General features: G+C 37.6%; 5 protein-coding genes and 1 long non-coding RNA gene across 8 annotated transcripts; 3 read left to right on the forward strand and 3 right to left on the reverse strand.

The window, feature by feature from the left end:
- Positions 1 to 1523: 1523 nt before the first annotated feature.
- On the reverse strand, positions 1524 to 14122 carry LOC140180689 (uncharacterized). The gene is made up of 3 exons (XM_072221966.1): positions 13347 to 14122; positions 1732 to 1805; positions 1524 to 1570 (listed from the first exon to the last, which is right to left on the reverse strand). Exons 1-3 carry the CDS (start codon positions 14120 to 14122, stop codon positions 1524 to 1526), a joined length of 897 nt encoding a protein of 298 aa, XP_072078067.1.
- Positions 14123 to 17391: 3269 nt separating this feature from the next.
- Positions 17392 to 17988, forward strand: LOC112766613 (probable calcium-binding protein CML41). Its single transcript, XM_025812510.3, has one exon. It carries the CDS (start codon positions 17392 to 17394, stop codon positions 17986 to 17988), a length of 597 nt encoding a protein of 198 aa, XP_025668295.1.
- Positions 17989 to 18775: 787 nt separating this feature from the next.
- Positions 18776 to 20950, forward strand: LOC112766612 (lysM domain receptor-like kinase 4). Its single transcript, XM_025812509.3, has one exon. It carries the CDS (start codon positions 18798 to 18800, stop codon positions 20736 to 20738), a length of 1941 nt encoding a protein of 646 aa, XP_025668294.1. The 5' UTR covers positions 18776 to 18797; the 3' UTR covers positions 20739 to 20950.
- On the forward strand, positions 20832 to 24396 carry LOC112765893 (probable hexosyltransferase MUCI70). Its single transcript, XM_025811757.3, has 6 exons — positions 20832 to 21782; positions 21878 to 22080; positions 22248 to 22424; positions 22511 to 22666; positions 22963 to 23239; positions 23459 to 24396. The coding sequence occupies exons 1-6, from the start codon at positions 21431 to 21433 to the stop codon at positions 23695 to 23697; spliced, it is 1404 nt and encodes a 467-aa protein (XP_025667542.1). The 5' UTR covers positions 20832 to 21430; the 3' UTR covers positions 23698 to 24396.
- A 7843-nt stretch (positions 24397 to 32239) lies between these two features.
- Positions 32240 to 37308, reverse strand: LOC140181038 (uncharacterized). Its single transcript, XR_011875548.1, has 3 exons — positions 36904 to 37308; positions 32686 to 34556; positions 32240 to 32614 (listed from the first exon to the last, which is right to left on the reverse strand). It is a non-coding gene; the product is annotated as an uncharacterized lncRNA (long non-coding RNA).
- A 788-nt stretch (positions 37309 to 38096) lies between these two features.
- LOC112765885 (uncharacterized) lies at positions 38097 to 41933 on the reverse strand. Of its 3 annotated transcripts, none has more exons than XM_072223354.1 (11): positions 41819 to 41933; positions 41336 to 41705; positions 41092 to 41166; positions 40958 to 41011; positions 40722 to 40800; positions 40507 to 40634; positions 40214 to 40297; positions 39785 to 39868; positions 39376 to 39527; positions 38896 to 39046; positions 38097 to 38788 (listed from the first exon to the last, which is right to left on the reverse strand). In XM_072223354.1, the coding sequence occupies exons 2-11, from the start codon at positions 41681 to 41683 to the stop codon at positions 38459 to 38461; spliced, it is 1485 nt and encodes a 494-aa protein (XP_072079455.1). In that variant the 5' UTR covers positions 41684 to 41705; positions 41819 to 41933; the 3' UTR covers positions 38097 to 38458. The 3 variants fall into 3 exon arrangements, with proteins under 3 accessions (XP_072079455.1, XP_025667533.1, XP_025667531.2); XM_025811748.3 differs by having other exon boundaries at positions 41824 to 41895; XM_025811746.3 differs by lacking the exon at positions 41819 to 41933 and having other exon boundaries at positions 41336 to 41812.
- Between the last annotated feature and the right edge of the window lie 29680 nt (positions 41934 to 71613).

A 71613-nucleotide genomic window follows, 5' to 3' on the forward strand; every position in this document is an offset into this window, starting at 1 on the left:
TGTCATTGTCTGGAGCCCAAAAGGCCCAGACCAAACACCCCCATAACCCAACCCGACCCAGACTTGGAGACCCTTCTACCCCAAAATTGCATGCTGCAACTGCGTTCCATTTTCATGGCTAAAACACCCAAAGATCGACACTGCAATGTTGCCTCTCCATGTAAAGAAGATGCTGCTCCTGCACCTCATCGTTATCGTGTCGATTGCTATCCGCCATCGTCGTTGGGATTCCTCACCGTATTTCCTTCATCGCCACTAGCTTCACCTCCATCTTGGCCATGGCTTGAAATTCGTAACTTCTCTCTAATCAAGTCTGCTGGGATGAATTCACTCTCTGCTACACTTCTTGGAAAGCACTCTTGATCGCCGTCTACCTGATGCTGCCGATGGGTACTCCTGTTGACCGTGCCATAGTTCCTCAACCCCAATCGCCTTCCCCCGTCGCCGCTTCTCATGGCCCTCCAAATTATTCCTCCTTACAAACTCCTCTCTCTTCCATTTCCGTTAAGCTTGCCCACTTTGACGGTTCTTGAGGCTGATATTGCTGCTTGCTGTTTTGAGATTCATCATCAGCTTTGACTTGGCATTGCTGTAAATTTTGGTTATTGTTCCTTCCTCTTCCAACGGGGCCTTGGCTTCCACCTTCGCTATCACCTCTTCTGTCAACTTCATTTTTCAAATTGCTTGCATATATGCTTGTGATTTTCTCTTTAAGCATTGGACTTGCTCTTATTGCCTCTCTGTTCAAAATCATCCTGACTGTCTCTGGTGGTTCCAAGCACCATCGAGATCCTAGATTATTCGTTGCAGCCAATTTAGCTATGGAGTGCGCTAAAGCATTACCTTCTCTAGGTACCCACGTCATACCACATTTGTCGGAATTCTCCATCAGCAAATTAATGTCTTGAAGTATAGGTTGTATTTCACTTATATTACCTTTGGACTTGACGGCTTGTGTTAAGGTAAGTGAATCAGTCTGAATGATTACTTTTTTCATTTGCATGTTTTTTGATATTATCAGAGCATTCCTAACTGCCATTGCCTCTGCTGCCAATGCTGAACTAGCCTTGATCCTTATTGCAGACCCTATAATCATTTTTCTCCTGTGATCTTTAACTGCTGCTGATATTGCTCCACTTCCAGAACTCTTGTTATATGCTGCATCAGCATTAATCTTGACCCAATTCAATGGTGGTGGTTTCCAGGTAATCCTCCTAGCCCTGTCCCTTTTAGTTGTCTGTGATTCTACTCGTTGTTGTTCTTCCTTATCTATGAAGTCTTGTTCATTTAGTCTAGCTCTCATTATAGTTGTCTTTGGATTGATGCTGACATGTTGGTGAACTGCCTGATTCCTTGATTTCCATATTTTCCATATTAGGAAAGCTAGTTTGCTGATGAGCCTATCTTGACTTTCTCTTCCCTCTTCTCTAATTCTTCCTATCTGTTTAAGCATCTATGCACCGAAACTTGTAACTGTTTGTGGTGTTGGGCTACATTGAACTTGGAATCCAAATCATGCTGCCCTAGTCCATGAACATAATAGCATGGCATGCTCTGTTGTCTCTAGTTCCTGTAGACAAATAGGATACATAGGACTGTTAGTAATTTTTTTCTTATACAAATTAGCATACACTGGCACTATGTTGTGGACAGCTTTCCATAAGAACATCTTGATTTTTTGTGGGACCTAACATCCTCATATTTTCTTCCATAAGTTTTTCATATCCTTACTTGTCGAAGGGCTCCCTACACCAGCCTCTGAAATCTCTTTTCTCGCCACCTTATACCCTGACCTAACAGAATACCTGCCATCAAATGTATGAGGCCAGATAAATCTATTTTCTCTATCAATAATACTTACTGGGGTTCTCATAATTTTTTCCATATCTTCTTGCCTGAACCAGGTAGTAAGCTTACTTAAATCCCACCCTTCCCCCTCCTTTAACAAATCTTTTACATATTCAACTTCAGGCCTTCTGCATTCCTGTATTTTATTTATTCCCAAAATCCAATTGTCCTCTCAAATTCTCACTTTAGTCCCGTCTCCTACTATCCATCTTTCATTCCTTTTCAAAAAAGTCCTTTCCTTGAACCAAGCTTTTCCATGTCCAAGAGGAGTTCCTTGTATTCTTTACATCCCAAAAATTACCATTCGGGTAGTACACTGCTTTAAGCACTTTCATCCAGATGGCGTTTGGACTCTCTACCATCTTCCATGCTTATTTCGCTAGGAAAGCCAAATTTTGAATGTAAAGGTCCTTGAAACCCATGCCTCCCTCTTTTTTGCTTAAGCTAATCTTATTTCAGCTCTTCCAATAAATTCTCTTATCCTTTCCGTTTGAAGCCCACCAAAATCTAGCTACTCTGTTACTCAATTTTTGACAAAATTCTTTTGGAAACCTAACAATACTCATAGCATATGATGAAATTGCTTGTATCACTGCTTTGATTAATACTTCTTTGCCCGCTTGATTTAAAAGCTTTTCTTTCCATTCTCTCAATTTCTCCATGACCCTGTCTTCTATCCATGCTAAGGCTCTGTTCTTGGACCTTCCCCATTGAACTGGAAGCCCCAAGTACTTTCTAGGATTTTCCCAAAAGGCCATATTCAGAATCTCCTCTATATTCACTCTTTTTTTGAATAGATATTTGGCTCCCAAAGATTATGCCATATTTTTCCAAATTTATCCTTTGTCCCGAAGCCTCTGTAAAGGAATTAAGGATTGAAATCAGTTGGTATAGTTCATCCTCATTTGCTTCTGAGAAAATGATACAGTCATATGCAAAAAAGAGATGGCTTAGTGTAGGTGCTGAGTGAGCTACTTTAATGTCTGATATTCTTTTATCTTTCAGAGCCTCCTCCATAAGTATTGTGAAAATCTCGGCTGCAATGATATACAAATATGGGAAAAGGGGATCCCCTTGTCTTAGACCCCTCTGAGGTTTAATCTTTCTTGATAACATTCCATTGATTTTAATCTGTATGTAACTCGTCTCACACATTCCATAGCCCACTTTACCCACATAACATCAAAACCAAAAGCCTTCAGGGTGGCTTCAATAAAATTTCACTCCAACATATCATACGCTTTATTCATATCCACTTTAATGGCCAAATTCTTTGATCCCCCATTCCCTTTTCTACTCAAACTATGAAAAATCTCTTGCACTATGACAATATTATCTTGTATCAACCTCCCACCCACAAAGGCACTTTGAGTTGGGGATACAATCTTGTCCAAAAATTTTCTCAGCTTCATCACTATGACTTTTGAAATAATTTGGTACACGAAATTACAGCAGTTAATCGGTCTCAACTAATTAAGAGTTTCTGGCTGCTTTACCTTCAGAACCAGGACAATAGTGATTTTGCAAATTTGTTCATTTAGTGATTGATGAGCGGATAATTTATACGCTTTTTGACATTGTTTTTAGTATGTTTTTAGTAGGATCTAGTTACTATTAGGGATGTTTTTAATAGATTTTGTGTTAAATTCACATTTCTGGACTTTACTATGAGTTTGTGTGTTTTTCTGTGATTTCAGGTATTTTCTGGCTGAAATTGAGGGACTTGAGCAGAAATCAGATTCAGAGGTTGAAAAAGGACTGCTGATGCTGTTGGATTCTGACCTCCCTGCACTCAAAGTAAATTTTCTGGAGCTACAGAACTCGAAATGGCGCGCTTCCAATTGCGTTGGAAAGTAGACATCCAGGGATTTCCAGAAATATATAATAGTCCATACTTTGGCCAAGAATAGACGACGTAAACTGGCGTTCAACGCCAGCCTTCTGCCCAAATCTGGCGTCCAGCGCCAGAAAAGGATCCAAAACCAGAGTTGAACGCCCAAACTGGCACAGAACTTGGCGTTCAACTCCACAAATGGCCTCTGCACGTGCAACACTTAAGCTCAGCCCAAACACACACCAAGTGGGCCCCGGAAGTGGATTTATACATCAAATACTTACTCATGTAAACCCTAGTAGCTAGTTTATTATAAATAGGACCTCTTACTATTGTATTAGGCATCTTTGGACGCCTGGTTCTTAGATCAGAGGGGCTGGCCTCTCGGCCATGCCTGGACTTTCACTTATGTATTTTCAACGGTAGAGTTTCTACACTCCATAGATTAAGGTGTGGAGCTCTGCTGTTCCTCAAAGATTAATGCAAAGTACTACTGTTTCCTATTCAATTCTTCTTATTTCTCTTCTAAGATATCTATTCGCACCCAAGAACGTTATGAAGGTGATGATTATGTGTGACGCTCATCATCCTTCTCCCTTATGAACGCGTGCCTGACAAACACTTCTGTTCTACATGAATTAAGCTAGAATGAGTATCTCTTAGATCTCCTAACCAGAATCTTCGTGGCGTAAGCTAGAATGATGGCGGCATTCAAGAGAATCCGGAAGGTCTAAACCTTGTCTGTGGTATTCTGAGTAGGATTCAATGATTGAATGACTGTGACGAGCTTCAAACTCGCGATTGTTGGGCGTTAGTGACAGACGCAAAAGGAGGGTGAATCCTATTCCAGCATGATCGAGAACCGACAGATGAATAGCCGTGCCGTGACAGGGTGCGTGAGCATATTATTCACTGAGAGGAGGGGATGTAGCCACTGACAACGGTGATGCCCTTGCATAAAGCCAGCCATGGAAAGGAGTAAGACTGACTGGATGAAGATAGCAGGAAAGCAGAGGTTTAGAGGAACGAAAAGCATCTCCATTCGCTTATCTGAAATTCCTACCAATTATTTACATAAGTACCTCTATCCCTATTCTATTATTTATTATTCGAAAACTCCATTATCACTTTATATCTGCCTGACTGAGATTTACAAGGTGACCATAGCTTGCTTCATACCAACAATCTCCGTGGGATTCGACCCTTACTCACGTAAGGTATTACTTGGACGACCCAGTGCACTTGCTGGTTAGTTGTATCGAAGTTGTGACAATCATGAATTAAGATCAGAGCACCAAGCTTTGGAGCCATTACCAGGATTTGTTTGAGCCTGGAGATCACAATTTCGTGCACCAAGTTTTTGGCGCCGTTGCCGGGGATTGTTTGAGTTTGGACAACTGACGGTTCATCTTGTTGCTCAGATTAGGTAATTTTCTTTTTATTTTAATTTCAAAAATTTTTCAAAAATATTTCTAAAATTTTCTCATCTGTTTTCGAAAAAAATAAAAATATTTTCAAAAATTTTATTCAAAATTTTTAAGAATGAATTCTAGTGTTTCATGAAGCATGTTGAAGCCTGGCTGGCTGTAAAGTCATGTCTAAATTTATTTGGACTGAGGCTTGCAATTTGTTATCAAAGAGCAATATACTCTCGTGTTAAAGACTGAAGCTTGGCTGGCCATTGGCCATGTCTAGTGTTTTGGACTGGAGCTTTCTTTGAAAGCTTGGCTGGCTAGTGAGCCATGTCTAATTCCTGGACTGAAGCTTTAGACTAAGAATGCAAGATTCCTGGAATTCATATTAAAAATTTTGGAATCCTTATTTTTTCTTTTTCATATAATTTTCGAAAAAACCCAAAAAAAAATTAGAAAATCATAAAAATCAAAAATATTTTTCTGTTTCTTGTTTGAGTCTTGAGTCATATCACAAGTTTGGTGTCACTTGCATATGCATCTAGCATTTTTCGAAAATATCATGCATTCATAGTGTTCTTCATGATCTTCAAGTTGTTCTTGGTAAGTCTTCTTGTTTGATCTTGATGATTTTTTGTTTTGTGTCTTTTCATGTTTTTCATATGCATTCTTGAATTCTTAGTGTCTAAGCATTAAAGAATTCTAAGTTTGGTGTCTTGCATGTTTTCTTTGCATTAAAAATTTTTCAAAAATATGTTATTGATGTTCATCATGACATTCAAAGTGTTCTTGGTGTTCATCTTGACATTCATAGCATTCTTGCATGCATTCATTGTTTTGATCTAAAAATTTCATGCATTGCATAATTTTCATGTTTTTCATAAAAATTTCAAAAATAAAAAAAAAATATATCTTTCCCTTTTTCTCCCCTCAAATTCGAAAATTTGGATTGACTTTTTCAAAAATTTTTAAAATCAAGTTGTTTCTTATGAGTCAAATCAAATTTTCAATTTGAAAATCTTATCTTTTTCAAAATCTTTTTCAAAAATCAAATCTTTTTCAAAATTCTTAGTTATTTTCGAAAATTCCAAAAATATTTTTCAAAAATCTTTTTCTTATTTTTATACCAAATTTTCGAAAATAACATAATCAATTAATGTTTTGATTCAAAAATTTGAAGTTTGTTACTTGCTTGTTAAGAAAGATTCAAACTTTAAGTTCTAGAATCATATCTTGTGATTTCTTGTGAATCAAGTCATTAATTGTGATTTTAAAAATCAAATCTTTTTCAAAAACTAATTTCTATCATATCTTTTCACAAATATCTTCTTATCTTATCTTTTTCAAAAATATCTTTTCAAAATATCTTTTCTAACTTCCTAACTTCTTATCTTTTCAAAATTTGTTTCAACTAACTAACTAACTTTTTGTTTGTTTCTTAACTTTTTCAAAACCTCCTAACTAACTCTCTCTCTCTCATTTTCGAAAATATCTCCCTTCTTTTTTCAAAAAAAAAAAATATCTTTTCAAAAATATCTTTTCTAACTTCCTAACTTCTTATCTTTTCAAAATTTGTTTCAACTAACTAACTAACTTTTTGTTTGTTTCTTAACTTTTTCAAAACCACCTAACTAACTCTCTCTCTCTCAATTTTCGAAAATATCTTCCCTCTTTTTCAAAAATTTCTTTTTAATTAACTAATTATTTTTATTTTTTATTTTTGAATTCAAAAATTTTCGAAAAATACTAACTAATTTTCAAAAACCAATTTTCAAAAATCACTAACTCTTTTTCAAAATAATTTTCGAAAATTATTCCTCCCCCATCTCATTCTATTTATTCATTCATGTCCTAACATCTCATCTCACATTCCAATCCTCACAGTTGTGTTTCTTCCTTTACATCACATCCTTTATCTCCCCCTCTTCTTCTACTTACAAAGGGATCCCTATACTGTGGTATAAAGGATCTCTATTATTATTATCATTTTTCTGGCCATTCTTCCTTGTCATATGAGCAGGAGCAAGGATAAGAACATTCTTGTGGAAGCAGATCCAGAACCTGAAAGAACTCTAAAGAGAAAATTAAGAGAAGCTAAAATACAACAATCCAGAGATAACCTTTCAGAAATTTTCGAACAGGCAGAGGAGATGGCAGCCGAAAATAATAATAATGAAAGGAGGATGCTTGGTGACTTTACTGCACCTAATTCCAATTTACATGGAAGAAGCATCTCCATTCCTGCCATTGGAGCAAACAACTTTGAGCTGAAACCTCAATTAGTTTCTCTGATGCAGCAGAACTGCAAGTTTCATGGACTTCCATCTGAAGATCCTTTTCAGTTCTTAACTGAATTCTTGCAGATATGTGATACTGTTAAGACTAATGGAATAGATCCGGAAGTCTACAGGCTCATGCTTTTCCCTTTTTGCTGTAAGAGACAGAGCTAGATTATGGTTGGATTCTCAACCTAAAGACAGCCTGAACTCTTGGGATAAGCTGGTCACGGCTTTCTTAGCCAAGTACTTTCCTCCTCAAAAGCTGAGCAAGCTACGAGCTGATGTTCAAACCTTCAGACAGAAAGAAGGTAAATCTCTCTATGAAGCTTGGGAAAGATACAAACAGTTGACCAAAAAGTGTCCTTCTGACATGCTTTCAGAATGGACCATCCTGGATATATTCTATGATGGTTTATCTGAGCTATCAAAGATGTCACTGGACACTTTTGCAGGTGGATCCATTCACCTAAAGAAAACGCCTGCAGAAGCTCAAGAACTCATTGACATGGTTGCTAATAACCAGTTCATGTACACTTCTGAAAGGAATCCTGTGAGTAATGGGACGCCTATGAAGAAGGGAGTTCTTGAAGTTGATACTCTGAGTGCCATATTGGCTCAGAATAAAATATTGACTCAGCAAGTCAATATGATCTCTCAGAGTCTGCATGGAATGCAAGCTGCATCCAACAGTACTCAAGAGGCATCTTCTGAAGAAGAAGCCTATGATCCTGAGAACCCTGCAATAGCAGAGGTAAATTACTTAGGTGAACCTTATGGAAACACCTATAACTCAACATGGAGAAATCATCCAAATTTCTCATGGAAGGATCAGAAGCCTCAACAAGGCTTTAACAATGGTGGAAGAAACAGGGTTAGCAATAGCAAACCTTTTCCATCATCAACTCAGCAACAGACAGAGAACTCTGGACAAAACGCTTCTAATTTAGCAAATCTAGTCTCTGATCTATCTAAGGCCACTGTAAGTTTCATGAATGAAACAAGGTCTTCCATTAGAAATTTGGAAGCACAAGTGGGCCAGCTGAGTAAAAGGATCACTGAAATCCCTCCTAGTACTCTCCCAAGCAATACAGAAGAGAACCCAAAAGGAGAGTGCAAGGCCATTGACATAAGTGCCATGGCCGAACCTGTGAGGAAAGGAGAGGACGTGAATCCCAAGGAGGAAGACCTCCTGGAACGTCCAGTGATCAATAAGGAGCTTCCCTCTGGGGAATCAAAGGACTCTGAGGCTCATCTAGAGACTATAGAGATCCCATTGAACCTCCTTATGCCCTTCATGAGCTCTGATGAGTATTCCTCTTCTGAAGAGAATGAGGATGTTACTGAAGAGCAAACTTCCAAGTTTCTTGGTGCAATCATGAAGCTGAATGCCAAATTGTTTGGCATTGATGCTTGGGAAGTTGAACCTCCCTTGTTCATCAATGAACTAAGTGATCTGGATCAACTGACATTGCCTCAGAAGAGACAGGATCCTGGAAAGTTCATAATCCCTTGTACCATAGGCACCATGATCTTTAAAGCTCTGTGTGACCTTGGTTCAAGGATAAACCTCATGCCCCTCTCTGTAATAGAGAAACTGGGAATCTATGGGGTACAAGCTGCTAAAATCTCACTAGAGATGGCAGACAGCTCAAGAAGACAGGCTTATGGACAAGTAGAAGATGTATTAGTAAAGGTTGAGGGCCTTTACATACTTACTGATTTCATAGTCCTGGATACTGGAAAGGAAGAGGATGAATCCATCATCCTAGGAAGACCTTTCCTGGCCACAGCAAGAGCTGTGATTGATGTTGACAGAGGAGAAATAGTCCTTCAATGGAATGAGAACTCCCTTGTATTCAAAACTCAAGGATCTCCCTCTGCAACCATGGAGAGGAAGCATGAAAAGCTTCTCTCAAAGCAGAGTCAACCAGAGCCCCCACAGTCAAACTCTAAGTTTGGTGTTGGGAGGCCACAACCAAACTCTAAGTTTGGTGTTGAACTCCCATATCCAAACTCTAAGTTTGGTGTTGGAGGGTCTCAACAAAACTCTGCACATCTGTGAGGCTCCATGAGAGCCCACTGTCAAGCTATTGACATTAAAGAAGCGTTGTTGGGAGGCAACCCAATGTTTATTTATCTAACTATATTTTTCTTGGTTATGTGTCTTTATAGGTTCATGATCATGAGGAGTCACAAAATAAATATAAAAATTGAAAACGGAATCAAAAACAGCAGAAGAAAAAATCACACCCTGGAGGAGCATCTGTCTGGCGTTCAAACGCCAGAATAGAGCATAGTTCTGGCGCTGAACGCCCAGAATGGGTGCATCCTGGCGCTGAACGCCCAGAACAAGCATGGTTTTGGCGTTCAACGCCAGAAATGGCAGCAAAGGGGCGTTGAACGCCCAAAATGGGCACCAACCTGGCGCTGAATGCCCAGAGTTGTGTGCAAGGGCATTTTACATGCCTAAATTGGTGCAGGGATGTAAATGCCTTGACACCTCAGGATCTGTGGACCCCACAGGATCATCTCAGGATCTGTGGACCCCACAGGATCCCCACCTACCTCATCATCTCTCTTTCCATTCATGATCATCCCTTCTGTTTTCCATTTACCACTCACATCCATACACCCACTACCTTCAAAATTCAACATCTCTCTCCCACCCAATCCCACCCATATGGCCGAATACACACTCTCATCCATCTCCTCCATATCTTCTTCTTATTCTTCTATTCTTTCTTCTTTTGCTCGAGGGCGAGCAACATTCTAAGTTTGGTGTGGTAAAAGCATAGCTTTTTTTGTTTTTTTCCATAACCATTGATGGCACCTAAGGCCAGAGAAACCTCTAGAAAGAGGAAAGGGAAGACAAAAGCTTCCATCAAGGGTCTATAGCTCAGTGGTAGAACATTTGACTGCAAATCAAGAGATCCCTGAGATACCTCAGGGGATACATTTTCTTCCACACAATTATTGGAAGCAACTAAGGGTGGAACATCAAGAGTACTCCATCATCCTTCATGAAATCAGAGAAGATCTAAAAGCAATGAAGGAGGAGCAGCAAAGACAAGGAAGAGACATAGAAGAGCTCAAGGACATCACTAAGGTGGACTCATTCCTTGTTCTTATTTTCTCTGTTTTTCGTTTTCTATATTATGTGCTTATCTATGGTTGTGCCTTCATCACATGATCATTAGTAGTTAGTAACTTTGTCTTAAAGATATGAATGTCCTATGAATCCATCACCTCTCTTAAATGAAAAAATGTTTTAATTTAAAAGAACAAGAAGTACATGAGTTTCGAATTTATCCTTGAACTTAGTTTAATTATATTGATGTGGTGACAATGCTTCTTGTTTTCTGAATGTATGCTTGAACAGTGCATATGTCTTTTGAAGTTGTTGTTTAAGAATGTTAAATATGTTGGCTCTTGAAAGAATGATGACTAGGAGACATGTTATTTGATAATCTGAAAAATCATAAAAATGATTCTTGAAGCAAGAAAATGCAGCAAAAAACAAAGCTTGCAGAAAAAAAAATAGGCGAAAAAAAAAATTAGAAAGAAAAAGAAAAAGCAAGCAGAAAAAGCCAAAAGCTCTTAAAACCAAGAGGCAAGAGCAAAAAGCCAATAACCCTTAAAACCAAAAGGCAAGGGCAATAAAAAGGATCCCAAGGCTTTGAGCATCAGTGGATAGGAGGGCCTAAAGGAATAAAATCCTGGTCTAAGCGGCTAAACCAAGCTGTCCCTAACCATGTGCTTGTGGCGTGTAGGTGTCAAGTGAAAACTTGAGACTGAGCGGTTAAAGTCAAGGTCCAAAGCAAAAAAAGAGTGTGCTTAAGAACCCTGGACACCTCTAATTGGGGACTTTAGCAAAGCTGAGTCACAATCTGAAAAGGTTCACCCAATTATGTGTCTGTGGCATTTATGTATCCGGTGGTAATACTGGAAAACAAAGTGCTTAGGGCCACGGCCAAGACTCATAAAGAAGCTGTGTTCAAGAATCATCATACTGAACTAGGAGAATCAATAACACTATCTGAACTCTGAGTTCCTATAGATGCCAATCATTCTGAACCTCAATGGATAAAGTGAGATGCCAAAACTATTCAAGAGGCAAAAAGCTATAAGTCCCGCTCATGTGATTGGAGCTATGTTTCATTGATAGTTTGGAATTTATAGTATGTTCTATTCTTTTTATCCTATTTTGATTTTCAGTTGCTTGGGGACAAGCAACAATTTAAGTTTGGTGTTGTGATGAGCGGATAATTTATACGCTTTTTGACATTGTTTTTAGTATGTTTTTAGTAGGATCTAGTTACTTTTAGGGATGTTTTTAATAGATTTTTTGTTAAATTCACATTTCTGGACTTTACTATGAGTTTGTGTGTTTTTCTGTGATTTCAGGTATTTTCTGGCTGAAATTGAGGGACTTGAGCAGAAATCAGATTCAGAGGTTGAAAAAGGACTGCTAATGCTGTTGGATTCTGACCTCCCTGCACTCAAAGTAAATTTTCTGGAGCTACAGAACTCGAAATGGCGCGCTTCCAATTGCGTTGGAAAGTAGACATCCAGGGCTTTCCAGAGATATATAATAGTCCATACTTTGGCCAAGAATAGACGACGTAAACTGGCGTTCAACGCCAGCCTTCTGCCCAAATCTGGCGTCCAGCGCCAGAAAAGGATCCAAAACCAGAGTTGAACGCCCAAACTGGCACAGAACTTGGCGTTCAACTCCACAAATGGCCTCTGCACGTGCAACACTTAAGCTCAGCCCAAACACACAACAAGTGGGCCCCGGAAGTGGATTTATACATCAAATACTTACTCATGTAAACCCTAGTAGCTAGTTTATTATAAATAGGACCTCTTACTATTGTATTAGGCATCTTTGGACGCCTGGTTCTTAGATCAGAGGGGCTGGCCTCTCGGCCATGCCTGGACTTTCACTTATGTATTTTCAACGGTAGAGTTTCTACACTCCATAGATTAAGGTGTGGAGCTCTGCTGTTCCTCAAAGATTAATGCAAAGTACTACTGTTTCCTATTCAATTCTTCTTATTTCTCTTCTAAGATATCTATTCGCACCCAAGAACGTTATGAAGGTGATGATTATGTGTGACGCTCATCATCCTTCTCCCTTATGAACGCGTGCCTGACAAACACTTCTGTTCTACATGAATTAAGCTAGAATGAGTATCTCTTAGATCTCCTAACCAGAATCTTCGTGGCGTAAGCTAGAATGATGGCGGCATTCAAGAGAATCCGGAAGGTCTAAACCTTGTCTGTGGTATTCTGAGTAGGATTCAATGATTGAATGACTGTGACGAGCTTCAAACTCGCGATTGTTGGGCGTTAGTGACAGACGCAAAAGGAGGGTGAATCCTATTCCAGCATGATCGAGAACCGACAGATGAATAGCCGTGCCGTGACAGGGTGCGTGAGCATATTATTCACTGAGAGGAGGGGATGTAGCCACTGACAACGGTGATGCCCTTGCATAAAGCCAGCCATGGAAAGGAGTAAGACTGACTGGATGAAGATAGCAGGAAAGCAGAGGTTCAGAGGAACGAAAAGCATCTCCATTCGCTTATCTGAAATTCCTACCAATGATTTACATAAGTACCTCTATCCCTATTCTATTATTTATTATTCGAAAACTCCATTATCACTTTATATCTGCCTGACTGAGATTTACAAGGTGACCATAGCTTGCTTCATACCAACAATCTCCGTGGGATTCGACCCTTACTCACGTAAGGTATTACTTGGACGACCCAGTGCACTTGCTGGTTAGTTGTATCGAAGTTGTGACAATCATGAATTAAGATCAGAGCACCAAGCTTTGGAGCCATTACCAGGATTTGTTCGAGCCTGGAGATCACAATTTCGTGCACCAGTGATCCTTCCTTAAAAAAGTTCTTAACTACTGCGGTTACTTCCTTTCCTACAATCTCCCAGTGTTTTTGAAAAAACAGGCCATTAAGTCCATCAGGACCTAGAGCCTTAAGGCTGCCTAAGCTAAAAGCTGCATCTTTAATCTCCTTATCAGAAATATCTTCAATAAGACTATTATTCATCTCTTGTGTTACTCGTTTTGGAATTTTACCAATGCAATCCGCCATTCTGAGATCTTTAGTGGCTTTGAACAAACTTTTAAAATACTTTTCAGCCATCTTCCTCACCTCATCTTCTTCACTTATCCATTCCCCATTTGCATTTTTCAATCTTTCAATCCTATTTTTGTCCCTCCTTTGAACTGTAGACGCATGAAAAAATGCTGTATTTTTGTCTCCCAACCTCAGCCACTTGATCCGGGCTCTTTGTCCCCAGAATTTTTCTTCCTGCTTCCAAAGAAAGGTGGTTCTTCTCTTTAATTTCTTAATTTCTTCTTGTCTATCCTCTGCCAAATCTAAGCTCATAATCTCTTGTAGTTTTGCTTTCATCCTCTCGATCTCATGGTCTGCTCTCTTGAACGTCACTTTACTCCACTTTCTTAATTCCCTCTTACTTCCTTCTATTCTCTTAATTAATTTGTTCCAGTTCTCATCTTCTAGTCTGCCTTCCCTGCCCCATCCCTTTCTAATAATATTTTCACACTCATCATGATCCTCCCAATATGCCTCATATTTAAATTCCTTTCTAATCTTGACCTTTGGTTCAAACCTCAAAATTAGAGGAGTATGATCCGAGCTAATAGATGGTATAGCTGTTAACACAGCATTTGGATACATTCTCCTCCATTCCCACATGGATAGGCCCTGCCAATCCTTTCCCTAGTAATAAACCCATTCCTAGGGTTACTAAACCATGTAAATTTCATACCTTTCAAGTCAAAATCCATAAGCGCATTAGTATCCACAAAATTTCTAAACACCAAAATCTGATTTCTTGATTTAGGGTGCATGCCTCTTTTCTCTTCTTAATTTAAAATTTCATTGAAATTCCCTATTAACATTCTCGGTTTATTTAGATTACATTCTCTATGGATAATTCTTTCCATAATTCTTTCCTTCTCTGTGGATTCGGATGCCCATAAACAAAATTACACTCCCATTCATCTCCATTCTTATATTTAATAGTAGCTTTAATATAATTAAGACACCAGGCATAAACATTAATACTGATATTATCATTCAAAAATAAACATAATCCACCAGACAAACTCCGGGATTCTACACAAAAAGCTTTATCATAATAGATTTTTCTCCTAATTCTATCAACAGTTTTTTCACTGGCTTTAGTCTCCATCAAAAAGATAATACTCGGCTTAAACTGTCTGCAGAGGTTCTGCACCTCCGCCACTGTCGCAGGCGCCGCTAACCCGCGACAGTTCCAACTTATGCAACTCATGATTGCAGGTGGGGCATGCTAAGGCCCGCCTCCTCAGCCATGTTTTGTATGTTCAGGTACCTTTTCTTCCTTGCAGCTTTTTCTGACTCATATTCTTCATCTTGCATGCTCTTTATTGTTGCCTTTGGCTTCGTGATCTCCCTCTTCCTCTTCAAACTCAGTTGCATTCCCATACTCTGTGCTAATTTTACTTCCCAATTCCCTGCTGTATCCATTAAATCAGTTCCACCATCAAGCTTAATTCCTTCTCCTTCATCTTCACTTGGCAATTCAACATCATAAAAATCTCCGTTGCCACTGCATTGCATTATTTTTTACATTGGTTTCCTGTCCTTCCATTCTGCATCCCTCTTATCTCTGAATTCCCAGATTTCCTTTCCTTTCCCTACCTTTTCGGTCTTCCTATTGTTTTTTGTTTCTCCCGTGTTTTCTACTTAACTCCTTATCTTAGCTCCTTTTCCCCATTTCTCCTTCAACATATGCATTATAGTAGGGCCTGTATTTGCATTCTGTTTCTACTGTCTCTGTATATTCTGGGCTTTTCCTTCCCTTAGATTGTCCTTCACCATGTGTAGTCCATCATTGTTACCTTTTGGTGGGTTTTGCTCAACTTCCATGCAGGTTATATTTTTTGATTTAATGGGCCTGTTGGCCCAATTATTCCCAACCTCTCTATTTAACTTTTTTTCCTTAGCCTCGTGAAATTTTGTTTTTAACTTGCCTAACTTGAGAAAATATCTTCCCAATTCTCCTAACTGCTCCAAATCTTCATTCTCTAACACAAATCCTTCCAGTTGCTGATTTTCCAGACCTTCTCCTACCTGCTCCTCTGCACCATGACTCTGTGCTACTCCATCTCCTTGATTTCTGCTTGCAACCTCCTTCCCTCTTCGTCTCCCAATGCTTCCCATTCCACCAGTGACACTTTCAGCTGAGAACTGTAGATCCTTACCTTCCTTTCCAGCCTGGTTGATTGCACGCGCCTCTTGTTCTCCCTCTTTACTATCTGAAGTTTCTTCCCCAGTTCTCCATGCCTCCTTGTACATGAGTGATTTTGCCTTGTTAACTCCAAGGCCAGCTGAATATCTGGATTTACTTGGATCCCAGCTTGCCATAGCTTGAGGCCTCTGGCAGTCCTTCCTCCCATGTCCCAATAATCCACACTTCAAACAGTAGCTATCCTGAATTCTTTCATACTTAAATTCAATCCAGGTATTTGGTAAGTCTTCTCTGGCCAGCCAGAACCCAGTTGGTAGTGGCCTTGTTATATTCAAAGCTACTTTCACCCTGAGAAATGATCTTTTCAACATATTGCTGCTTTTTGGATCCTCTGTTTCCATTGTTATTCCTATCTTGTCTCCAATGATTCTTGCAGTGTTATTGTTGAGATATGCCTGTGGGAACCCATGCATCTGCACCCATAATTCCATTTTATCATGATTTACCTCATGTATGGATTCCCTCTGGTTCCACATCTGTTAAGTTAACTAGCTGCCCTCTTATGCTCCATACTCCTCTCTTCAATATTTGAAGCCCTTTTCTCTGATCTTTGAAGCTGATAAGGATCTTGTTCCTTCTTACCTCCAAAATAGCAACACCTTGTGGATTTCCCTATATCCCATAATAGCATTCCTTATCACCTTGAAACTTAGTTCTTTCTCCGATATTATCTTGCCCACCAAGTTGATGTAGTTAGATTTGTGTTCCTCTTCTAATCTCTGGTTAATTGCAATCACTTTTTCTTCTATTGGTTCCAAACCAAAAGTTGTCATGCTTTTGTACTGTGTATTTTATGTGTGGTGTGTAAATAAGCTGGTTGTGTGAGTGTTGATATGTAATACTTGCTGATTCAGTGTTATATGCGGATAAAATTATGGCTAATCTAACAGGTTTTCTTGTTGTAGGTTGGTTTTGCTGGAAGGGCTGATATTCAAGTACCAGTTCGACTAGAACCTTACGTTCTAAAAAGCTCTCCTCACGAGAGAACTCGCTCTCCTGCTGAGAGATTCACACTGACACGTTGGATCGGTATTATGGATTTGTGGAAAATGGCAATGTCATGAGTATTGGGCTTTGAAAGTTGGTTAAGGTATTTGGGCTGTGGGTTAAGGCTCTTTCTCTGACAGCCCAGCCAAAAGAAAAAAAAAAATTTAATATGTGTAATTAAAGAGCTTTCTTGACTTGGCTGTAGGGACACATTTTTCCTTTGTCCACCAAGGCAAACCCCTTCTTCGGGTACTGACCGGGAAAATGCTAAGAAAAGAAGTTACATTTATCGGAAATGAATCTTTTTAATTTTTTTTAACAATTAAAAAAATAAATTGTAATTTTTTATTATTAATTTTATAAATAAAATAAAAAAATAAAAAATAAAAAAATTACATTTTACTCTTTCAATTAAAAAGATCCATTCCCACATTTATATCCTATCACTATTAAAATTACCAAGTTAATTGCTTGCTTGGTTTAAAAAACAAAAAAAGAAACGAGTCAAGTCTTCATATCCACATAGGTTGGTCAATCATGCAATTTCCTTGCAATCACAGGGAGCGCTCACACTCTTTCTGTTTTCCAACTTTTGATCTGATCTCATAATTCCTTTCTTTTAACTTCCTATATAAATTACCTAACATGCATTGCTTTGTAATTGCAGTAAAACACCACACCCATGGCACACGCCATTGTTTCCAAGTCCTCCAAGTGGTTATTCTCTAGCAAGACTACCTTCTTCCTCTTCTTCAAGTTAGCCTTTCCATGTTTAACTCCTCCTCCTCCTCGCACAGACACAGCATCTGAGTTAATTATGCCATCCAATTCCAACATGCACAACACAAAAGAAGATGACAAACTCAGAGACGTTTTTGATCACTTGGACGTTGACAAAGACGGCAAAGTCTCAAGCAAGGAGCTCGTGGATTATTTGGGGTCGGTAGGCGAGTCGGTGAACCATAAAGTGGCAAAGAAGATTGTGAACGAGTTTGACTCCGACGGGGATGAGTTGCTTCATTTTGGGGACTTCGTGAGACTGATGAAGCAAGAGGACAATGGCGACTTGGAAGATGTTCTAAGGAGCGCGTTTGAGATGTTCGAAGTTGAGAAAGGTTGTGGCTGCATAACACCCAAAGGGTTGCAGAACATGTTACACCAATTGGGGGAAGTTAAATCTCACCAAGAGTGCGAGGCCATGATTCGACCATTCGATCTTGATGGCAATGGATTCCTTGATTTCCATGAGTTTCAGCAAATGATGTCACCGGTTCCTTGATCCCACCTATTTTCCAAATTCAACTTTTCTTTTTTTTTTTTCTTTAAAAAAAATATATATATTTTCATGTGAAAGCCAAAGTTGAATCACAGTTTAATACTCAAATAATTTTAAATGTATGTCGCTATGTAGTTTTAAAATGTTATTCCTGCAAAAATTATATGCATACTGATTGATGTACTGATGTACATATATTATATTAAGGAAAATGTAACAACAGAGTAACTTCTTGTGAACGTTCATCTAGAAGGCTTACTTCACCACAACGAACAGACCTACCTATTCTCATTGCCTCTGAATCAGAAAGTAAACAACAAAAGAAGGTCATACTCCAACGATTTTTTAGTCCTTGCAAGCCAGTAGACTCATTCTCTCATTCTGTGCTTCTCTTTTTTTCGAATTGAAGCTATCACTATAACAAAGTAACAAACAAATGGTGTTAAAAATAATGAAGATTTCGTTAATATAGTACACCAGAAAGGGATGATGATCAAGAATCAAGATGCCTTGTCACTTGTCAGTTTGCCAATAAATATTATTTAGCAATGACTATATTCATTGGTTTGACCAATTCTACCCTTCTTTGGGTTTAGGATTACGGTGTCTGGATCCAATTGCAGCAAAGGAGTGACATCATCGGCAGAATCATTGATGTCGACCCTTATTATCATAATTTGCTGATAGTAACGTGAAACTAATAGAAATAATAAATAATTTTATCACTTTTTTAATCCAACCCGCGTTTGCGCTATATATTACGTATTCTGATATGAGAAATATTAGTCTATCATATCACGAGTCTGAGTCCAATGGATAATACTATTGTTCTCTTCACACTAAGCTTTCTTCTTGTATCTTCAAATGGCATCATGTCACAGCAGAATTATTCAGGAAACTCAGTACTAAATTGCAGCAACAACGACGCAGAGGGTCCTTCTTCAGATTTCCTATACACCTGCAATGGATTCCAAAAATCTTGCTTAGCCTTTCTCATATTCAAATCCCAAACTCCTCACAACACCATTGCCACAATCTCCAACCTCACTTCCTCAAACCCAGAGGACCTTGCAAGGTTCAACAACGCCTCTCATTCCACACTGTTCCGAACCGGCAAAGAAGTCATTGTCCCTCTCAATTGTTCTTGTCCAACCAGAGAACATGATGATGATTATGATGAGTACTATCAAGCCCAAACCACATACGTTCTGCCAAAAGATCCAACATATTTTACAACAGCAAATGATACCTTTCAGGGATTAACCACGTGCGATTCTCTCCAGCGTTACAATACTTATGGGGTTCTTGATTTGCATCCTGGCATGGTGTTGCACGTGCCCCTCAGATGCGCTTGTCCGACGGCGCGTCAAGCCGGTAGCGGCACCAAGTATTTGCTGACCTACTCGGTTAATTGGGGTGATAACATCTCTAATATCGCAGCACGGTTCCATGTCAACGCAAGTAGTATGGTTGATGCCAATGGTTTCTCCTCAGAAAATGAAATGCTCTATCCATTCACAACTGTCCTGATTCCATTAACAAGTGAACCCAACAGCACAATAACCATAGTTCAAAATGGTCAACCACCTTCTCCAACTACTCTTTACACTGTAAGAAAGGATAAGAAAAAGACAAAAAGAAAAAGAATCATAGTTGCTCTTACTTCCTCGGCGAGCTTCTTGTTTTTTCTGTTTGTCGTTTTATCTCTAGTGTTTGTGCGTAGAAAGAGATTAGAAATTTTCTTCAGGGGAGATAGAAGAGGCAGAACAAAGCAAGTGTTTTCAGAACAAATACGTGAAGGGTTAGCAAGCATTGAGCTTCTTTCCAAAGTGTACAAGTTTGATGAAATTAAAGAAGCAACTGAGAATTTCAGTGCAAGCAACAGAATCAAAGGCTCTGTCTACCGTGGGGTATTTGGTAAGGAGAGGGAAATCATGGCGATCAAGAAGATGAATTTGGGTGCCTCTAAAGAAGTGAATTTGTTAGGAAGGATCAATCACTTCAACCTGATAAAGCTGGAAGGTTACTGTGAAAAAGATGGATCCTTCTATCTTGTTTTTGAGTACATGGAAAATGGTTGTTTGAGAGAATGGCTTGGGAGAAGAAACAGAACCATAGAACACCAATGTTGGAGAAAGAGGATTCGGATTGCTGTGGATGTTGCAAATGGACTTGAGTATCTTCATAACTTCACAGATCCTTGCTATGTTCACAAGGCCATAAACACTGATAATATATTGCTAAATAAAGATCTAAGGGCCAAGATAGCGAATTTCACTCTGGCTAAAGAATCAGATAGAGAAGTAACAAGCTCTTGTTCTTATTACACATCCCATGTTGTGGGAACCAGGGGTTATATGGCTCCAGAGTATCTTGATTCAGGGAGAGTCACATCGAAGATGGATGTGTATGCGTTCGGAGTGGTGCTGTTGGAATTGATCACCGGCAAAGATTCTATTATTGTGCAGGATGATGGAAGTGAGACGATGCTTTCATCAATCATATTGAATCTCATTGACAAAGATGATGCAGAAGAGAAACTCGGTTTGTTCATTGATCCTAGTCTCGTGGGAAACTGTGAGAAGGTCTATGCAATTCAGCTAGTTAACCTAAGCCTAGCATGCTTGGTTGAAGAACCTTCAAGGAGACCAAACATGGCAGAAGTGGTCTCGAGTTTGCTTAGAATATATACAGAAATTGAGACAAGAACGTCACCCTGCCGCATCAATGACAGTGGAAGCACGGAGAGGTGAAATCGTACTGCATATGTTTGTTTACTTAAAGTAAATGTAAAATTTTTATGCTCTGAAATTACTTTTCTGCAAAACATGGCTAATATGTGTAATAAGCATTTTAGAATCATTATTTGTACATTAATATTTGAACTCAAAATGTTGTCAAATCCATAATTTTTTGGCTGTCAAAATAATTACTTACTCTTGCAAAAAAAAGTTAAGTGGATACTTGATATCACCTTCTACTGTTTTATTTCGTTAATTTTCTTAACTCAACATGAAATATATGTGAAAGAATTCAATAGAGAATCAAATTAAAAGACTTGAATGAAAAATATTACTTATGCTTTTCACTTTTCAGTTTGCATATGTGAAATTATCAAAACAGATTCGAAATGAAATTAAATAAATCTCTATGTTAATTTTTTTTAAAAAAATAAAAGATAACTAAAAAATAATTATGCATTTCTGTATGCTTCACCGCCAGCGCGGCAGCGCCATGTGGTTTTTACTTTTTATAACCAAAAAAAGATAAAAAAACAAAAAAAAAAAAAAAGAAAAAAACAGAGCGACTCAATAGCAGGGAACCCACAGAAGGAGAGAACCGCCCCTATTGCAGCTTGCTACGGCCACCGTTAACAATGAACTTTCTTCGTATTCAGAAAATCCTAAAACCACTCTGAATTTTTCATTATATATTCTACTTTTCGATGTACAACAACAACAGCGTATCGATCCCTATCTCCGACCACGAATCCGACGAACATGGTGGCGTGCGGGTTCACACGCGACGGAAGCGTAAGATAGTGATTCACAGAGGAAACCACGACTTCAGAGAAAAAGTGTTGAGGAAGTTACTTAGACACTGGATCCTAATCATCATTCTTTTAGCTTCGGCTTTGTTTGTGTTCGAGGCCTTCACCATTGGTCGCAAACCTGATTCCACTGTCACCTCAGAGCTACGAACTCCAAATAAAAATGGTGGAATAAAGTCAATAAACTCGCAACTTGCATTGGGAAAGGAACCCCAACATGACAACTTGAATCGGCTCGATCCACCGCGTAAGTTCTCAGTTATTGTTACCAGCACGCAAAAACTTGCAATTGTAATTGTAATTAATTATGATTATGATGTCTGATTTGATTGATCCTGGTAGGTTGCTTGAAGCTTCTGCCAGTTGAAGAACTTGAACACCTTGATATTCCTGTGACAGAAGAGTCTAATGGCCCTGTTAACCAGGTTCTATATGTTTCAGAGGGAGAGTCTTCTTTGGTAGGACGGAATGCTACCTTTTCTCTTGCGAGATTTAATTTGTTTACTGGAAATCAAACATTAGAGCAGAGAGATACAAGTTTTGAGGTCATTATCTGTTTATCCTTATTTATTTTAAGACCTAATATTTGAATATTATTAAACGGGGAGATGGATTTCTCCTAAAGTTGTAGCAAGGATTTACATGGTTTTGTTACTTGAACTTTTTAATATGCTTACTATGCTCATATTATGCTCTGTTTTTCTTCATATAGATTAAGGAATCTATGATGGTACATTGTGGTTTCTACAGTTTAAATGGAGGGTTTAAGATATCTGATGAAGATAAAACTTATATGCATGCTTGCAAAGTTGTGGTTTCTACTTGTGCATTTGGTGGTGGAGATGATCTCTATCAACCTATTGGGATGTCAGAGGCCTCACTTAAGAAGGTTACTTGACTAGCATAAGAGTTTCATTGTTATTGTAACTTAAAAGTCACCAATCTTACCTTCCAAATATGTTTAGTGGTATGCAGGTCTGCTACGTAGCATTCTGGGATGAAATCACCTTAAGAGCACAGGAATTGGCAGACCACCGAATTGGAGAAAATGGATTTATAGGGAAATGGAGAGTTGTGATTGTGAGGGATCTTCCTTTTGTTGATCAAAGGCTGAACGGCAAAATTCCCAAGGTATTCAATCTTTAAAATTATTTCATTCTATTAAAAATTTCCCTTGTATATAATTCTGTATTTGCCCATATTCTTGAATTATTGATGTAGAGGAATAGTTTTTCTTTCCATTTATATATATGTTCAATAAAATAGTGAGCAGAACGAAGTAGTTGTGTAGTTATTTGAATTTTTTACTTTTATGGCAACACTCACATAAATAAATGTTAGTATGCAAGTAAGACCTTTGCTGCTCTGTTATTCTTTACCTTTGCTTCATCTACTTGATTCAACTAGTTTGTGTGCCTATCTTCTAGATGTTAAGCCACCGCCTATTTCCTCAAGCAAAATTCTCTATCTGGGTAGACTCAAAGTCCCAATTTAGGAGGGACCCACTAGGTGTGTTGGAGGCACTTCTTTGGCACCCACATTCAGTATTTGCCATATCTGAACATGGAGCTCGCAGTAGTGTCTACGATGAGGCTAAGGCTGTAGTCAAGAAAAATAAAGCCAAGCCAGAGGAAGTTGAAGTGCAGTTGAACCAATACCGCAAGGATGGGTTGCCTGAAGACAAAAGATTTATTGGAAAGAAAGGTGCACATTGCTATACATTTCCCCCCATTATTAGCTAAAATAGCTTTGACTTTTTAAGTTTTAAGATTTGTTTTCCCTGTTCACGAAAGCATACCTTGCTGTTCTATTCACCTAGAATATCTTTATGCAATCATTTTCTTATGACTGAACTAGATGCTAATCCTCTGTTATCTTTATGCTAATCCTCTCATTGAACATATCAAAACTTGTTCTGTGCAGCTCTGTGTGAAGCCTCTGTTATCGTGAGGAAGCATATGCCACTAACTAATCTTCTGATGTGCCTCTGGTTTAATGAGGTGGTTCGATTCACTTCTAGGGATCAACTCAGCTTCCCATATGTCTTATGGCGGCTTAATGCTTTCAAATACATCAATACATTCCCTGTCTGCACCCGCAAGGATTTAGTCAACAGCATGGGCCACATCCGCAAGGCCAAGCCTTTGCAATTACAAAGATAGTTGAATGGGGACGGCCTACATGCATTTATCTTAACTCATTCTTTAGTTCGTTCATTTGATTAGCCATTTGAACTAGATATATATTTTTCTACCCTCATCTCTCGCTTGATCATTCATTCAATATTCGGTGTATGGTTATAAGTTGGAGAAATTGTTCCGTGATCATTGAGGTTGAATATGTTTCATCACCATTTATTAAATGACATTTTTATCTTGATTAGTTGATTAGAGCACATTTACGTTGATGTACCATTACCACATAAGTATTTATATAATATGTGATCTGTCCGTTTTAACTCGGACTAGCACCCTCAAAGTAATGGCATATGATTATAACTTGGTTACGAAATATACATTTATTCTAGTTATAAATCCTAAAAGAAAGGTTAAGCATAGTTATAAAATCTGATACACAGGTATGTTTAGACTTGAGTGAAAAGTAACACTACACTTGCTTACTTGGACGTTCGAGTGTTTTTTGCAGGTACTCCCGACATTCTGGAAGCAGGAACTGGAGAGATATTGGCTCATAGGACTCTACCTCCGTACAACAAGTAAAGTTTCCAGAACAATTTGTATATTCTGATACTGTTAACTCTGATTAGTTGATTACTGAAAAGATCTCGTTTATCTTTTCCCGTTGGTTTAATCAGATGCTTTAAATATATATATAATTGGATGACTTATTTAGGAGGAGAATGGAGTGTGCCCTATGTTTTTGTCTTGGCCTTTAACCCCTCCCCCCCCCCCCCCCTCTTCTTTTTTCTCTCTTTTCTTTCAATTATTAGAGGAATTCTTTCATGTTTTTCTGTCTAAAATATATATTCATGTTTTGGGAACATAAAAATTCATTGATTTGGTTATACCTGGGATCAAATAATGGCATGGAATTAGCATTCAAATTGGCCACAAATAAATGGTACACAAGACGATCTCATTTCTGAAATATTTTGAAAATTCAATTTCTTTCCACCGCTGGAAACAAAGAAGTCATTTATATTTAATTATTTACAGTTATTCTAAATCATGTAAAATTGTAAATAAACTCACAAACTTGAGTAGTAGGATTGAGCAAAAAGTATTTATCTTCTCTTAACGAAGTAGCGATAGTTCGATTCTGATTATAAAATGATATATATATATATATATACTCTCACTTGCGGAGGCGTTTTGGGGTTAGAGCTGTCAAATGGATGGACAGAGAAGCTAGTTCGAGTACTCGTTTCGTCACCAGCCACGAGTTAAAGTTAGAAAAACCAGGTCCATATTTTAAACGGTTCTCACCAAGTTGGTCCACCTGGCTCACATCCATCTCAAGTCATCCCAGGATTAAGGCTCAGTTTCACTAAATAACTTAAATAAGTTAATAAGTTCTTTTGAAAAAAGAGTTTAAAGTATAAGACTTTTATTAATAGTAACTTATAAATAAGTTATTTTGTGTTTAGATTTTTAACTATAGAAGTACTTATTTTAAAGTTGTAGCGTTTGGATAAATAATTCAAAAAATACAATTTTTTTAACATAAGAGAATTGATATTAAAATAACGATGATAACAAATACTTTCCATTATTGAAGGTTGATTTTACATAACCAAATCACAAGATTACAATCAATCAGGCAATTGATTCTTTATTTGTTCTCTAATTAGTTCCATTTTTCTAGCACTTTCAGCATTCGGTTCTTTCCACGTAATATCATTAGAAACTGGTTCTTCTATTTCACCTTCACCTTCACTCATAAGATCAAAATTTTCATAGAATTCTTCAAATTGTTCATCGCTTGTGTCATTCCGTCGAATAAAATTGTGTAAAGCCATACAAGCACTAATAATTCTAACTTGTGTGTCAAAGGAAAACGATGGCATGGCACCTAAGATTTTTCATCTTACTTTACAACATTCAAATGAGCGTTCAATTGTACATCTAAGGCTAGAATGATAATAGTTGAATACTTCATTTCTTTCTCTTGCTTTGGGACCCAATCTAAAATGCGGAAGATGGTATTTGTGACCTTTATAAGGATCTAAGAATCCCATAAAATACGGATAGCCAGAATCTACCAAGTAGTACTTATCTAGCAAAAATTTAGTGCACCACAAAATCAGTTAATAAAAATAAAGAGTTTAATCTAATATAAATAATATCAGTCTCATATGCTAACATTTAGGAGGAAGAGGGAAATGAAGACTTTGTCTACGCACACCTTGATTGAAAATTTTAGTATCGTGTGCAGATCCCTCCCAACTTGCCCATACAAATGTGAAACACATGTTAAAATCACATATTGCCATCACATTTGTAGTTGTAATCCCTTTCTACCAATGTATGAAATTTTCTTGTCGGCAGGAACAACAACAGGTATATGAGTTCCATCTATTGCACCAATACAATTTTTAAAATATGGATAATATCTTTCATCATTTTTAATTTCCACTGGAGTATCTGTGAATTGTGGATCAGTTGGTTGAATAATATGTTGAGCAAGCTTGCAAACAGCATCCAATACACAATGAAATTGTCTAGAAATAGTTTTCCCTGAATGTTGGAATCTCTCTTCTGCATTACATATTCAACCTGGTTGTCCAATGATATATAAAAATATACCTACTTGTTCATGAATTCCAACCCTTTTGTTGTCTTCAGATTGTAAGTACTTTGTAAAACATCACAGAGATGAAGGAACACAAGCTTTTTCATCCTAAATTGCTGGTAGCAACGAATAGGATGCCCATTTAAAAGTTCATTTACCCAACCACTTCCTGTTAATCTTGAAGTTCTTCGTGGATTTTTCACAACGTACTTTAGAAAATAATCAACACAAGTTGCGATTGTTATTAAAGTCATTGTCTTCTTCTTACGTTTGGCTGCGACCTTTTGTTTGTTTTCAAATTCTTCGTCTGACACATTTGTATTTGACATCAAACTTTCAGTTGAGCTGTTAGATATCCTGTTATACAAATATTTTAAACTAATATCAAATAAACACTAGTTCACATATTAAATATAAAATAGCAAACAACCATAGAAAATAATAAAAAAATATAATCATAGAAAATATTTTTTGAACAACACATAAATACTTTAAAAAGAGACATTCTAGCAAAAAAAAACTTTAAGAACCAGACACATCTGCTGACATCCATGGATCAAGGAGAAAGGGCACACCAGCAACTTCATCCGGAGCCTCTTTTCGACCTTTCGTCAGCCCAACACTTTTCTTTCATGGCACTTCTTTTCAATGAAGAAGCTCATCCTTCAAACCAACTTGAGCTTTTGCCAAGTCCAATTACTCATTATCTTTGTTCTTTCAATACCTTTTCTACTGTTAACAATTCTTCAAATCGAGATTCATTCTTGAATACTTGGATCATTGATTCTGGTGCCACAGATCATATTGCATCAAATTTATCTTGGTTTATTTCTTACACACAAATTTCTCCTATTATTGTTCATTTACCAAATGGTTCTCGAACTACTGTTTCTTACAAAGGGCATTATTCATCAACGTAGTTGTGTTGAAACTCCTCAACAAAATGGAAGGGTAGAACGCAAGCATCAACATATTTTGAATATAGCTCGTGCTCTTATGTTTCAATCTAATTTACCATCATCTTTTTGGTCTTATGCTGTTAGACATGCTGTTTATTTACTTAATAGAGTTCCATCATCCGCAATTAATTTTAAAACACCATTTGAGATTTTATTCAATCATCCACCAAATTATCATGACCTTAAAGTTTTTGGATGCTTATGTTTTGTTTCTACCCAAATGGCAAACAGATCAAAATTTGATCCAAGAGCCAAAAAGGCTGTATTTATTGGCTTTCAACCTGGTTTTAAAGGGTATAATGTTGTTTATGATTTAGAAGATAAAAGAATTGAGATTTCTAGAAACGTAATTTTTTATGAAATGATCTTGCCCTTAGTCACAAAAAATGTCCAATTCCAGACACTCAGCCTAACATTGCCAAACACACCTTCTCAAAAACAAGATTCAGTTAGTCTTCCAGTTGAACTCGCACCTATACCCATTGACCCAACTCCACCTAGTTCTTTATTTTCTCCAACAACCTCTCCTTCTTCCTCACTATCATTTCCTAACCAAGTTGAACCCATGACTATCGAATCACTTTCAACACTAGACACCAGTCCACCATCACCTTCTCATCCCCCGTCACCTTCTTCACCACCTGAGCAACCCATCCTCGTCATTCCGACCGGCCTCACCGACCTCCAGCATATCTCTCTGATTACTTGTGTAACTCCTCTCTCATCTCTACAAATCAATCTCCCTCAAAGTGCAAGTATCCTTTATCTTCAGTCATGTCTTTTTCTTCTCTTTCATCTTCACATAAAAAGTTTATTTTATCTCTACATTCTGACGTTGAGCCAAAGTCTTTTAAGGACGCCAATCAACACTTTAATTAGCGTAGTGCTATGAAAGATGAGTTGGATGCTCTTGAGATGAACAAAACTTGGTGTCTTGTTGATTGCCCTACAGGAGTTAAGCCGGTTGGCTGTAAATGGGTCTATCGCATCAAACGCAAGCCTGATGGTTCAGTTGATCGATATAAAGCACGTCTTGTGGCTAAAGGGTTTACTCAAACTGAAGGTGTTGATTTCTTGGAAACTTTCTCCCCTGTTGTCAAGCCTGCCACCATCAGATTAGTTTTGGCATTGGCCTCTATGAAGCATTGGCCTATACATCAGTTGGATGTCAATAATGCTTTCTTACATGGAGATCTTTCTGAGGATGTTTATATGACTCTGCCACCTGGATTTATATCTCCTCAACCGAATCAATACTGTAAGCTACTAAAGTCACTGTATGATTTACGACAATCTAATCGTATGTGGTATGACAAACTTTCTCATCTTTTGCTATCTCATGGATATCAGCAGACCTCATCTGATTATAGTTTATTTGTCAAATTCATTGGTGATCAAATTTCTATCCTTTTAGTCTATGTTGACGACATTGTTCTCACTGGTAATTTCATTTCTGAACTTGCTGCCATTAAGTCTATTTTGCACCAACACTTCCGAATTAAAGACTTGGGCCCATTAAAATATTTTTTGGGTATTGAGGTTGCTCAATCAGAGAAGGGAATTTGCTTATCTCAGAGAAAATATTGTCTTGATTTTTTGGAAGATTCTGGTTTATTAGGTGCTAAACCTGCCTCTGTTCCAATGGATAGTACCACAAGACTATATCAAGACAAAAGTCCCCTGCTATCCGACCCTTTTGTATATCGTCGTTTGGTTGGCCGTCTTATCTATCTCACCACTACTCGACCGGACATCATGTATGCCACTCAACAATTAAGTCAATTCATGGCATCTCCTACTGAATCTCATCTTCAAGCTGCCAAGCATGTGTTACGATATCTGAAAACTAGTCCCGGCAAAGGACTTTTCTTTCCAAGGGAATCAGAAATTCAGCTTCTCGGCTTCAGTGACTCTGATTGGGCCGGATGTCCTGACACTCGGCGATCTTTAACAGGTTATTATTTCTTCTTAGGTAGTTCTTTAATCTCTTGGAAGACCAAGAAACAAACCACCGTTGTCCGCTCATCCACGGAAGCAGAATATCGTGCACTTGCCAACACAACTTGTGAACTTCAATGGATACTAAATGTGTTACAATTTTTACGCATCTCTCCTATCCGCCCACCAGTTTTATATTGTGATAATCAAAGTGCTCTTCATATTGCTGCTAACCCGGTTTTTCATGAACGGACTAAACATTTAGAGGTTGATTGTCACTTGGTTCGACAAAAAGCTCAAGCTGGAGTGATGAAACTTCTCCCAATTCCCTCCTCTGGGCAACTAGCTGACATCTTCACCAAGCCTTTGTCTCCTCAACCCTTCTATCTTAATCTGAATAAGCTTAGTTTTCTTGACATCTTTCATCCTCCAGCTTGCGGGGGCATATTAAACCACTCTTCCACCTTAGCCCATGACAACAATAAAGACGTCTCACGGTCCACAAATTCAGCCCAACAGAATACACAAATTAAATTATAATTTAGTCTTTATCTTATCTTATAGTTATCTGCTAAACTATGAGTCTTCAACCAACCAAGTTGTAAGGCAAAATCTTCTAGCCCCATAAAACTCTCTCTATTCGACCTTTTGCCATTAGTTTTGTAGCTATAAAGAATATATCACTCCCCAGTTCTAGCCCAGGTAATTGTTTGAGAACAGCTAAACAAGTAGATATGTAACAGCCCAGACCACCCGCTAGCACGATATTGTCCGCTTTGGCACACAAGGCCTCACGGTTTTGCCTTCGACGATAGGGATGCTAGCCGAAGCCCCCCACACTCACTCGTCAAAACGCGTCATGCTAGGGAGAGGTATCCACACCCTTATAAGGCATGCTTCGTTCCTCTCCCCAACCGATGTGGGCCTTACAATCCACCCCCCTAAGGGAGCCCAGCGCCCTCGCTGGCACATCGATCCGGGTTCTGGCTCTGATACCATCTGTAACAGCCCAGACCACCCGCTAGCACGATATTGTCCGCTTTGGCACACAAGGCCTCACGGTTTTGCCTTCGACGATAGGGATGCTAGCCGAAGCCCCCCACACTCACTCGTCAAAACACGTCATGCTAGGGAGAGGTATCCACACCCTTATAAGGCATGCTTCGTTCCCCTCCCCAACCGATGTGGGCCTTACAAGATATACTTGGTACGTTATTTCTATGAGCTATTTCGTTGACATTTTCTTCTTCAAACACATTAATTATACGTTCTAGTTGAGTTGAAAGTTGAGAGGCTCTAGACCCTTTTCCAACCTTTCTTCTCTTTTGTCTCATTGCACTAGGAAGCGTTGATTCATCATTTAACTCATCTTCTAAACCTTCTTCCTCATTACCATTATCTTCGTCATTATATCTATCGTTATAACTATCATTTATATCTTCAGAAGGTGCCCATGCACCTACACCAGTAGCTACAACATCTTCAAAAAGAAACTCCATTTCATCAAGATGTTTTGGACCTTCCTCTCTAAATTTTGCCACATCAGAATTTTCCTGAGACGATAAAATGACAATTAAAAATCTCTCGATAAAATTGATATTTCTGAAATAGTTTTAAAAAATGCAACATACCTGAATCTTAGCATCCCACCAATCATCACTTGCTTGTATGGTTTTCTTAATAGGATCCCAACCAAGACCGGTCTCTTTTCCTTTTAGTTTAGCCCATAGTCCCCATTCTCTTTTCATAGCCTCTCACTTGTTTTTTAAATTGTTTAGACTCATAATTTAAACCAGTCTCTTTTAAGAATTTTGTTTTTAAATTTGCCCAACCAACTTTGTTAAAATGTGTTCCAGGTCTATTTCAGCCACCATCTCTTCTTTACATATTTTCATGAATATAACAATATTTCGTTCATTCTAATCAGCTTTAAATTTTCTTTCGGACTTGCCACTTTCATGAATTTGTTGGGGAAGAACATAAAAAAAATTATAAAAATAATTATAAAAATAATAGCAAGTTGTATAAAAATAAAATCACATATAAAAAAATAAAATTAAAATCACATATAAAAAAAATTAAAACTGAGTTCTCATAGCATACACAATGTTCAATACAAAATTAATAATAAAAATAGAATGATAAAATGATAAAAAAAAATATCTTGGAAGGAATATATGCTGGTTCAGATGGAACAGAAGATGGTGGTGAAGGGTCAATACTTCCAACAGATGAATCGTTACCTGAAAATGGTGGTGGAGGGCCAACACTTCCAGTAGATGGAACATTGCGTGAAGATGATGGTAGAAAGCCAGTGCTTCTAGAAGATGGAACCTTGCCTGAAAATGGTGGCTCGCCAGTATTTCCAGCAGAAACAGGAAACATTTTTTCACAGAATCAAGAACGAAAGTAGATTTTTTTGTTTTGAAATCAATTTTTTTTTTACGGAAGTGATAAAATGACTTATTGAAAAGGAGATAAGTCATCTATTTCTACTTCTTCCAAAAGTTGCAAATTAACTTTTCAGAAAAGTTAAAAGCTCTTCTTTAAAATGGTGCCAAACACGCTTATCGTAACTTTTCATAATTCAAAAGTAAAAAAAAAGTAGCTTTTGTCACTTCCCAAACGGGCTCTAAGTACGGCAGCTATCAAGGAGGCATTGGCAGCAGCAAGCACGGTCACAACTAAATTGTTCAAATTCATCCCTAATTCACCCTTAATCAATCCAAAGAAGTGAAGAACTATGTGATCTTGGGCATTCCACTGTCTTGTAATAGCTTTTAAAAAACTTGAAATGATGATTTAAGTAGACTTATTTCTGCACATCTACATTTTAGGATCTATGTTATGTGTTTGAAGTGTATTTTTGTGATATTAAGCTTCATAAAACTATACACTTTAGGAGACTTATTCTTTTTGAAAAACTTTTAGGAAATTTAGCTGTGACAAACTTGTTTATATAACTTTCAATCTATGTTATGTGTTTATGTATGCAATTTTTAAGTTTATTTCTTCAACGGTTTAATGTTTTTTTAGATATTGAAAACATAACTTTAACAACATACTGATATCATAACTTGAATTGCATTTAGATTACAGGATACATAAATAATCTAAATGGCATGTTTCAATACACAACAAAAATCTAGAACAATTCATTTTTCTATTCGGATTTCTATAATTTATTTCTCAAGCACTACATACATAAAAAGCAACACAAACAGCACATACAATTATACCAATATACTAAGTTAATGGATTTTTTTTTCTTCTCTAAAACAGCCATCCTATAATCCAATTCCTCTTCCTCTTCAACAACTTCAACATTTTTCTCACTCAAATGTCTTTTATCAGAGATGCAACCGTTGCTTCCAATTCTAACAAGATGCTCATCGACCCAAACAAAAAATTTGCAATGCGGTTGCTTTTCCTGTTAAAATCCCAAAATCATTTACTATCTAAAACCATTTCAAATCAAAATCTCCAAATTTTTTATCTTACCTTATAGAATGGGCAACCCAAGAAGATTATGTTAGGATTGCTAATGGTCATCGACATATACATTATTGCATAAACTCTATAGAAGCACCTCGCGACGACGCCGTCGTTTAAGTCTCCGGCATACACAACACACGGAACTGAGCTTGAAGCTGAATTTTCTTATCTCATTCCACCGACGCTTCTTCTTGAGGTTGATGATGCTCCATTGGTAGCCATTGTTGATGCAGGTAGAACTCCTCACCACCAGCCTATACGAAGAAACGCAATCAATTTAATGATTAAGGCTACACACAAAACGACATAGTTTTGAGAGAGAGGGACTTATCTGTCCAATTTTTAAAACTATCCTCCCACTTATATGCCACGCGTGTACCCGTAACGTCAGGTCATCAGAACGGGAGCCACACCAAACTTTTTCGTTGGGTCTGATGGAAGCATTTGCACGGAGGGATTCATCCGTTCAATTTTTATGGAGGTCGGAAATTTAAAAGTATTTTCAAATGGTCAAGGACAAAAATATCCACGAAAAAAAGATCAAAGTCCTATTTGTCATTTTCTCTAAAATTTTTAAATTGTAATATTCTTAAGTTTATGTGAACTTTATTATATGTTTATTTTAATTTGCGCCATCTATAATTCATGTAATTGACTTACTTAATAATTATAAATCTATATTATGTATTCAGTCATTAATTAATATTTTTAAATAATATTAAATGTTCAGAAACAATCTAAAAATATAAGTTATCCAAATATCAAAAATATCATATGATAAATCACTGCTAATGTTATGTATAGTTATTACAAACTATGTTGTTGAGATATTAATTATATTTATGTATAAATTATCAACTAAATTATCATTGCATAAAGCTATTACCTAATATTGATGTAGAAAAATCAGGAAAATCGTGTAAGCAAATTAGGAAACAAAAAAAAAATATTTATAAGTATTTATTATAATAATATTAAATTTTAAATTTGTCCTTAAATTTTAAATGATCGAGCATTTTTTAGGTAAAAAGTTATATATATACACACAACAGGTTGAGAGTTCTTTTTAGCAGAATAGTCAAATTTTTTATCCAAAGTAGAAATGTGGGGTTTTTTTTTTTTTTAGTATAAAAATTTGAGTTATGACTGTAAACACTTTCAAGCATAGTTATCAGAACCGAATCGGTAATCAATCCGGTGAGACCACTGGGTCACTGGGTCACTGGTTCAACCGTTGGGTCACAGGTTGAACCGGTTGACTCGGTTATAATTAAATAATTACATAAAATTTAATTTTTTTATAATAAATTTTTTTATGCAAAATTAAATTATTTTAATATATCAATAATTTATTAATTAATTATATTAATAAAATATATGTTGAAAAAGAGTTAATATTAATAAATATTATATAATTATCAATAACAAAAATATGGTATGATTAATAAAAATATTTTTGTTTATCTTTTTAATTTAAAGAATATTTAACAACATTTAATATTTTTAATAATTATGTAAAATTAAAAAATAATTAATTTAAGTGAGTAAATATAAAATAAAAAATTAATTAAATTAAATATAAAATTACTCATTAGAATAAAAAGACAAAAGTGTAAGGAGATTTTAAATTTTACATGAGTAAAAGAGTTAATAAGATAAAGTTATTAATTAGGATATGTCTAATAAGTTATAATATATTTATAAAAAGGCATCAATAATATCAAAAAAGCATCATAGCCTAGTGGTTACAAATTCCTTTATTTTCCAGGAGTGCCAGGTGACACTGCATCAAATTTTTTAAAATCCACGAGCTGACGTCATCTGCGGTCTGACCGGTACGGTTTCGATGAACGCGGTTTCGATGAACGAGAGTCAACCTATAGAAATTTTTATTCATAATGAAAAAGTTAGCGTTTAGAGATAATTATAATGATATAAATTACATACGTATATATTTTTATAGAAAAAATTTACATACTTATAGATAAAGTTATTGAAAAGAAGGGAATTAAATCAAAAACGAAGTTAAAAGAGTTTAATCGGTTTGTATGCTTGTGCGGTTTGATTGTTAACTCGGACCGATTAGGGGTCCGGTTCACCGGTTTTCTGGTCGAACCGGCCAGTCCGGTCCGGATGATAACTATGCTTTCAAGAATAAGAGTCAACCTATAGAGATTTTTATTCATAATGAAAAAGTTAGCGTTTAGAGATAATTATAATGATATAAATTACATACGTATATATTTTTATAGAAAAAATTTACATACTTATAGATAAAGTTATTGAAAAGAAGGGAATTAAATCAATTTGATTGTTAACTCGGACCGATTAAGGATCCGGTTCACCGGTTTTTTGGTCGAACCGGCCGGTCCGGTCCGAATTTGATAACTATGCTTTCAAGAACGAGAGTCAACCTATAGAGATTTTTATTCATAATGAAAAAGTTAGCGTTTAGAGATAATTATAATGATATAAATTACATACGTATATATTTTTATAGAAAAAATTTACATACTTATAGATAAAGTTATTGAAAAGAAGGGAATTAAATCAAAAACGAAGTTAAAAAAGCTATTTAATAGTTTGCCTACTTATATGGATTATTTTATACGATATAGATATTAACACTTAATACCACTAACCGCATTTGAACTTAATAAAGGTCTTGATCAATTTAGATTTTGTCAAAATTAAGTTTATTTAAAAAAAAATTGCATGATAATACATTAAAGAAAAAGGTACATTAAATTTTTATTTTTCAATTGAAAAAGAATTTAATAAGAAGGAATTAAGTGATTTTTCTTAGTATCTCTAATTAAGGTATTGTCTACAGTTATTTATTATGTTTATTATCATGCAACACGCGAAAGATTGAAAGTTTAGGATTTTTGGATTAGGATTTAGAATTATAGTTTATGTTTTAGGATATAAGATTTAGGGGTAAGGATTTAGAATTTTTTGGATTACCATCTTAAGTTCAGTGATTTACTATTCATGATTTAGTGTTTATGCATTAGGATTTGCATATAGGAGTTTTTTTTTTAGTTTATGATATGTGGTTTATGGATTAGGATTTATAATTTAGAGTTTAGCAATTATAGGTTCAAGATTTAAGATTTTTCAATTACGATTTATGGTTGAAAAATATGATTGATGCATAGAAATCGGAATTTAGTATTTTTTGGATTACAGTTTAAACTTTAGCCTTTTTAGATTAGGCTTTAAGATTTAAGGATTAGAGTTAGTGTTAAGAATTAGGAATTAAGATTTAATATTTTTAGATTAGAATTTAGAATTTAAAATTTAAAATTTTGACATTAGAGTTTAGGATTTATGGTTAATGTTTAGGATTTAAGATAGAGTTTTTTAAATTAGGGTATAGGGCTTATAAATTAGGGTTTAGGATTCATAGTTTAAGAATTAGGGGTTTAGAATTTATGGTTCTTGAATTAGGAATTAGAATTTGTGTTTCAGAATTAGGATTTAGTATTCTTTTTATTAGGATTTTGTGTTTAAGTTGTAGAGTTTAGGCATTGGGGTTTTAAATTTACTATTAATATATAAATTAGAATTTTGAGTTTAGTATTTTAGATTTACAACTAGTTAGATTAGGATAAGTGGTTTAGGGAATATTGTTTTAAGTTTTAGGGTATGAGATTTAAGAGTAGGGGTTTAGGATTAATAATAAACAATAAGTAAATTAAGTCTAAAGAGTGATCTCAAAGTCGACATCTATATTTTCATTCGACAAACTTGGGCTTGACTAATACTGCCTATGTAAGAATCAAATCAATTAATACTAAAAATCAAATCTATTCTTACAGTAACAAATTCAACTCATTGATAATTTTTAACAACAAATTCAACTATACTAATTCTCAGCAACAAAAAATTTAACTCCAAAGATGATTTACAACAATAAATGATTTATCTAAGTGATTATTTCAGCAAAAAAAAAAAATCAAGATTCAATGATGATAATCAGCAACAAATTCAACTCAGTGATGATTTTTATTAACCAAAAAATTAGCTCAGCGATATTTTCAACAGCAAATTCAACTTACAGCAACAAATTCAACAAGTCCTAGTTCAGTTATGATTTACAGCAACATTTAGATCATCAACAAGGTAAATTAATTAATTAGAAACTCAACATCTCAAAATATAGGGAGAAGGAAAATGAGAAAAAGATAGAACAGAGAAAGCGATGATGCAGGAACTCACTAATCCATGGCAGTCGACGACGGCGAGGACCTCAAACCAGAAGACGACAACCCCATGGAAGACAAGTAGACAACAAAGCAAGCAAATTAGGGGGAAGACAATGACCACCACAAGCCGAGGGACCAGATGCTGGTTTCGTCTGCTTCTGCCGGTGGCAAAGATGAGCGCAGGTAAGGTGGCGACTGAGAGCGAGACGGCGGTGACAACACAGCGCGCAACGGCAACCTTGAGTGCGAGACAGTGAGTAAGCGAGCGAGACCAGAGACGTGAGTGAGTGCGATGACAACACCAACCATGAGAGAGGTGAGAGAGCTTGAGCTTAGGTAATACAGTGAGGAGAAAGAGCCTTGAGAGAAGAGAGACGTTGAGGGCTTGAGATAAGATTAGGACGCCGTTTTCGCGTTACAAAAGAAAAAAGTGCGGTTATATAAACCGACCGGGTCAATTTTTTCCCCCAAAAAATCTAGGCCGGTCAACCCAGATTTTAGCGGGTCTAATGTTTGAACATCTAGAGGATGACTCGAGTCGGGTTTAATAACTATGGAGCTAAGTGCTAGAACATTCAGACATTTGGCGGGATTTGTCCCCCTTTCTCTTTTTTTCATGTAAAATTTCTTTTTATTTGTTAATGTATATATACCTAAGAACAATCATTAACAATATTTGATTTAATGAAAAATAGATAGTCGTATTTTAATACAAAAATGATATTTATATACTAAAATCAGTCATTATATATTTGCGTATAAATATGTGTTGTTTAATTTATTTTTAATATATTTTATATTTTAATATATATTTTATACTAGTAGTTAGTTTTAATAATTAATTTTGATGTACACCTAACATAATTAATTTTAATAATGCCACTTATTTTCTCTACAAATTCATGCAAATATATAATACAAAGTGTTTGTGTAAAGTATTATGAAAAAGAAAGTTGACATTATCATTTTCCCATTTAATGTAATAATATGTAGTTAGTAACATCATTTTTGTATAGTAGTTTGCATTTTTTATTTTGCTTCTCATAGTTATACGAATTGTTCCCACAATTTTTAGTATTACAATTTACAACTGATTTAGTTAATGACAGATTATGAACATTTGTGCTCACAACGCTGCAAAAAGCATTGGGATTGGTCGGCTAGACCTGGACTAACATATTTCATTTGATGTTAAATAAATTTGCATTGTCCGCGTCATAAATGTCTTTCTACCCATATTTCATTGATCTCTTCCCCCATGATACAATAATTAAATTTCTCTGTTACATGTGAAGTATCTTTTAAGTTATATATTGTCAATAATGTACTTATGTACAGACTGCAGAACGTTGGTGCTACCACCAACCCCTTCCACCAAAAAAAAAACAACTACAAACTACCAAATAATGGGTGCTCTTGCTTTTCTACTATCTTTGCATTGCAACATAAAATAGTCATTCCTACTCCCTACATTATGTCCATTTCTATGGATTATTTTGATTGCCAATTGGAAGGGAATATATAAAGCCCTCTACTTATTGTTTTAGTGGCAACAACTCAAGAATTTCTTATTCTCTTATCATGCTTTGTTTGCTACCTCTGGAAACAAACACCTCTTCTGGTTTAACTTTTATCTTGACTGGATTCCCTAGCTTTGATTTATCTTCCATTCTTGCAATTTCTGAAGCTTTTGCACATACAGGAAAACTTTGATCATCCCATGACTCCAAAATCACACCGGAACCTATGCATTTCCTTCCCTCATAGAAGGCCGCAAATTGCCCAGCTGCTAGGCCTTGATCATCTTCAGATAACCGGACAACAGCAACGCTTTCTTGACCATCCTTTCCTACTTCCATTTCGAAACTACAATCGTAGAATCCCGGACCGTGTTGCACCTGAAATGGTTCAAGATAACAGAACTTACAGTACTATACACACAACGAAAATGTTTCTAGTTTCTCCAAACAGGGAAGAAAAACTGAAATTCGAGAGAACTTCTCACCTTGCATTGAAGCTGACTTGTCTGGGTTGCAGGCAGCCCACTCAACCATTTTAAAGAGCTTACACGAAATAGGCGCCTTCTTTTGTCATAGGAAAAGTAATTTCTTGACACAAAGACTACATTGTTTTTAATATCCCTTTCAACAACATACCTGTGCGAGAAGAAAAATGGGATAAGAAACTTTACAAGGAGGCCAAAATTAATCCTTTAGACTAGGATAAATATACAATGAAAGCAAATTTTAAAATGAATCTAGATGGAGAAACTTATTGAAGAGCAAAAGCTTGATCCCTTTCAAGAAAATTATCAAAAGTTTAAGAACCTCCCAGTGTGAACTATATAGTTCAGACTTTCATACTTCTTCACCTACAATATGTGGGATCTATCTTCAGGATAAAATGGAATCTATAATTATATGATTTAAACTTCATTAGATAGATAATACAGTTGATGCCAAAAAGAAACATAGAGGGAACAAACCATGGGCTCCCAGGTAGACGTAAACCCTGGTGCTGGCCAATAGTATAAAACCAGAATCCCCGATGTTTGCCAAGGAAATCTCCTGTCTCAGCTTCTAGTATGATACCTTCCCTCTCCCCAATATGTCTTGCAACAAATTCACTGAACCTTATCTGTTACCCAGAAGGTAAAGACATGGTTTTGAATAAGAAAACTATTTTTGAGATTTGTTTCAAAATACTAAAATGTGAACTAATTGACAACATAAAAGTAAATTATTCAAAATGTAAATTAACATGAATAAAGTTTCAGAATCAACATCATCCACATTTCAAATCAATTCAAAAGAATCATTGGTGATATGTAGAAGAATCAATTCCTCAAAACTTTGACATAGATATAGTGTAATAGAACTGTTTACTTTGCATACCTTGCCCAAAAAGCATATACCTTGTGAATCCTTTCTATCCTTATTTGGAAGATCAAATTCTGTTGCTAGCCTGCGGACTTCGTCCTGCAAAATTTGTGGCAGAAGACAAAAGTTAGACTTCAAATTTTATTTTTCACAATGCAGTGCTATAATTGTTTTTAATCTTTTCATTTACAAAAAAATATTAGCATTCCCGAAATGATAAAAAAATGTTAACTAAACAGGACAAAATAACTTCTTGGGCCTTTCATAAGTGGTTAGTGCAAAACATATAATTTTCAAACTCAAATTACAATTCAGGGCACTACAAAAATAACAAGTATTTTCTGAATGCATACAGCCGATTAGTCATGCTAGACCATCATAAAAGTGACAACATAACGCACAAAAATAAAGCATTGTAATTGGTACAAGTCAGTCACAACAAACCTTGGAAATACACCCAAGAGGAAAAAGAAGTTGCTTCAGCTGGGACTGTGAGAGGTGTGAAAGGAAATACGTTTGATCTTTCACCTAAAATTTTAAAACCACATAAGAAACCAACTGCTAATAAAAATATTTACCTGACTAACGAGACAGCAAACACTTAATAGGACTTCTAAAAAAATTTAAGTTAATCTGTCTAAATTCTTCACAGAAAGCTGACTATGTATATCACCTATAAACCTGAAATGCAAACAAGATCAGGTAATGATAATAGTATATACATCTCATATGGGTACCATGTCTTGTGACAGCTCCAGAACAGATGGTTCCTCCATTTGATCTGCACATGGGTGGATAACATTTGCATAATGTCCGGAGGCAACATAGTCAAATCCCATACCACTTATTGCATCCAAAAATGCACCTGAAAAACTAATGTTTGATTATCGAAAGAGTACACAGAATAAACCATGGCAGTGAATTTGTTCATCACATGTAATTCAATGCACACCAAATTTTATTCTTGTGTTACAGAGAACATCCGGATTAGGAGTTTGGCCACAACGATACTCTTCAATGATGTAAGAAACCTGATATGTAGCATGTGTGCATCTTAATTAGAATTACTCAATTATTTTAATAGTCTAATTACATGAATGTGCTATAATTTGATGTTTGACAGCTTGGGTGAAACTGAGTAAAGAATAGACAAAAACAAGTTCAAGAGAGGAGTTCATTTCATCATACCACATTGTTCCAGTATTCATAGGTCAAATGTACAACTTCTAATGGCACCTCAACCTGTAATAAAACTCGTTTGCATTATACATAAGCAACAATGAGCTCTTTCTTTTGAGTAGTGAACAAGGAAAGAAATTAACCTGATTACAAACAGCTTTGGCATACTTCAAATCCTCTTCCCAGGGGCACTCTGACCAAAAGTTCTCAAAATCTTCCTACAGATAAAAGCCATGCGTCAGAACCAATCTAAGCGAGTGTGTTGGGAATAGTTCGATTAAGGTGCAGTTTTGTTAACTACATGCCAGCATACACTAGGTCAAATCATGTCATGAACACTCAGTTGTGAGAATTTAATGAGGGATTAGAGTTCGGAGGGAGCAGTACTTGGAACCAAATCTTGAGGTAGAAGGCGGTGCAGGAATGGCCGGCGGCGTGGAGGAGCCGGAGGGCGACGCTGCTGTCGACACCGCCGCTGAGAAGTACTGCGACTCGGAGGCGCTTGTGAGGCATGGAGCAGCGGAGATAAGGTTGGAGATCAACATGGAAGGAGGAGGAAGAGGAGGAGGAGAAAGAGTCACTGGGAGCAAGTGCCGCGAAGGCGGACAGAGGAGACAGGAGGTTTGAGATGGGGAACTGGAGGAGAGGTGGGCGGCAAGGGAATCGAAGTGTTGGGAGAGGAAGAGAAGCCATTGGCTTCCAGTAGCTCCATTGCACCGCCACTCTCAGCATCATACCCTCCTTCACCTTCTTCGCTCTTGCAGCTCGAAAACAGAAAATACTCATAAGAAGCATCCTAAGCAGTAAAAGGGCCAAAAATAAAAAGAGAGAAGAAAATTTCAATTTCATATTGCTTTGTTGTTGCCCTACCCTACCACCAATATCAATCGTTTCTCCCTGCATTTATTTGCTTTTTGCTAACAAAACAAATCAAAAATCCCGTGACATAACATAAAGGTGTTTGAGTAAACACTCAAATTTGGTCTTAAAAATAAGAACATAAAAAGCAAACGTGAATTGCAATAAACTCAACCAAGAGCATAGTTGTCAAAATCGAATCCGTAATTAAACCAGTTATGCTACTAGTTTACTAGTTAAACCGATGACTGAGTCCCACGTAAATAAAAATATATAACAATCAATAACTTAATATTAAAATTTGAATTAGTCAGATTACAATGATATTTTAATTTAACAACAATCAAGTTTCAATTAATTAGTACTACAATAGTATCTTAATTTAACACATAAGAATAACAATTCATGAATTATATCTAAGAAATAATTCAGAAATTCAGAAATTTAATAATTCATAAACTAATTCACAACTGATTCAAAACCAATCCAAAACAAATTCAACTAATTCAGCAATTTAAAAACAATTCAACATTTCAATTCTGCCAAGAAGCTAAAATTGAATGAAAAACTATGCAATAGCTTAGCTTAAAAGAACAAATAATAGTAAAGGAACCCTTTGAGAAAACAGAATGAAAACCAACAACCTATTGTAATCTGAATATACCTCTTCATTAGAGTAAGGAAAAAAAAAGTGTATACAAAAGCAATGATCTATATCTCTTTCTTTAGAGTCTGATGACTCGTAGCTATTTATACATGTACTGCAAAATTATTATGCAGACAAATAACCAACTTGAGAACACCAATTCTAACTAATCAATCTTGAGTCTTTTTGACTTCTTTCTTTAATATCTTTGCTAGCTTTATTTATACCTTCAACAAATTCAACCACTGTCATAGTTAGTTATTTCTAATCAGCTCATAAACCAATCAACAATAAAATTCACAGCAATAACACAAGAAATTTTAGCAATTCAACAAATTCAGAAATTCAGTAATTCATAAACAAGTTTAGAATTGATTTAAAACCAATCCAACTAATTCAGCCATTCAAAACTGTTCGGTTGCTCGCTTATCGAACGGGTCGGATCTGAAGGTGAGGAAAGTGAAGCGACTAGGAGATGGGTGTTGATGAGCCTTGACATGGGATTCCTCCGGACTGCCGAGCAGTGTATGTGGGAGGGGGGTCCACCTGCAAAAGGACTCCGACGCCCAAGTCAGTGTCCGTACGAGATGGTGGGTTTATGTCAGAGTAGGTGACGTACTTGGGAGAGGGGTAGGACCCTCCCCTTATATAGTCTGTACCAGCGTGGGTCCCATATGGGCAGACCTTCTTTCCTAGAAGCTTCCTCTCTAGTTGTCCAGGTTCACGCAGAGGGAGGTGTTGCTCGGGTCACCCCTTGGTTGGCCCTCATTAACCCATCGGGTCGGCGCGAACGCCCGGACCTTAGTCCCAAGTTAATGGGTTGGGCCGGAACAGTGCCCCCAACGCGTTGGCCATGAGGGCGAGCGTCGTGGCTGGCGCATTTTTCTCAACTCCCCCTTATGCGTGGTCCCTGATAGGTCGGCCACTCGTGACAGGGGCGTGCCCCCTACGCGCGAGTACCCCTTATCTGCTCCTGGGGAACGTCAACCATCGCCTCGTTCTTCGCGCAGGGCATTTAATGCCTATTATGACTTATTTGAAAGGCCAGGGGAGATGACCATTATACCCTTGTCTTTTCGCGCTTTCATCTTCGACGGTTACTATTCCAATTCTTTCAAAACTGCCTTTCTTCCTTTTCCCTTCATTCTCCACTCACTCCCGTATCTGCTTCTTCTTGCTGCTTCAGTCTTTGGATCGCTCTCGAGAGAATTCCTGGCACAGTTCACTATCTGACCATCGCCTTCTTTTTGCATATTTCTTCTGTAAGTGCTTCACATTCCTTTGCTACTCTTACTGTTTCATCCTATGATTACTACTTTGGTGATGCATGCCACTTTTATTCTGCTCTAGTCCATTTTTGCTTGACCCAACGTAGCTTACGTTAGGTAATTGCTAGAGGGGGTACCATTTTAGTGCATTGTTTGTTTTTGATTTGTCATTCAATGTTAGATCGCCATCAAATTCTCGTCCAGTAGGCTGTAGTGCTAGTTTTCACTTCTTCTGAGTTCCCGACCTCTTGGTCTGACTTTGAGTGGTGCCCCCACTGTAGGTATGGCGCAACGCCTTCTTCTGAGGACCCCTGTAGACCATTACACTTGGGTTACCTCGGACGTAAAGGACCAGCCCTCCAGGATGATCCTCGAGGAGCTGGAGGAATTCCGTCGCTCCGACCTGCTTTGCGGAGGGACTCTCGAGGAGGAGCGCTACCACGCGTTCGTTCCTGGAGATCAAGAGCGAATATGCCACATTAACTTGAACACCCCCCGAGTTGCTGACTGGCTATGGGTGTATAAGTCGATGTTCACCAGCTTGGGAGTTTGTAACACCCTAATTAGCCTAAGCTTTACCTCGCATAGTAAAGCAAAGGTTAACCAGAGATTACGACAGTTCTAAGCTCATACAGATAATATATATATAAAGAATTATTATAATCTAGAAGCCTGATGAAGGATATATCTCAAAATTAGGATTTGAAAAGCACAAAACGTGCTAACGAAGCTTCTAACTTAAAACACAAGAAATAGATACAATATAACAAAATATCATAGTATAATATCATAAGAATCTAGCCACGGCTCGCGAAGTTTAAGCCGGCTAGCCATATACAGATATACAGAAATCAAACAGTAAAAGCAGCTTATACAAGTTTGTTCTCTCAAATACAAGTCTCTAGGCAAAACAAATACAAGAGTGAGAGGCATATACAAAATAAATCAAAAAGACTCAAAAAGAAGTCCAGATCCTCCGCTTCTGTCACCAACCAAACAACTCACCAAGGTGGGTTGCGACCTGCATCTTAAAAACACAACAGACATATGGTATGAGAACTGGAGGTTCTCAGTATGGTAACAGTTCCAGTGATGTAGGATATAAGATCCCGGGACGCCAAAGGCAATTCTAAGCTCCATATCCATCATAAGATTTCAAACTTAAAGCATTCTAAAACAAATAAGCATAATATATAAACCTTAACATAAATAAACTGGGTAATCTATCTTAGAAAATTTCTACTCTAACCAAACACCGCTGTCCCACAGCCTACACCAACCGATCCTCCATGCGATTCCATCGCCACCGCCTTCCGAACCTCCTCAATCCCAGTAGAAAACACAGGTAATATACAATGCAAGTAAAACATAAGTAGAAGCATATAAGGCAAGTAATTCAAATAGCAAATAGGCATGTTATACAAATAGGCAAGTCATTTCAAGTAGTCAAAGCATACAAACAGATAAAAAATGCATATGATGAATGCCTGTCTACTGGCTGTGATATCATATTGTCGGTTCAACTGCCAACCCGACACATCTCCATGGAGATGTTGCCCTTCAGAATCATCAATGGGAACCCCCGAGATATAGTGCTCGGATCACTGTCCAGGGTTTTGCGCCTGCACGCTCTATAGATCCGAAGGGATGCGAGCGGGATACTCTTGCCACAGACCTCACATCTCAACGTAAGCGAGATTAAACCACCATCCTTACGCCGCCGCCGCTACCTCGACAGGTGGGATCCAACCGCCGTCCCTGCCGGGCGCATAGCGTCTCATAATCTTAATATAAAATGATACACCAGTGGTTTTCAGAAAAACATTTTCAGTACACATGGATCCATCATCTCATTTAGAGTCCTCGACTCATCTCAACCACTGTCAATTCACATCTCAGTTTCCGAACATCAACAGTTCATCATTTCTCATCTCATATATCAATCATCCTTCACATAACATCAAACCATCCTCAGTACACCCGAAACCTAATCCTCTGTTTTCTAATTTTTAATAAAACCATCAACTAAAACTCTTAGGTTATATCCCATGTTCTCATACTCAAAACCAAGCCCAAAAGTCTTTAAATGGTGTTATAGAAGCTTACAATCTTGTTGGGAAGGTGAAATAGTTGAAAACAAAGTTAAGTTTGAGAAGCAGGGCGTGTGCGTACGCACTGGTACGAAAATTTACAAATATGTTCACTCGCACAAGCTGTGCTAGCGCCCCCAACAGACTGACCTCCCCAACGTGTGCGTGCGCACAGTTGCAATTCTTCATTGGCATATACGCGCACAAGTTGTGCTAGCGTGTGCGTACGCACAGGTCTGTGTGTGCACACATACCTGAAAACACAAAATTTTGCAACTCTGCAGAATTTCAGATTTTCAACACCAACTTTGAATGATCATAACTCCCTCTACAAAAACTCAAATTTTACAAACTTTATATCAATTTAAAGGGTCTTCAAAGATCTTTAATTCTAAACAAATTTCATCAAAATTTTGAAAACTGAAGTATATATTATGATCGAACAAAGTTCACTAAAAACTAACTTTTACCCAAAAGTCACAATTTACCAAATTTTCCAAAATCCTCAAACCACCTCCAACCAAAATAACACCAACCTCCCATTTACAACACAAACTACCGTCTTGGATCAAAATTAACCATTTACAAAATCTTCCCATCACATTTCACTATTCTCCAACCATCAATATCAATCATGCAATACTACAGTCAATCCCCGTTCAACTTTTCAAACCACATAACCATATCATCAACATCAATTTCACATATATCATACCAAGCCATTTCTCAACTTCACACAATCCTTTATCATCATCATAACATTATCAATCATCATAATTAATCTCAATAATCATTACCCCATCATAAATCATCTTACATCAACATTCAAACAACTCATCAACCATTATAATTCAAACCTATCCTATGGGTCACTAGCCTAAGTGTCCATGAATATTATATACTACATAGAGAAAACCAAAACCATACCTTGACCGATTCCCTATATGCACCAAAACCCAAAAATGAGCACAAGCAAGCTCTCAACTCCAAACCAAGCTTTCAATTCCACTTCAACAAGCACCAATATGTTCCAATAGCTCCCAAACTCACAATAATCAAGCTATATACATATAAATCACCACAAATCAACCTAGGGTTCAACATAAACATAATCTCACAAAGGTTCAAGAGCTCTTACCTTTTCCAATAGCTTTGGAAGTCAAAACCCAATGCTAAGCAAGGATTAAAGTGAACCTAAACATCCAAAATTACAAAACTCACTTAATCCCAAAGCCCTAAAACCGAAATTTTGAGGAGAAGAACTGAGAGAATTTGGAGCTTACCTTACCAGTTTCTTTTATGGATTTTGTAGAGCTCTTCACAAGGAACGCGTAGCCGTAAATGGTGCGGCGATCGGAGCTCTGTAGCTCAAGATATGAGCTTGAGAAGATTGAAGTGAATAGTGCTCAATCTCTTCTCTCCCTCTTTCAATTCTGATGTGTGTGTGTTTAATGAAGGTGAAAATGGTTCACTTAGTGTTTATATATGTTGGGCTTGGGCCCAACTTGGGTCCGGTCCAACTCGTTAGCATTTTTAGCCCATTTGGCCCAACTTCGAGACAAACCTTTAAAATTAATGTTTGGTTTTTCATTTCTAATATTTTTCTAAGGTTTTTGACTGTTTTAACTTTTCTCGCACGGCACTGGGCAGACTTGAACCAGTTGAACCGGTTCAACTACCGATTTGCGGTTTTTCACGGTTTTTCGCAGAAAATACATTTTCTGACTCAGAAAGACCTACTGAGTTCAAAAATCACCTTTAGATCCTCAAATTCTCACTCTAATATTTCGGAACCTACTTTGGGCAATTAATTACTTAATTAACCGGTTGATTAGTTGCAGTTCTTACAGAGTTCGCCTCCCCTTCTCCCCGTTTGTGATGTCGCTTCTGAATCGGTGTGAGGTGGTGCCGTCATAATTGCACCCAAACAGCTGGGCTTCCGTCCAGTGTTTTGAGATGGTATGCGAGTATTTGGAGCTGTCGGTCTCTATGGAAGTCTTTCTATGGTTCTTTCTTTTGACGAACCCTTCAAAGGAAGGGAGGCATAACAAGGGTACATGTCCTTCCAAGCTGCCCAAGGTAGAGGGATCTTCGGGGTTCCTCCTTGGAAATAACGACGATAGCTTCGCCACCCACACCAACGATGGAGGATTAGTTGAGGAGTACAATGAGAAGGAGAATTTGGAGCTTCAAAGTGGAGAAGAGGAGTTGAAGCAAGAAGTGCAACAAGAGGAGGAAGTTGAGACAATTGAGCCAGAAGGAGTGATTGAAGAATTAGGGGAGGTTGATCAAGAATTGGACTCAATCATTGATGAGTTCTTGTCCACATTAACAACTCACCTTGAGGATCCTATTGAACCTTCTTCCATTGAGTTTGAAAGCGATGTCAAGGAGGGTGCGCAACCTCCAAAGCATATGATGAATGATGAAGAATTGGAAGAAGTTGAGCAAGCACTAAATCTTCCTCTTGAGGATGATTCCACACCAACACATGACCCTTTGGTATTTGAGGAGTCTTCTTCCATTAAAATTGAGGTAGATATTGAGATAAGTTCCACATTACCTCCAAGTTGTGACATGAATGATGGAGAAGAGCTAGAAGAGGTTGGTGAGGAAGTGATTGAATGTGAAGAGCCTTGTCAAGAGGTGAACATGGAAGATGCTTGTCAAGAGGTGGAGGTAACTAAAGAAGAGCACAAGGGAGTGGACCTTGCATTGTCAAAGTGTGGAGAGGTCCCCCTTCCTAAGTCACCATCATCCTTTACACCATTCAAGTGGGTAAAATTCATATCCCTTAGCTTTCTTATTCCACTTAAATATGGGTTGCTTGAAACGGATGGTCAACTTAGAGCTCTTTGTGGAATGGAAAGAAAGAAAAAGTTGGTTAGTGGTAGGCGTCAAAATCCTCGGTTCATTATGGTTGGAAACTCCAAGTTTGGGAGCAATGGTTGGTGTAGAACCAATTTGTATGGATCTAGGAGGATGTTTGGGTTTCCTTATGAGAATTCTAAGAACTTACCACTCGGATGGAACTATGATGATCAACTTGAAGACGGGTGTGAAAACAAAGTATGGGATCCCGGATCAGACAAAGAGGATCAGTTTTGGGAGCTCATAGTTTGTGAAGAACTCCATCAAAGCTTGGAGATTCAAGGATTGGTGGATGTTCAAAGATGGATTCAAGCACAAGCCATCTTGATGAGAGCTCCCCATAAGTCCAACTTAAGGACAATAAATAAAAGTGCTCGGTGGAAGACACCCCACTATGGTAACATCTTTTTCATTTTTTCTCTTTTGTACATATTGGTAAATTAGTTTAATTTCATGTTTTGTTTAGTTAGTTGAGTTTAATTGGTAGTCTAGTTTGTTAAATAAGTTTTATGGTATTTTGGTAGCTGTTTGGAGGTTTGAAATGCTTGGTTTGGTGCAAGAACTTGGAAATATTTTGAAAAATAAAGCACCATGCCACGCGTACGCGTAACCACGTGTACGCGTCACCCATACGTACGTGTCACCCCAAGTTTTTCGACCACTCACGTGTACGCGTCGCCCATAAGTACGTGTGACATCCAAATTTTGCAGGGTCAGTACAAAAACTAGAGAGTTGCGCGCGTTTTGGGCTGGAATTGTGCCTCTAGCACAAAATCCACCTACGTGTACACATCATCCCACGCATACGCGTCACTTATCTCTCTCTTCATTTACGTATGCGCGTCGCCAATGCGTACGCGTCGCATTGCGTTTCTGTAACTCACGCGTACGTATGACACGAAGCGTACGCGTGACCCAGCCATGTTTCACCACTCTTCTTTTCTTCTCTTCTTTCCATTTCTTTCCTTCTTCTCTCTTCTCCTCTTTTCTTTCTCTCTTTCTACCATCATCCAACACTACCAATCACCATCTATCACCATTTCTTTTAGTTAGTTAATTAGTTAGTTTAATTTTTGTTTAATTCTCTGTTTTTCATTATAGGTGTTGGATTATTAATCTTGTTTGCTATCTATTGCTACTGATTATTAATGAGATGTTATTTTAAAATCATTGTTGTTAATTTTCATTGTTGGACTTCTTTTATTGAGGTTACCTTTTGTTACTTGGTCTTGAATTTTTCATGTTTGACATCTTTGCGTACTGAGTACGTATGACATTGCCTTCAAGCACCTTAACTCTTTTGAATTGCATGCTTTGGCCACCATGCATTCATCATCCATTGTTAGACAATTGTGTATTATCAATGCATTTTTTGTTAGGTGATGCTTGTTTATGATTAAACTTTTATTCACATCAGTTCACCTATTTCATGCGTTGAGATTTTGGAATTGTGGAATTGGATCGAAAGCTTAGCTAGTGACATATTTTTGAGCTTTTCAAGATTTATGGACCATGCTTGCTATGTGATTGATTTTCACTTCTATCTTCTTTTTCTAAGTTCCATAACACCCATGTGTTCCACCTCTATGTCACTTAGGTGTTGCAAACAAACTTCAATATGTGTCATTGTTTGATGTGTAAGTTCTATATTTCATTTGGTTCATTAAGTCTCCTTACACATTAATCAATGTCCATTCATTATCCAATTCACAATTGCTTGATTATTTACTTGAATTCTTTTATGCTTCTTTATCGCTTGTTTGTTTATCTTAACTTACAAGTTTCCTTAAAGTATTTCAAGCACACTAGAATGAGTGAAGTGCATAATTTCTTTGTGTAATTGTGACATAACTTTTAAAATCAGTGCGTATGTTCTAAACTGCATGCAACTTAGAACTCACACACTATTCTTCCTTAATGTCACACTAATTCACTCACTCAATTCTAGTGATTTACCTCATTCCAATAATTTATGCTTCCTTGGTTTTGCATTTTCTCATATTATTGTGCTATTTTCTATCTTTCATGGGTGAGTCATCATAAGCAAAAATGAAAGCGCGAGAAAGAACACGCAGCAGCCGGTTGATCCACCAGCTGAAGGTGGCAATCTGGAGAGTCGCCGTATCCCCTTGCTCATCTTTGAATGCACCGAGGACGGTGCAAACTTTTAAGTGTGGGGAGGTCGTCCAACCAATCGGCCATCTTTGGGTGACAAATTTCTAATCTCAACACTTTTGCATTTCATTTTTAGGTCTTTTAAGATTCTTAGTTGCATTTTCTTATATATATAATAAGCTTAGCCAAAATAATGAAATTTTTTAAGGATTTTATCTATAGGACACCCCAATTGATTTGAAAAAAAAAATTTTAAAACTTGCTTGAACTATACATTGTGGAACATGTTTTGAGCTAAGAACACATAAGCATGTGAGTTTTGAGCCTAATTGTGTGGTTACATCATATAACCATTATTTTCATTTTTGTGTGTATTATTCTCTTTCTATGGTTATAATCTTTGATTTGTTTGATTCTTTATGTCCATTATTCTATGTATACATGCATTTATACGATTGAGGTCATCATTTCATTGAGCTCACTTACCCAAATAGCCTTATCTTTTATTTTCCATTGTTAGCCAACTTTGAGCCTATGCTAAACTCATTTGTTCTTAATTTTAGCACATTACAAGACTTAAAGCGAAAAACAATAAATGTCCCTTGTTTGGATCTTTGATTAGCTTAGGCTAGTGAGTGTGTTTATCATTCAAGTTTGGAAAGTTTGGGAACATTGGATAGAGATAAAAGTATATTTTTGAATTTTTATTGAAAATTTTGGGAATTGGATACATACTCATGTATTAAATATTTAAACTATATGCATTGGTACCTTTGTATATAATTCATCAAAAAGAAAAAGAGAAAAAAAACAAAAGAAAAATAAAAAGAAAAAAAAGAAAGAAAGAAAAAGGAACCAATAAAAAGGAAAATGCCCCAAAGTGAAGTTCATTAATAATCAATGCATATGGGTTGCGATAAAAAAGAGAATGCATGAGTGTGTGAAAAAGTGAAGAATGGATAGTTAGATTTGTTTAGAATTGTATAGTTTGTTATATAGGTTAGGTGGAAAGTTTAAGTTAATCAAAGATTTAAATTTCAAGCTCACTTGGCCATATATATATCCTTACCTTTACCCTAGTCCCATTACAACCTATGAATAAGTCCTCATGATATTTGTATACATGCATGAAATAATTGTTGATTGTTAGATGAAAAACAAATCTTACAGAGCATGATTAGGGGAGAATTGAGTGAATCAACCCTATACACTTGAGTGACTAGAGCGGATACACATCCGGTGAGGGTTCGATTGCTCAATTACATGTTTCCACCCATGATTATCTCTTTTCTTGCAACTTTGTAAATTCTTTTTAATAACTCAATTCAATTGTGGGTTTGACTTAGTTGTTGCTACCTTTAGCCTTATGTTCATATATGTATTCTTAGAAATTGATTTATTTTGACTACGTGGTTGCATTCATTTAGATAGTTGCATGTAGATAGGTCGCATATAGATAGTTTGCATTGAATAAATGTTGATACCATTTGTTGCTTTCTTGAGTTTAGCATGAGGACATGCTTGGTTTAAGTGCGGGGAGATTTGATAAATCCCAATTTTGTGGTTTATCTTGTGCTTAATTTGGGGGATTTTATCAACTAATCTTACATTTATTCAATGAAATAGCATGGTTTTATAATTCTCCCTAAATTTGTGCTTAAGTGTGAAAATATGCTTTTTAGGCCTTAAAATAGCTAAATTTAATTCACCTTAATTCCAATCGATGCCTTGATATATTTGTTGAGTGATTTCATATTCATAAGTTAAGTATTGGATGGAAGAAGTGAAGAGAAAAGCATGCAAAGTGGAGAATTCATGAAGAAATGAGCATTTGGAGAATTAAAGGCCATGCGCACGCGTCCTCCACGCGTACGCGTGAGAAGAAGATCTGCAAGCCATGCGCACACGTCACCCACGCATACGTGTGAGGAGGAATTTTGGCCAGCGATGCGCACGCGTCATCCACGCGCACGCGTGACGCTGATCACGTGACCTCATTAAAGTGAATTCACTGGGGGCTATTTCTGAACTACCCAGGCCCAAATCTAACTCATTTCTAAGATTATTTCATGCAGAATTCAAGATGGGTCAAGGGGGAGCAATTAGCTTAGCTTCGAATCATGTAGGTTAGTTTTATAGAGAGAGAAGCTCCCTCTTCTCTCTAGAATTAGGTTAGAATTAGGTTAATTCCTCTTAAATCTAGGTTTAATTTTTTATTTCCATCTTGTTTTCTTTACTTTTCCTTGTTCAATTGCTTTGATTCTCTTAGTTTCTCTTGTTAATTTCTCTTTTATGCCTCTTTTATGTTTATGAACTCTTTATTGGATTTGGGCTTCCTTTAATGCAATTTGATGTTTCTTTGTTTATTGTTGCTTAATTGAGTAGTTATAGTTAATTTCTTGCAATTAGTAGTTGTTAGATTTTATATTTCTTGCACTTTTATGATGCTTTCTTTTTATGCCTTCCAAGTGTTTGACAAAATGCTTGGTTGGATGTTAAAGTAGCTTTTTGAGCATTCTTGGCTTGGAAAGAGAAATTAGGTGCTCTTGAGTCATTAATATCCAACTTGTGTTGGTGATCTAGAGTTGTTAGTTAATATTATTTTCATTGACTCTAATCTCTTGCTAATTCAATTAGTGAGTTGATTAGGATTTTTGGATTGAGATTAACTAGTCTTATTTGACTTTCTCTCGTATGAAGATAACATTGTACCTTCTTCCAGTGTTGGAGTTGACTAAATAGGATTAGCTCTTGTTAATTATTGTATGATAATTAGTGACTAGGATAGAAAGCCTAGATTCTCAATCCTTGCCATGAATGCCTCTTTTTAGTATTTATTTGTTATCCTTATTTGCTTGATTTATTTTCTTACCTTTTTATTAACCAACCCACCCCTTGGATACCGTAACCAATAAAATGCATACCTCACTGCAATTTCTAGAGAAGACGACCCGGGACTAATACTCTCGGTTACTTTTATTGGGTTGGACTTGTGACAACCAAAAATTAAACTTTTATTGAGCATTGTTTATTGGTTGGGAACTATACTTACAACAAAATTATTTGTGTGAAATTTCTAACCGACGATAATGCTCTTTCAAACATCAAAGCTAGCGTTGAACGTCAGTGAGGAAGCCCTCACTGGGCATTCAACACCCAAGCTGGCAGGGAATCTGGCGTTGAATGCCAGGAAGGAGGTCCCTCCTGGGCGTTCAACGCCCAACTTGGCAAAGGAACTGGCGTTGAACGCCAGTGAAGAGATGCATGATGGGCGTTCAACGCCCAAAGAACAACCAGAACTGGCGTTAAATTCCAGTAATGGCTTACCTACGGAGTGTTCAACACCCACTGAAGAAATTTCTATCCAGGAATTAAAGGAAGCCAAGGCTCATATTGAGACCATAGAGGTTCCCTTGCATGCACTCCTGCAGTGTATGAGTTTTGATGAATACTCATCCTCTGATGAAGATGAGGACACTAGGGAAGAGCAAGTTGCTCAGAACCTAGGAGCTCTTATGAAGTTGAATGCCAAGCTATTTGGTACAAAATCTTTGGAGGAAGAACCTCCAATGATTACCAAAGAATTCAATGCTTTGGTATAGTAGAAGCTACCTCAGAAGCTTCTTGATCCCAGACGCTTTCTAATTCCTTGTACCATAGGTACCATGACCTTTGAGAAATCTCTATATGACCTAGGATCAAGTATAAACCTCATGTCACTCTCTATAATGGAGAAGTTGGGAATCTTTGAGGTACAAGCTGTAAATATCTCACTAGAGATGGCAGACAAGTCAAAGAAAGCATATGGCTTAGTACAGGATGTCTTGGTGAAGTTTGAAGACCTTTACATCCCTACAAACTTCATAATCTTAGATACTGGGGAAGATGAAGATGAATCCATCATCCTTGGAAGACCTTTCCTAGCCACTGCCAATGCTATCATTGATGTAGCTAAGGGAGAACCGATTCTACAACTAGGGGAGGATCACATCTTGTTCAAGATGCCTCACCCCAACTCTCCCTTTGAAAAAAGAGAGATAACTGTACAACACTTAGTGTTTCAACCATCTCTTTTAGTGCAGAGCTTTACTAAGCCCCAAAACATCAATTCTAAGTTTGGTGTTGGGCGGCCATCAACAAGCACTGAGAACAAAGGTACTAAGAAGAAAGTACCTAAAGGCTGGAGGGACAAGAAAGTCCCCACTGAAGGCCTCTCACCTGGCATGAGAGTTGTCTTCACCAAGAAACCAGTCATACCACATACAGTGAGTCGTGTCCTATCTCTAGAGCATGTGGAGCTCATCCATGAGAAGATAGGAAGAAAATTCACTGTAGGGGGCGAAATTCTGAGCCCATATCATTCTCCGTAAGGAGCTACTCGTCAAGCTAGTGACGTTATAGAAGCCCTTATTGGGAGGCAACTGGTGCACGAATCCTCATACTTTGTATAACTGTACCAGTAAGTGAACTGGGTCGTCCAAGTAATGCCTAAGTGGGTCAGGGTCAATCCCACGAGGATTGTGGTTTGAAGCAAGTTATGGTTATCTTGCAGGTCTTAGTCAGGCAGATAGAGTAGGAGATGTTGGTATGTTCTTTTTAATTGCATAGAAGGAATAAAGAAAAGTATATAAAATACTTTGTAAATTGGAATGTAAACAGTAATAAGGGATTTGTTAAGATTTGGAGATGCTTCGTCTTTTTGAATTAACTCTGGTATTACTGTCTTCTTCAAGTGTGAATGATTCCTTCAATGGCAGGCTGTATGTGATCAACACCGTACGGCCGCGGTCGCCAATCTCCTCTAGATCTAAACACCGGGGTTAGTGCGCATCCAGTCTGATGGAGGGTGAAGCTCTTACAGTCCATTCTCCTTAATGATCCTACTCAAAGCGCCACAGACAAGGTTGGATCTTCCGGATCAGAGAATGCTGCATCTTTGGGTTCTAGCCTCTACTACAGAGACCCTAATCTCCTCGTAAATTGGCTGAATTGGTGTTTCGAGAAGTCCCCAACTAAGTCGTGGATTAGCCATCTGAGAGATGTATAATCAAGCTGGCGGTTCGATGCTTTCCTGGCTCGTATTCACACAAACCCAAGTAGACACAGGTGGTTCTCAGGCACGTGGTCTTAGTATGAAGAACGGAGCTGATTGTCATTGATCATCCCATTCATCATGTTGAAGAACGAATATACATTTTAGAATTGAATCAAACACGGATTGAAGAGAAACAATAATATTTTTATTAATTCATAGAACTTAACAGGGCTCCTCCCCTCAACTTTGGAGGTTTTAGAAACTCATAGTGATAGAAAATACAATTGTAAAAATGAAATATGGTGTAGCGGTCTGTAGAATATGTAAATCTAATCCCTTAAATACTAAATAATGACTAGTAAGGGTAAAAAAGTCTTTTTAGTGCTAAAATCCACTTCTGGGGCCCACATGGTGAGTGTTTGGGCTGAGCTTTGATGAGATATATGTGCTATGAGGCCTCTAGGGCATTGAACGCTGGCCAGGGGGTCCTCTTTGGGCGTTTGGACGCTGGTCTCTGCTCCTTGGGTGCTGGACGCCTGGAAGGGGGCAGGAAGCTGGTGTTGGAAGCCAGTTTTGGGCCTTCTAATCTTAAGCAAAGTATGAACTATTATACATTTCTGGAAAGCTCTGGAAGTCAGATTTTCATAAACGTTAAGAACACTCCATTTGGATTTCTATAGCTCTAGAAAAGCTCTTCCGAGTGTGAGGAGGTCAGATTCGGACAGCAGCTCTAGTGCTTTCTCTGTCTCTGAATCAGACTTTTGCTCCAGCTCCTCAATTTCAGCCATAAATTGCCTGAAATTGCACAAAAACACACAAACTCAAAGTAGAATCTAAAAATGTGAATTTAACACTAAAACCTATAAAAACTTAATGAAAACTAAATAAAACATGCTAAAAGCTATATGAAAATGATGCCAAAAAGCGTATAAAATATCCGCTCATCACAACACCAAAGTTAAACTATTGCTTGTCCCCAAGCAACTAAAAACATAGTAGGATAAAAAGGAAGAGTAAGATACAATAAATCTCAGAGCTTCTAATGAAGCTCAGTTTCAATTAGATGAGCTGGGCTTAGTAGCTTTTTGCTTCTGAATAGTTTTGGCATCTCACTATCCATTGAAACTTAGAAATGTTAGTCTCTTTAGGAACTTAGAATCCAGATGGTATCATTGACTCTCCTAGTTCAGTTTTTTTTTATTCTTGAACATAGTTTTCAGAGTCTTGGCTGTGACCCTAAGCAGTTTGTTTTCCAGTATTACCACCGGATACATAAATGCCACAGACACTTTAACTGGGTGAACCTTTTCGGATTGTGATTCAACTTTGTTAGAATCCCCAGATAGAGGTTTCCAGAGTTTTTAAGCACACTCTTTTTGCTTTGGATCACGACTTTAACCGCTCAGCCTCAAGCTTTTCACTTGACACCTTCACGCCACAAGCACATGGTTAGGGACAGCTCGTTTGAGCCGCTTAGGCCAGGATTTTGTTCCTTTAGGCCCTCCTAACCATTGATGCTCAAAGACTTAGATCCTTTTTACCCTTGCCTTTTGGTTTAAAGGGTTACTTGATTTTTGCTCTTGCTTTTTGGTTTAAAGAGCTTTTTGGCTTTTTCTGTTTGCTTTTTCTCTCTCTCTTTTTTTTTTGCATGCAAGCTTTTTCTTTTTCTTTTTGCTGCTTTTTCTTGCTTCAAGAATCAATTTTTTTAGATTTTTTAGATTACCAATAATACTTTTCCTTTTTCATCATTCTTTCAAGAGCCAACATTCTAAAATTCTAACTTCAAATATGCATTATTTATTCATACATTTAGAAAACAAAAGCAATGCCACCACATCAAGATAATTGAAGTATTCTTATTATAAACTAAAAATTCCTGTATCTCTCAATTCTTTTCAAATAAAATTTTTCTTTTTAAGGAAGGTGAGAGATATATGGAACATTTTACAATTTTAAGACATCAATGCAAATGATCATGCAACAAGAACAAGAGAACAGATAAAACATAACAGAAAACAGAAAAAAGACAAAAGAAAGAGGAGATAAAGAGAACGAATCCACCTTTAATGGTGGCGGCTAGTGCTCCTTCTTGAGCATCCAATGTGGTGCTTGATCTCTTCAATATCACTCCTTTGCCTTTGTTGTTCTTCCCTCATAGCCCTTTGTTCTTCCTTTATGGCTCTTTGATCTTCTCTTATTTCATTGAGGGTGGTGGAATGCTCTTGATGCTCCACCCTCAATTGCTCTGTGTTAGTGCTTAGTTCTCGAAGAGAAGTCTGCCATTGATCCTAATAGCTCTCAGGAGGAAAAAACATCCTTTAAGGCATCGCAGGGATATCATACTGAGGCGACTGCACAGGTTCATGTGCATGCTCTCTAGTTTGCTCCATCATCTTCTTAGTGATGGGCTTGTTCTCCCCAATGGAGATATCTCCCTCTATGAAATTTTCAGCTGAATTGCATAGATGACAGATGAGGTGTGGAAATGCCAATCTTGCATTGGTGGAAGGCTTCTCAGCTATCTTGTACACTTCTTGAGGAATCACCTCATGTACTTCTACCTCACTTCCAATCATGATGCAATGAATTATGATGGCTCGGTCAACAGTCACTTCTGACCGGTTGCTAGTGGGGATGATAGAGCGTTGGATGAATTCCAACCATCCTCTAGCTATGGGCTTGAGGTCAAGCCTTCTTAGTTGAATGGGCTTGTCTTGGGAATCCCTTTTCCACTGTGCTCCTTCCACACAGATGTCTGAGAGTACTTGATCCAGTCTTTGATCAAAGTTGACTCTCCTAGTGTAAGGATGTGGATCTCCTTGTATTAGAAGCAAGTTGAATGCCAACCTCACACTTTCTGGGCTGAAATCTAAGATTCTCCCTCGGACTATGGTGCTTCAATTCCTTGGATTTGGGTTCACACTAGTGTCATGGTTTTAGTAACCCATGCATTAGCATAGAACTCTTGCACCATTAACATCCCAACATCTTAAATGGGATTGGTTAGGACTTCCCGACCTTTTCTCCGGATCTCTCTTCGAATTTCTGGATACTCATTCTTCTTGATCTTGAAAGAATGAGCTTGAAAGGGATCTTAGGGATCACTTTCTTCTTTGCCACTACTTCATAGAAGTGGTCTTGGTGGGTTTGCTGATGAATCTCTCCATCTTCTAAGATTCAGAGGTGGAGGCTACTGCCTTTTCTTTCCTCTTTCTAGAGGATTCCCCAACCTTGGGTGCCATAAGTGGTAATGGAAAGCAAAAAGCAACACTTTTCCCACACCAAACTTAAAAGCTTTGCTCGTCCTCGAGCAAAAATAAAGAACAGAGAAGAATGGAGTAGAAGATGAAAAAAATAGAAGAAGACAGAGGGAGACAGAGGGCTCGGCCATGGGGGGTTTTGTGGTGTATGAGAGGTGTGTATGAAGGGTGATGAAGATGGGTATTTATAGATGGGGGGTAAGGTAGGGTTCGGCCATGAGTGGGTAATTGGGAGGAAAATTTAATTTTGAAGTGGGTGGGGGTTGGTGGGAGTTATGATGGTTTTGGGGAAGTGATATGGATGTGATTGAGATAGGGTTTATAGGGAAGTGTGTATGAGAAAGTGTGAAAGTAAGTGGGGTAGGTGAAGATATTGTGGGACCCACTAGTCCTGAGAGGCTACGAAATTCAGATTCCCTGTCCTCTGTACTGGCATTTGAACACCCAGGGTCTGTTCCCTGGCTGGCGTTCAACACCAGCAGTGCTACCCATTTGGGGCGTTGGACGCCCATCCATAGCTCCCTGGCTAGCATTCAACTTTAACAACACTCCATCCAGAGTGTTCTGTTTTCTCTGCTGAGCAATTTTGTCTCTGTTCTGACTGTTGCATATGATCATGACCTTAAAGAAAAATAAAATAGAAGAAAATAAAAATAAATAATTTATTAAGGTTGGGTTGCCTCCCAACAAGCGATTCTTTAACGTCATTAGCTTGACGGTTAGCTCCTTACAGAGGTGAGTATAGGCTCAGAATTTCACCTCTTATAGTAAACTTTCTTCCTGTCTTCTCATGAAGAGCTCCACATGCTCTAGAGACAGGACACGACTCACTGTATGTGGTATGACTGGTTTCTTGGTGAAGACAACTCTCATGCCAGGTGAGAGGCCTTCAGTGGGGACTTTCTTGTCTCTCTAGCCTTTAGGTACTTTCTTTCTAGTACTTTTGTGCTTAGAGCTTGTTAATGGCTGCCCAACACCAAACTTAGAATTGATTTTTAGGGGCTCAGTAATGTTTTGCACAGAAAGAGAGGGTTGGAACACTAGGTGTTGCACAGTTATCTCTCTTTTATCAGAGAGAGAATTGGGATGAGGCATCTTCAACAAGATGTTATCCTCCCCTAGCTGTAGAGTCAGTTCTCCCTTAGCCACATTAATGATAGCATTAGGAGTGGCTAGGAAAGGTCTTCCAAGGATGACAGAGTCATCCTCATCCTCTCCAATATCCAAGACTATAAAGTTTACAGGGATGTAGTAGTCTTCAACCTTTACCAAGACATCCTCTACTAAGCCATATGGCTTCTTCATTGTCTTGTCTGCCATCTCTAGTGAGATATTTGCAGCCTGTACCTCAAAGATTTCCAACTTCTCCATTACAGAGAGTGGCATGAGGTTTATGCTTGACCCTAGGTCACACAGAGTCTTTTCAAAGGTCATAGTGCTTATGGTGCAAGGGATCAGGAAGCGTCCAGGATCTGGAAGCTTCTGAGGTAACCTCTCCTGAACAAAAGCATTTAGTTCTTTGGAAAGTAATGGAGGTTCTTCCTCCAAAGACTTTGTACCAAATAGCTTGGCATTCAGCTTCATGAGAGCTCCTAGGTATCGAGCAACTTGCTCTTTCCTAGTGTCTACACCCTCATCAGAGGATGAGTATTCGTCAGAACTCATGCATTGCAGAAGTGCATACAAAGGAACCTCTATGGTATCTATATGAGCCTTGGCATCCTTTAGTTCTTGGATAGGGATGTCTTGAGTGGGTATTGAGCACTCAGAGGGTATGCCTTTACTGGCGTTTAAAGCCAGCTCTGATAGCTCTTTGGACATTAAACGCCCATGCTATGCACCCTTACTGGCGTTAAATGCCGGTTCCCTTACCATTTTGGGCATTGAACACCCAGCAGGGGTGTCCTGGCTGGCATTCAACGTCAATTTTTCTGTCTGGTTGGGCGTTGAATGCCCAGTGAGGGGTTCCTCACTGGCATTCAGCGCTAGTTTTCCTGTATATTTGGGCGTTGAACGCCCAGCCAGTGCTCCCTGGTTGGCGTTCAACGCCAGCTCTGTTGCCAGGATGGGCGTTGAACACCTAGTGAGGGGTTCCTCACTAGCGTTTAGCGCCAGGCTTGCTATCTGTATGGGTGTTGAACGCCCAGTGAAGGGTTCCTCACTGGCGTTTAGCACCAGGCTCTTGGCCATTTTGGGCGTTGAACGCCCAGTGTGGGCTTCCTCACTGGCATTTAATGCCTTCCCATACACTCCAGATTCGGCCTCAGCCTCAATGGTGATGGCCTTGCACTCTTCTCTTGGGTTTACTTCAGTGTTACCAGGAAGAGTGTCAGGAGGAGTCTCAGGGATCCTCTTACTTAGTTGACCAACTTGTACCTCCAAACTTCTAATGGAGGATCTTGTTTCATTCATGAAACTATGAGTGGTCTTAAAGAGGTTAAAAACCAGAGTGACTAAGTCAGAGAGGCTCTGCTTAGGGGTTTCCATATTCCCTTGAGAAGATGGGAATGGTGGTCTATTGTTGAACCTATTCTGGTTCCTTCAACCTTGATTATTGTTGAAGCCTTGCTGAGACTTCTGTTGATCCTTCCATGAAAGGTTAGGATGATTCCTCCATGAAGGATTGTAGGTGTTTTCATAGGATTCTCCCATGTAATTCACCTCCTCCATGGTGGGTTGATCAGGATCATAAGCATCTACATCAGGAGATATTTCTTGGGTACTACCAGCTGCAGTTTGCATTCCTGTCAAATGCTGAAAGCTCATATTGACCTGTTGGGTCAGGATCTTGTTCTAAGCCAATATGGCGTTCAGAGTATCAACTTCAAGAACTCCTTTCTTCTGAGGGATCCCATAGTTTACAGGATTCCTTTCAGAAGTATACATGAATTGGTTGTTTGCAACAATCTCAATGAGTTCTCTAGCTTCTGCAGGTGTTTTCTTTAAGTGGAGTGATCCACCTACAGAGCTGTCTAATGAAATTTTGGACATCTCAGACAGACCATCATAGAACACACCTATGATAGACCATTCTGAGAGCATGTCAGGAGGATATATCCTAATTAATTGCTTGTATCTTTCCCAAGTTTCATAGAGGTATTCACCTTCTCTTTGCTTGAAGGTTTGAACTTCCACTCTAATTTTGCTCATCCTTTGAGGGGGAAAGAATTTAGCTAGAAAAGCATTAACCCGCTTTTTTCAAGAGTCTAAGCTCTCTTTTGGTTGAGAATACAACCATATCTTAGCTCTGTCTCTTACAGTAAAGGGAAAGAGCATAAGTTTGTAGACTTCAGGATTTACTCTATTGGTCTTTACAGTATCACAGATTTGCAAGAATTCAGCTAAGAACTGATGTGGATCTTTTATTGGAAGTCCATAGAACTTGTAATTTTGTTGTAGAAGAGAGACTAACTGAGGGTTAAGCTCAAAATTGTTAGCTTCAATGGTAGGTACAGAGATGCTTCTTCCATAAAAGTCAGAGGTAGGCATGGTGAAGTCACAAAGAACCTTTCTGACATCTCCTTCAGGTTCGGCCATGTCTCCAGTTTCTTGTTCAAAATTTTCTGAAAGATTTTTTCCGGAGTGTTATGCTTTGATTTGTGGTAAGCTCTTCCTTAAAGTCCTTTCAGGTTCAGGATCAAGATTAAAGAGAGGCTCTTTATCCCTATTCCTGGTCATAAACAAGAAAAGAAAAAAAGAAAGAAAGGAAGCTTCTATGTCTGATTTGAGTATAGAAGGCTCCCAGTGAGATGTGAAGAAAGAAGAGGAAGATAAAAAAGTGAATATGGAAGATGAGAAGGAGTAGAATTTCGAATAAATAGAAGTAAATAGGAGAAGAATTAGAAATAGAAGAGATAAATAATAATTAAAATATTTTTGTTTTTATTTTATTTAATAATGTAATTCAAAAATTAAGGTTAATCATTTAGAAAAAATTGAAAATTAGTTATTGATTTTCGAAAATAGGAGAGAGAGAAGAAGAATAGAATTTTCGAAAATAAGAAGAGAAAAGAATTAGTTAGGAAGTTTTGAAAAAGAAGAGAGAGAAGATATGTAATCAATTAGAAAAGATTTGAATTTAAAATTTGAATTTAGAAAAGATAAGACATTAAAAAGATTTAAAAGAGATTTGATTTTAAAATTTGAGATTAGAAAAGATAAATTAAGAATTTGAGAAGATTTGAAAAAGATTTAAAAAAGATGAGATTTGAAATTTGATTTTTGAAAAAGATTTAATTTTGAAATTTGTTATTTGAATTTTTAAGTTTTAAATTTTAAAAAGATAAGATAAGATTTTGAAAAAGATATGATTTTGAAAAAGATATGATTTTGAAAAGATTTGATTTTTGAAATTTAAAGCTAAGATAAGATAAGATAAAAATTTTGAAATTAAAATCTGAATTTTTAATTAAAATTTTCGAAAAATCAATTAAAAGATAAGAAAATATATTTTTTGATTTTTTGAATTTAACGAAGAAAGAGGAAAAAAGTAAAAGACACAAAACTTAAAATTTTTAGATCTAAGGACTCCTAGTTTTCAAAAATCTAGAGAAAAACACAAAGGGACACCAAACTTAAAAATTTTAAGATCAAAATAAAAGAAAAATACAAGAACACTTTGAAGATTGAGAAGAACACCAAGAACAAGACTCAAAAAAATTCAAAGAACACAAGAACATGCAAAAGACACCAAACTCAAAATTTTTGAAAACCAAACACAAAATTTTCAAAAATTGTAAAAGAAAAACAAAAGAAGACACCAAACTTAAAGATTAACACAAGATTTAACCAAAAAAAATATTTTTGAAAAATTTTTAGAAAGAGACTCAAAGAAATCGAAAATTACCACGAACAAAAATAAAAAGACTCAACCAAGAACAAAGATTAAACAAAGAAAGAAAAATATTTTTGAAAAAATTTTTGATTTTTTTTTAAAATAAGAAAAAAATAAAAATATAAGACTCAAGCAAAATAAAAAAAAAACCTGATCTAGGGAACAAGATAATCTGTCAGTTGTACACAAACTCGAACAATCCCCGACAACGGCACCAAAAACTTGGTGCATGAATGTCCATACTTCGTACAACTGTACCAGCAAGTGCACTGGGTCGTCTAAGTAATACCTGAGCGAGTCAGGGTTGATCCCACGAGGATTGTGGTTTGAAGCAAGTTATGATTATCTTGCAGGTCTTAGTCAGGCGGAAAGAGTAGGAGATGTTGGTATGTTATTTTTAATTGCATAAAAGGAATAAAGAAAAGTGTATAAAATACTTTGTAAATTGGAATGTAAATAGTAATAAAAGATTGGTTAAGATTTGGAAATGCTTCATCTTTCTTAATTAACTCTGGTATTACTGTCTTCTTCAAGTGTGAATGATTTCTTCAATGGCAGACTGTATGAGATCAACACCGTACTGCCGCGGTCGCCAATCTCCTCCAAATATGAACACCAGGGTTAGTGTGCATCCAGTCTGATTGAGGGTGAAGCTCTTACAGTCCATTATCTTTAATGATCTTACTCAAAGTGCCACAGACAAGGTCGGATCTTCTGGATCAGAGAATGCTGCATCTTTGGGTTCTAGCCTCTACCACAGAGACCCTAATCTCCCCATAAATTGGCTGAACTGGTATCTCGAGAAGTCCTCAACGAAGTCATGGATTAGCCATCTGAGATATGTATAATCAAGCAAACGGTTTGATGCTTTCCTGGCTCGTATTCACACGAACCCAAGTAGACACGGGTGGTTGTCAGGCACGCGGTCTTAGTATGAAGAACGAAGCTGATTATTATTGATCATCCCATTTATCATGTTGAGGAATGAATATACATCTTAGAATTGAATCAAACACGGATTGAAGAGAAACAGTAATATTTTTATTAATTCATAGAACTCGTCAGGGCTTCTCCCCTAAATCTAGGAGGTTTAGAAACTCATACTGATAGAAAATACAATGGTAAAAATGAAATATGGTGTTTGGGTTTAGCTTTGATGAGATCCACGTGCTATGAGGCCTCTAGGGCATTGAACGCTAGCTAGGGGTCCTCTTTGGGTGTTTGGACGCTAGTCTCTGCTCCTTGGGTGGTGGACGCCTAGAAGGGAGCAGGAAGTTGGTGTTGGAAGCCATTTTTGGGCCTTCTAATATGAAGCAAAGTATAAACTATCATAAATTGTTGGAAAGCTCTGGAAGTCAGCTTTCCATAGCCATTGAGAACGCTCGATTTGAACTTCTGTAGCTCCAGAAAAGCTCTTCCAAGTGAAAGGAGGTCAGATCCAGACAGCAGCTGTAGTGCTTTCTCTGTCTCTGAATCAGACTTTTGCTCCAGCTCCTCAATTTCAGCCAGAAATTACCTGAAATTGCACAAAAACACACAAACTCAAAATAGAACCCAAAAATATGAATTTAACACTAAAACCAATAAAAACTTAATGAAAACTAAATAAAACATGCTAAAAACTATATGAAAATGATGCCAAAAAGCGTATAAAATATCCGCTCATCAGCAACCCAACCTTATTTAGTTATTTCTATTTCCTCTAATTTCCTAAGTTTGTTTTTCTTTAGTTATTTCTTTAGGTTCATGATCATGTGAAGCAGTCTGAACAGAGACAGAAAGGTTCAGCAATAAAAATAGAACACTCTGGATAGAGTGTCTTGCTGGCCTTGAACGCCAGCCAGAGGCAGACCCTGGGCATTCAAACGCTCATGCAGAGGAGGGCAGGGATTCTGAATGCCCTAGCTTCTTACGACCAGTAGGTCCCACAGCATCTTTACCTACCACACTTCTTCCCTCTTACTTTTACACTCCCCTAAACACTATTCCCTATAAACCTAGCCCAATCACATCCATATCACTCCCCCAAACCATCACCACCCCACCCATTTCAAAATCAAAATTTCCCTCCCATTTATCCCACCCATGATCAAACCCTAACCTAGCCCACTCCTATTAATACCCCCTCTTACTAACCCTTCATACACACATTTCATATACATCAAATCCCCCTTGGCCGAATTCCTTCTCTCCCTCCATCTCCATCCATTTTATTCTTCTTCTACTTCATTCTTCTCTTTTATTTATTTTTGCTCGAGGACGAGCAAAGCTTTTAAGTTTCGTGTGGGAAAAGCGTTGGTTTTTACTTTCCATTACCACTTATGGCACCCAAGGTTGGAGAACCCTCTAGAAAAAGGAAAGGAAAGGCCGTAGCCGCCACCTCCGAATCTTGGAAGATGGAGAGATTCATCACCAAAGCCCACCAAGACCACTTCTATGAAGTAGTGGCAGAGAAGAAGGTGATCTCTGAGGTCCCTTTTAGGTTTAAGAAGAATGAGTATCCGAAAATTCGAAGAGAGATCAGGAGAAGAGGTTGGGAAGTCCTAACCAATCCCATTCAAGAGGTTGGGATCTTAATGGTGCAAGAGTTCTATGCTAATGCATGGGTCACGAAAATCCATGACATTAGTGTGAACCCAAATCCCAAGAATTGGAGTACGTTGGTCCGAGGGAGAATCTTGGACTTTAGTTCGGAAAGTGTGAGGTTGGCGTTCAACTTGCCTTTGATGCAAGGAGACCCACATTCTTACACTAGAAGAGTCAACTTTGATCAGAGACTGGATCAAGTGCTCTCAAACATCTGTGTGGTAGGAGCACAGTGAAAAAGGGATTCCCAAGGCAAGCCCGTAGCTAGAGGATAGTTGGAATTCATCCAACGTTCTATCATCCCTACTAGCAATCAGTCAGAAGTGACCATTTATAGAGCCATCATGATTCATTGCATCATGATTGGGAGTAAGGTGGAAGTACATGAGGTGATACCTCAAAAATTGTACAAGATAGCGGAAAAGACTTCCACCAAAGCAAGGTTAGCTTTCCCTCACTTCATTTGTCACCTATGCAATTCAGCTGGAATTTTTATAGAGGGAGACATCTTCATTGTGGAGGACAAGCTCATCACTAAGAAGAGGATGGAGCAAACTAGAGAGCATGCACATGAGCCTGTGCAACCGCCTCAGCAAGAAATCCTTGGGATACCTCAAGGGATGCAATTTCCTCCTCAAGGCTATTGGGACCAATTGCATAATTCTCTTGGAGAATTGAACACTAATATGGAACAACTGAGGTTGGAGCATCAAGAGCATTCTACCATCCTCAATGAAATAAGAGAAGATCAAAAGACTGTGAGGGAAGAACAACAGAGACAAGGGCGTGACATTGAAGAGATCAAGCACTATATTGGATCCTCAAGGAGGAGTAGTAGCCGAGATAAACCCCAATTTTGTGGTTTATCTTGTACTTAATTTATGGGATTTTATCAACTTATCTCACATTTATTCAATAAAATAGCATGATTTTGTAATTCTCCCTAAATTTGTGCTTAAGTGTAAAAACATGCTTTTTAAGCCTTAAAATAGCTAAATTTAATTCACCTTAATTCCATTCGATGCGTTGATATGTTTGTTGAGTGATTTCATGTTCATAAGGCAAGTATTGGATGGAAGAGGTGAAGAGAAAAGCATACAAAGTAGAGAATTCATGGAAAAACAAAGATTTGGAGTATCCAGAGCGACGCGCACGCGTGACAGACGCGTACGCGTGAAGAGGTGCATCGTCGAAGGCGATGCGTACGCGTGACATGATGCGTACGCATGAGAAGAAAAAGTGAGACGACGTGTACGCATGGCCCATGCATACGCGTCACAGCCAGCACGTGACCTCATTAAAGTGAAAATGCTGGGGGCAATTTCTGAGCTTCCCAGGCCTAAATCCAACTGATTCCAGAGACAATTACATGCAGAATTCAAGATTCGACAAAGGGGAAGCAACTAGTTAGTGTAGGAAGCATGCCTTAGTTAGTTTCTAGAGAGAGAAGCTCTCTCTTTTCTCTAGAATTAGGTTAGGATTAGGTTAATTTCTCTTAGATCTTGGTTTAATTTCTTGTTTTCATCTTGTTTTCTTTATAATTTCTTGTTCCATTGTCTTGATTTTCTTAGTTCTTCTTGTTAATTTCTCATTTTGGTTACTTTTTATGTTGATGAACTCTTATCAATTCCCATTCTCTTTAATGCAATTTTGAGGTATTTCATGTTTGATGTGCTTTCCTTAGTTGTTATTGTTAATTTCTTACATTGGGTAGTTGTAGACTTTATATTTCTTGCAATTTAACATGCATTCCTTTTATACCTTCCAAGTATTTGACAAAATGCCTGGTTGGATATTAGAGTAGTTTTTTAGCATTCTTGGCTTGGAAAGAGAAATTAGGCAATCTTGAGTCATTAATACCCAATTTAGATTGGTGATCTAGAGTTGTTAGTTAATATTATTTTTATTGACCCTAAAATCTTGCTAATTCAATTAGTGAGTTGATTAGGACTTTTGGATTGAGATTAACTAGTCTTATTTGACTTTCTCTCGTGTGAAGATAACATTGTACTTTCTTCCATTGTTGGAGTTGACTAAATAAGATAAATTCTTGTTAATCATTGTATGATAATTAATGACTAGATAGAAAGTCTAGATTCTCAATTCTTGCCATGAATGCCTCTTTTTAGTAGTTGTTATCTTTAATTGCTTGGTTTATTTTCTTGCATCTTTTTACCAATCCAACCCCTTGGATACCATAACTAATGATACGCATACCTCACTGCAATTCCTTGAGAGACGACCCGAGGTTTAAATACTTCGGTTACTTTTATTGGGTTGGACTTGTGACAACCAAAATATTTAAACTTTGATTTGAACATTACTTGTCGGTTGGGAACTATACTATCAACAGAATTATTTTGTGTGAAAATTCCTAACCGATGGTTTTTCTCTCATCAAATTTTTGGCGCCGTTCTCGGGAAATTGCAATGTGTGCTTGTTATTGATTATTGTATATATGTTAATATTGTGAATAGTTTGCTTTTTGTTTGTTTGCTTGTTTTGGTTTAGGAGTTTGTTTTCTTTGTTTCTTATTAGATTTTGTTTTTTATTTTTCCTTTTCACTATGAATTCTCAACACTTTGCCTATGACTTTGGTTCTAACTATGTTGTAGGGAATAGAAGCTACAATGACAACATGCATCAAGGATTTGGAGATCAAAGATGGGAGGAGTCCCAAGCTTATGGACAACCTTCTTGGCAACAACCTCCTCCGGTTTCTTATGGGTATAATCCAACTCCTAATGCTTACCAATCCAATGGATGTGGTGATCCTAATTGTGGTTGTCAACCACAACCACCACATGTATACAATTATTTCCCTCAACATAGGCCTCAACAACCATACTCATAAGCCCCCTACCACCAATCACCTCCATACGATCCTAATCCATACCCACCATACCCACAACCATATGAACCATACTTAGAGTCACCACCATTCCAACATTAATATTCCCAAGAACCATCAATTTCATACACACCACCTCCATACTTTCACCAAGATGAACCACCTTCCAACTATAATACATTTTCTCCAAACAATGAAGCTCTCCAAGCCTTCTTGCAAGAACAACGAAGAGATATTAGCTCTTATATCCAAAGGCAAGAAGAGAAGCAAAAGGAGCTAAAGAAGCTAGAAGTCATGATTGCTACCATAGCAGAAGCCATTAACCACATAGCCTCCCACCTAAGCTCATGCATCCCAAGTACTCCCACTGACGAATGTGGAAAATCAATCAAAGAGCATAGTGAGGGAGTGAATTTGAAGCTTCAAGGTGAAGAAGAGAAGTTGAAGCAAGATTTGCATCAAGAGGAGGAAGTTGAGGTCATTGATGTTAAGAAAGTGGATAAAGAGTTGAAGGAAAGTGATCAAGAAGTGGATTTCATCATTAGTATTTTTTGTCCACATTGATCAATCCCCTTGATGATCTTGTTGAGCCTTCTTCCATTGGACTAGAAAGCGATGTTAAGGAGGATGTGCAACCTCCAAGGCATATGTTGAGTAATGAAGGATTGGAAGAAATCGAGCAAGTGAAAAGTCTTGTTATTGAAGATAATTCCGTACCAACCAATGTGTTATTGAAGATTGTTAAATCGTCCTCATCGTGTTGTGAATTTGATGTTGAGGAGGCTAATGCACAACCTCCGATACATGGCTTAAGAAATGAGGAATGTGTAGAAGAAGTTGGTGAACAAGGAATTAAAATTAAAGATGCTTGTCAAGAGGTGGAAGAATTTAAAGAAGAACACAAAGGAGTGGACTTTGGGTTGTTAAAGTATGGGGAGGTCCCCCTTCCTAAGTCACCATCATTCCTTACATCATGCAAGTGGGTAAACCTCTTATCTCTAAGCTTTATCATCCCACTTGAATATGGTCTGCTTGAAATGGATGGTCAACTTAGAGGTCTCTGTGGAATGGAAAGTAAGAGAAAGTTGATTAGTGGTCGGCACCGCAATTTAAGGTTCACTATGGTTGAGTTTTCAAGCTCTAAGTGCAAATGGTGGCATAATACTCGATTGAGAAGATATAGGAGGAGAGTTTGGTGTTTAAAGGAAAATTCCATGTGCTTACCGCCCGAGTGGAGTAATGACGATCAATCAGATGATGGGTGTAGAAATAAGATTTGGGATTCCGGCATATATGATGATCAATTGTGGGAGCTCCAAGCTTGTGGAAAACTCCACCAAAAGTTGGTGCGCTTGGTTGGAAATTCTGGCAACCACTTGAAGTCCAAGCATTGGTAGATGTTTAAGGATGAATTCAACCACAAGCCTCCTTGATTAGAGCTCTCCGAAATGTCCAACTTAAGGACAATAAATAAATGTGCTAGGTAGGAGACACCCCACCATGGTAAACTCTTTCCATTTCTCTTGTAGATATAATTAATGAATGAATTAAGTTGCCATCGTTAGGTAGTTCTTTCCTTTTATTCTTTTGTATGTTTTGTTTTGGTGCTAGGTTGTTTGTTGGTTTTATGTTTTGCATAAGGATGATTCTTTGAATTTGGGTTTTTGCTTGAATTTCAAGTTTTCTCAAATTTAGTGAAAAATCCTCAAAATTTCAAAAATATTGTTAATTTGCATTTTTGGTTGGTTTAGAGTGGTATATAGTGTAGGGAGAATTTTAATTCCTCTTTTAAGCTCTGTTTTGGTGTTTAAATAAATAAAAAAAGTGGCAGTTCACGCGTGCGCATGCACGACGCTTACGCATCATATCGCATTTCATGCACTCCACGCGCATACGTGAGGGACGCAGACACGTCGAAATGCTGAAATTGCTGCTCCATACATTTTCTAGAGAGTTGCACGAAAGTGGCGCAGGAAATGTGCGTGTAGCACAATTGCGCCTCACGCGTACGCGTCAATTACGTGTACGCGTCAGCCCCCTGCCTCTCCTTTCACACATGCGCGTTAAGGACGCCTACATGTCAATGTTCTTTTTGACTCTACCATGCGTGACCGTCAACGACGCGTACGCGTGGATTTGAATTCACTAACACCCCTGACGCGTGAACCCTAGCCAATTTGCGTCACTCTTCTCTTCATCCCTAACGTCTCTCTTCTCCCTCCAAGAACCAAAGCTTCTGCCTCCCATTACC

The sequence above is a fragment of the Arachis hypogaea genome, chromosome 17 (genome assembly GCF_003086295.3).
Source record: "Arachis hypogaea cultivar Tifrunner chromosome 17, arahy.Tifrunner.gnm2.J5K5, whole genome shotgun sequence".
In the NCBI taxonomy this organism is placed as follows: domain Eukaryota; kingdom Viridiplantae; phylum Streptophyta; class Magnoliopsida; order Fabales; family Fabaceae; genus Arachis; species Arachis hypogaea.

Coding starts and splice junctions, on each gene's coding strand:
- LOC140180689 (XM_072221966.1), bottom strand. CDS start 14,122: ATGTGGGAATGGAGGAGAATGTATCCAAATGCTGTGTTAACAGCTATA. Junction 1,806..13,346: donor CCTGATGGACTTAATGGCCT/GTTTTTTCAAAA, acceptor ATTTGATGGCAG/GTATTCTGTTAGGTCAGGGT. Junction 1,571..1,731: donor TGTAGGGAGCCCTTCGACAA/GTAAGGATATGA, acceptor ATTTGTCTACAG/GAACTAGAGACAACAGAGCA.
- LOC112766613 (XM_025812510.3), top strand. CDS start 17,392: ATGGCACACGCCATTGTTTCCAAGTCCTCCAAGTGGTTATTCTCTAGC.
- LOC112766612 (XM_025812509.3), top strand. CDS start 18,798: ATGGATAATACTATTGTTCTCTTCACACTAAGCTTTCTTCTTGTATCT.
- LOC112765893 (XM_025811757.3), top strand. CDS start 21,431: ATGTACAACAACAACAGCGTATCGATCCCTATCTCCGACCACGAATCC. Junction 21,783..21,877: donor GAATCGGCTCGATCCACCGC/GTAAGTTCTCAG, acceptor TGATCCTGGTAG/GTTGCTTGAAGCTTCTGCCA. Junction 23,240..23,458: donor AAGATTTATTGGAAAGAAAG/GTGCACATTGCT, acceptor TGTTCTGTGCAG/CTCTGTGTGAAGCCTCTGTT.
- LOC112765885 (XM_025811746.3), bottom strand. CDS start 41,797: ATGAAATTGAAATTTTCTTCTCTCTTTTTATTTTTGGCCCTTTTACTG. Junction 40,635..40,721: donor TAACACAAGAATAAAATTTG/GTGTGCATTGAA, acceptor TTAGTTTTTCAG/GTGCATTTTTGGATGCAATA. Junction 39,869..40,213: donor CTCTTGGGTGTATTTCCAAG/GTTTGTTGTGAC, acceptor CAAATTTTGCAG/GACGAAGTCCGCAGGCTAGC.